We start from the raw sequence: 72,089 nt of genomic DNA, 5'->3' as shown, positions 1-72,089 counted from the left end.
TCCATTCCCACCAGCAACATAAGGTCTCCTTCTCCACGTTCTCCAACATTTGTTATTGTCTGCTTTGTGAATATAGCCATTCACCTATTTGTGAAATAATAACTCACTGTGGTTTTAACTGGAATTTCTCAGATGACTCATAATAGTGAACATCTTTTCATGTTTATTTACCATTCATATACCTTTGCTGGGATGTCTATTCAAATATATTCCCCATTTTAAAAATTGGTTTGTCTTATTTTGAGTTGTTAGTGTTTTATGTTTTAAAATAAGTCCTTTGTAGGGATCCCTGGGTGGCGCAGTGGTTTGGCGCCTGCCTTTGGCCCAGGGCGCGATCCTGGAGACCCGGGATCGAATCCCACATCGGGCTCCCGGTGCATGGAGCCTGCTTCTCCCTCTGCCTGTGTCTCTGCCTCTCTCTCTCTCTCTGTGACTATCATGAATAAATAAATAAAATCTTTAAAAAAAAAAAAAAATAAGTCCTTTGTAAATTATATGATTTGCAAATATTTTATCAGAGTAGGTGGCTTTTTTTTTTTCATCTTAATGGTGCCTTTTGAAGAATATTGTACTTTTAATGTTATATATTCAAGAGCTCTTTGCCTAACTGAAGGTCACACAAGGTTCCAGAAGGTCCTATGTATTCCATTCCCTCTCTTTGGCTGATGACTTTAGTCCATATGTTTTTGTTTTTTCATGGTCAGATTAGTTTTTAGATCTACCTTTATCTTTTTTGTTCTTTAGTATCACCTTGTCAGCAGTGAGAGGATTCATGAGTTGAAAGGATGTTCATAATATTTTAAGAGGACAATAATACTATAGAAGGATAATAACATTATCCTTTTCCCTCTTGTTCTCTCACAAGTGGGCAGCGTGGGTTTTTCAGAGACCACATAACTGGCAACAAAGGCAGAACAAAATGTGAGGATCCATTTCTCTTAAATCTTTTTAAGGAGGTTTGTAGAAATGTGAAACAACGGCACTCTTAGTGGTTTTGGAAAATATATTTATTTTTCATATGAATGTTTGTGTTAATATGGACGAGGCTTATTTTATTTTCTCCAGGGAATTATAACACTGCAGAGTACTGAGGCCGAGGTGTTTGAGAATTGCTGCTCTGTATGGTGTTTGGTGCATCGTGGGCTGTGTGTGTGTATGTGTGTGTATGTGTGCACGGGTGTGCGTGTGTGTGTGTGTGTGTGTGTGTGTGTATTTGAGTTCTGCTCAGGACTACATGTTCCTTGGTATGAGGGCTCAGAGCTTCCTTCCCTTTCTGGAACATCAGCCATGGTCTCTTCCAATAGTGTCTTCGCCTTTCTCTTCATTCTAGTCTCCTGGCCTGTTTCCTAGACATATTTAAACTCTCACAAGCTATTGTTGGTACCTCTTTATCTCTGCTGTAGTTTTCACTTCTGGGTCTGTGTAACACATCTGGAGTGATTTCTTCACATCTGTTTTGAAATTTGTTAACTTATTTGTTTTTTTCATCATTTTTCTATCTTTGTTGAGGTATATTGGACAAATTAAAAAAGTGTATGTAGGGCGTATGCAGGATGGTTTGATATACATATACATCGTGAAAGAATTACCACAATCAAATCAATCCATCCATCACCTCACATAGTTATCTTTTATGTGTCCGTGTTGGGGGAGAATCACTCATCATTAGCAGAACTGTATTATCTATGCTGTTTAATTTTTTCCTCTTGATTTTTAATGACTGTAGATTCATTTCTAGAAATAATATTTGGTTCTAATGGAAATCTGGTTGTTTTGGTAGTGTCCTTTTTCGCCAATTATAAAAAGAACTATTGAGTGACTATCCCTCCTTTAAAAAAGCTTTAATATTTTAATTATTAAAATTCTCAGAATATAATCTTTTAATATGTTGTATCTATAGATTGCCATTCATGATGGGCTGTTCCCTCACATTTGTTGCAATTTGAAACTGAGGCTCATCTTCCCTGGGACTTAATTTGGGAATATTGCATAGCTGGAATGAGGATTTAATTTGGGGGATGTGCTTCTGAATGAGGCTGTCTCCATCATTAGGAGCTTTGCATTTGCTTCTGTCAAGTCCTTTCCAGTTACATCCTTGTCTGAGGATTTCTACTGTAAACTTTTTGTGTGTGTGTTTATTGCTGTCAAGTGAATTCATATCCTAGACCAAAACATAGTTAGGACTGTGGTTCTGAGTAAAAATCAGACATGCACACTCCTCTTGAGATGAGGGGAGAGCTTCTCCAGGCCATCTGAAAGTCAATTTTATCTCCACAAGGTCTCTCTTTCTTTTGGTTCCTGGAAGGTTCTCTTACTTTTATATGAGCTCATATCCAATTAAAGGTATGATTGTTGTATTTTATCCAGAATTTGTAGGTGATTTTTAATAGAAGATTTTCTAGGTTGTCTTGATGTTTCTTAAATCAATAGTCCTCCATTACTCTTAATAATGGGAGTGACCACAATTCATTGAGTTTACTATAACCCCAGTGGTCTGCAACTCTTCTGAATCTGCACACTTTTTTAAAGATTTTATTTTATTTTTAAAAGATTTTATTTATTTATTTATTGAGAAACAGAGAGAGAGAGAGAAAGAGACAGAGACAGAGGGAGAAGCAGGCTCCATGCAGGGAGCCTGATGTGGGACTCAATCCCAGGTCTCCGGGATCAGGCCCTGGGCTGAAGGCGGCACTAAACTGCTGAGCCACCCGGGCTGCCCTTAAGATTTTATTTTTAAGTAATCTCTACACCCAATATGGGGCTCGAACTCAGAACCCTGAGATCAAGAGGTGCATGCTCTACTGACAGAACTAGCCAGGCGCCCCTGAATCTGCACTCCTTCTTATGTGTCTCATCTCTCCAAGGTTACTAGATCCTGTTTCTTACACTTCAGGCCACCGGCTGGATTGCTACATAAAAGGACTGTTTGCCATCTTACCTCATCTATTTTGCTCAACTTCCTGTTATTAGATCTTCTCCCAATTATGCCTGTTTCCTAGAACAGCTCCATTAGTGCTACTTCTTGACTCCTGCAGTCTCTTGCCTTCACAGGCCACCACTGCTGATATTCTATTGATTGAGTACACTTTATAACAGAGAATTTAAAAATTAAAGTTTCCCTGAAAACAAAGAACATATTTTGATCTATTTTTTTTCTGTATGAAACAAACATTTTTCCTCAGTCGTTTATCTTGTTGGAATTAAAAGTACTACTAACAAAGAGAGATCCCTCCACATAAATATGGAAATAAAACTGATTTCTTATTGAATAAGCATAAGAGAGAACATGCATGTAGGTAGGCCATAAAGACTATAGAACTGGGATAAAATTCTACGCAATTTATATGGCAAAGCAGGTACAAAATTCACTTGGGAATTGAGATAGCTATTTGTTTAGTTAATTGACCTCCTCCAAAAGAATAATAAAACTTCTTTTATCTTTCTAAGAAATTAATGGTTATACCTGGCAATGTGCATCTAAATGATCAGAGGAGGGAATGAATAGCAACATTTTTTCATACACTTTCCTTATCATGCCTGAACCTCCCAATTACCCAGGCAAGGAGGAAATAACCACAGTTCACAGACTGTATAGACCCCAAAAGGTTGAAGTAACATGTTCCAGAATATGCAGTCACTTGGTATAGTACTATGACTCCTTTCCTTTCCTTCCTTCCTCCCTTCTTTTCCCCTTCCTTCCTTCCTTCAATTTTTTAAAGATTTTATTAATTTTTTAGAGAGAGAGAGAGAAACAGAGCACAAGCAGGGGAAACTGCTGGCAGAGGGAGAGGGAGAAGCAGGGTCCAGCTGAGCAGGGAGCCCAACAGGGGCTTCAGTCTCAGGACTCTGGGATCATGACCGGAGGCAAAGGCAGATGTTAAACCCACTGAGAACCTAGGTGCCCCTCTTCTTTTCTTTTTAAACAATAAGTTGGAGTTTATTTTTTTCACAGCAAAGTAGCACATAGGGATGTAAGATTGTTAAAATATTGCATCTGGGCACTCTTCCACTCTTCAGTTCTCTTTTATATCTTTGTTCTCATTTTTATTCTATATAGTTGTTAAGTTCATTATAATGTTCTATACATGACTAAGCTTTTAAATTACTGCAACATTTTCAAGTCTTTCTCTCATTATTGGGGAATTTTCCCTTAGGGGAAATTATAATTAACTTGATTACCTTTTATCCAGAAAATAAAAGAAAATAATAGAGACTTGCTTTCTAAGTAAGATTTTTTTAAATAAAACTTTCCCACAATTGATTAAAGTAAGTGAGATGAAAAGTGTGCTTTGAGCTCTATATTACTTTTAGAAATATTCAAAATTGTTTGCTTTATGAATTTATCAGGATTTTTTGGGTGCTCATTGATTATTTACTTATCCTATTCTATGCATTATATACACACACATACATGTTGTATGCATTACATATACATATAATCTGGAATATGCCAAGCAGGGATTTTGAGTAATAAGGCTACAGCAACAAATAAAAGAAAGCTCGGCTTTCAAAAAACTTATATTTCTTTGGGGGAGGGAGATAGTGTGCAATTAAATATATAATATTTTAGGTAGAATACTCTGCAGTGGTAACAAAGAAGAGTAAGCTACAGCTGTGCAACATTAAGAAAAATTTAGATAAATTCTCAAGTTTTGCACAACATTGCTGTAGGCATATTGGTTTATCACTCTTAAGAGAACCTGCAATGGAGTCCAGGACCTTCTCTAATAATAGCAATTATTAAGTGCTTTTTCTTATTACCACACACACTTGCAACTCTGAGAACTTGGAAACACCAATCTAATAATATCAATACCACCATAGACTCCACAATGGCTTCTTATATCCTAGAAAACTCTTAACAAGCATTTCCACCAAAGTACTTCAGTGAGTAAAGGATGCGATGAAGGGTACAATAACCAAGGCTCAGATGATTGTCAAAGACTGTCAAAGTGCTTAAACCTTGCATTTTGACAAAAATATACCAACATATTTATACTCTACATGTAATATGCTTACTTAAAAATAACATTTTATTTATAATTATATATTATATGGAGAAAACTTGCTGCCATCTCATTGATTTGTGGATGCAATACTGGTGAATTTCACCTATTCGTTTTAGAAAATGGAATGAGAAGTTGACATTTTATTTTCATTTCAGTTTAATTTTCTCAGATTTTGTATTGCAATATTGTATTACTCTTTATTATCCATATTGAGTAACATACATGATAAAGGAAGATATGTGTGACAAAGTGATCCTTCCAAATACCAACGTTTTACTTTATCCCCTTTCAGTTCTTAGCTGTTAGAAAAAAGACCTTCAAGATAATTTATATTTCTTTAGCATAGCGGTGTTGTTTGAACTAGCTTAGTAATAAAAAGGTAAAGAAAGAAAGGGGGTTGGAATAATACTGGAATAGTTCACAAAAGAAAGTGTTCTAGGAAACAGGGCCACTCTGCTGCTGAATGAAGTGGGGAGACACTGGGGCTGTGGGGCTGAGACCCAGCCAGACCCAAAAGAGTCACTGAAGGTTCTTGGTCTTGTCATGAGAAGGAATTCAAGAACAGACATGCAGCACAGCTAATGAATAACAGAAGCAAGAATGTTTATTAAAGCAAAAAATAAACTCTCAAAATAGGACAGCAGTGAGCTCAAGACTATGAGTGAGATGTACACCCTAAGGGTCAGGTTTCTTTTATTGACAGTTGGGCGTGGAATATTCATTACTTGGGGTAGGAAAACATTTTCGAGCTTTTCCTTCTTAATTTGGTCAGGGGTTTCTGGTCATGCCACCAGCCATCTTGGACCTGTCTGGTTTGATCCAGCTTCTTGTGGTGTGCTGCCAGGATAGGCCTTGGATTTTCCAGTAGCTGGCCATGACTTTCTCATTGCTGACCCTTGGGGTGTCTTGTTAGACCCTAACAAATTGCTTATACTAACAGTTCTAGAGTCCCTCAAGAAACTGAACTAGAGATTGGCTGGATCCAGAATTTGGTTTTTATGCCTGTTTTTTTACGTTCCCTGATAATCAGTTTCATTCACTCTGTGGCAGAGAAAAAAGTTACCAGCAGTCTGGGGTCAGACACTGATATGTTAGTGAAGCAAAGAGGTCTTCAGCAGCTGCTTCAATTAGAAAATTCTTGGGGAAGAGCTCTGACTGTTCTAGCTTGGGTTACATGCTCAACCCTGGATGAATGATAATAGTCATAGGATGTGTGATTGATTGAGTCTTAGGGGATATGATTGGCCCTTCAGGACCTATGTGTTTGACATGAAGTGGAACAAAATATACCATCCCCAAATATGCCTCTTTTGTATACTGACTTTTTGAGGTTGATTATTTTTAAGGATGGGCAAACTCAGGAGAAGCTCTGAAAACTGGATAGAAGTTACTCTTTTGTAAAAGACATTTTATGTATAATGGATATCTCCATTTATAAAGGTGTCTCCATCTCTGTACCAGAAAAGGAAAGTGACTAAATCTTTAGGAACTCTTATCAATAAAGAAGGCAATGACTTAATCTGCATAACAACCGTAACTTTGCTTATTGTGCTTCCCTGGCAACCCCCGCATAACTGGTCTTAGCTCCCTGTACCCTCTAACATTTTCTTCTGTCTTTAGCTGGAGATGGTATTTGAGGTGATGAATTGGACCATTTGGGGGAACTACTCAGTTTCTCCTGGATAGCTCCCATTGTATATAGGGATATTATTAAACTTTTCATTTTTCTCCTATTAAGCTGTCTTTTATTATGAAAGTCTCAGCCAAGAACCTAGAAAGGAAGAGGGAATATTATTATTCCTCCCTGACTGATGCATCAATAAATGTCCTATGACGCAATCAATGCAGAAATATAAGTAACACTCACTGGCTATGGTTCGTAGGATTAGAAGAAAACAAGAGCAAAAAGAAGAAATTCAGTAAGGAAGCTACTGAGATATTGTTGGCAATTTAGAAGATGAATGAGGCAAAGATGTAATTAAAAGTTGACTCCTCAAAGTGAACCTTGATATGGCACATGCTGTTTCAATTCTAGGTCACATCTCTAGCACCTCATCTCTCTTAACAACTAATATTTAGTAATTAGGACTTTGATATAATTTAGAGGAAAAAAATCAAATACTATATTTAGTATTTATCCCAAGAGTTAAGAACATAGGTCTTATATTTTTTCTTTTGTAATAGAAAATATGGTATTCTTTCATTCTTATTCAATAATAATACAAAATATGAAGACGGTACTCTTGACACTTAACTTTCCCTGAATCAGGTTTATTTTTTGGTCGTCACACCAGAAGATCCAAGCTGAGCTGAAAGAACTTGATGAGGTTATTTAATTCACTTTAGTTAATACAAAATAACCATCTACTAAGTTCTGTACTGTGCACTAATCAATACAGACAGAGCTGAGTAAGACACAACGTGAAGAAGACACAATGCTAGTTTACTTCAAGGAACTGATAATGTAGTCAATGATGTAAAGTGTATATAAATAATTACAGTCCAAGATACTTGATAAGCACTTTAAAGTAAAAACAGAATAAAACTTAAAATAATCTATGTTTCTTTTTTTTTAAGATTTTATTTATTTATTCATGACAGACACAGAGAGAGAGAGAGAGAGAGAGAGAGGCAGAGACACAGGCAGAGGGAGAAGCAGGCTCCATGCAGGGAGCCCGACATGGGACTCGATCCTGGGTCTCCAGGATCACACCCCAGGCCGAAGGCAGTGCTAAACTGCTGGGCCACCTGGGCTGCCCAAAATACTCTATGTTAATACTGAGGAAACAAATTTATTTCGCCTTAAGGTATTAAGAAGGACTTATAGGAGTCCTGTAAAAATAAATAGGATTCAAATAATAAAGGAAATTTGGGGAAGGCATGCAAAACTGAGTCAGCAGTTGTAACAGATCTTAATCTTTAATTCATGCAAGTAAAGTTTCACAAGGAAGTAAATATATTTTGGACATATACACAAAACCCTATCATCTAGTATATATAGATCATGCAGCACACTAAGTGAATGAGGGTGAATTGGGTAGATAGAACTCTACCTCACTCCCAGAAAACTAGAGAGATGAGAGATAAATGTACTATCTTCTGCTCTTTCCTAGTGAATCATCACCATCTATATCAGTTTTAAAGTTTTCTAATGTGTAAACAAGACTCAAAATAATATCTCATTTTCAAATGGTGTTCAATTATGTAAATCTCTATCTTTCATCTTTGCTTTTATTAGCATAGCAGTGTCCAGTGATTATAATGAGAGCATTTTTTTCAACTATTCAAATGTCATTTATTTAAGGAGCAAAATTTTTGCATAATACACCTACAAAAGATCAAATAGATAAATAATTCAAGGAATATTTATGAGTCTATTCATTTGTTTTGCAAGCCTTCTATCTCAGTAGATGAATTAATGTGCAAATTAAATATTCATGAGCCAATTTGTGTTATTGGTTTATTTTGTGATATCCAGATGTTATTTTTTCCCTCTTTGCATTTAGTAATTATCATTTGAGATTCAAATGCAAACACTAGGCATAGTTGTCATACCTATACATCATTAAAAATGAATAATAAGGCACCATAAGATAAAGCATTTTGCTTATTGCTTTCTTTTCAGTAAGACAATACCATTGGGAATCTTATTTTCTACTTCAAAATAATTTTGTACCTACAACATCTCTGCTTATGAGAGTAGCATTTTATAATGTGGTAGTTTTAAAATTTTTTCTTCTCAGAATCCTTTTGTATGCTTAAAATTATTGACAACCTCAAAGAAAACCAAAAGAGTTGTTTTTTGTCTGGGGTATAACTAGTAATTTTGGCTGTATTAGAAATATTATAAATTAAAATTGGTAAATTTAAAAATAATTTATCAATTTATTTTAAAATAATAGTTATATATTAACAATCATATATATTAACATTAATAACATTGTTTTATAAAATTAATTCTATTTTCAAAGACAAAAATAAAAATCATACCACCATTCGCTTGTCAAACCACCAGACTGGCTTCCATTCTTAATATTTCATTACAACTTGTTTTGGCAAGGACAACCAATATTCTGTATACTGCCAAATCCAGCAAGTACTCCTTGCCTTTATATTTTTATATTACTGGTTTTCTCTGTTGCATTTAAGGGAAACAAAACAACAACAAAAACAACATATACATATGCTTTAAATAATGAATTGTTTTTTAAAAACCTTAAAATAAGAAAAATACTCTTACTCACACATTTATCATTTCCAACATTCTTCACTCCTTTGTGTAAAGCCAAATTTTTTTTAAAGCCAAATTTTTAAAAAACTTTTTATCATTTTTTTTAGCCCAGAGAACATCCTTAATGTGTCTTGTAATACTATCAACAAAGTCCTCTTTGTTTATGATGGAGAATACGACACAAAATTCTAGATAATGTTGACTTAGTGTCTGCTTGTTTTCTTTCAGTACTTTAAAGAAGTCTTATTTATTTATTTATTTATTTATTTATTTATTTATTTATTTATTTAGAGTGCAAGTGTGGGGAGGGACAGAAGGGGAGAGAGAGAAAGAGAGAATCTCAAGCAGTCTCTGCTGCTCGAGGAGCCCGAACACAGAGCTCCATCTCACAGCCCAGAGATCATGACCTGAGCTGAAATCAAGAATCAGATCCTAAATGACTGAGCCACCCAGGCGCCCCTAAAGAAGTCTTTTCACTGCTTTCTGACACTATTTCTGATGAGAAGTCTGGTCCTTCTTAATATCAGTCCTCTGTTCACAATGAATCTTTTCTTGGCTGTCGTAAATTTTTTTAAGTAATCACTTTTAGCCTTTCAATATATGTATTCTGGTATAGTTTTCTTTCTGTTTATTCACCTTGAAGTTTGCAGAGCATTATGAGATCTGTGGGTTTATAATGTTGTCCAAATTTGGAAATTTTTTCAACCACTATTTCTTCAAATATTTTCCTCCATCTCTTCTCTTTCTGAAACTCCAGTTAAAGATATATTAAATTGCTTTATTTTGCTGCATGTATCACTAGATTCTGGTCAGATTGTTTTCAGCATCTTGTATCCTTGTGCTTCAGTTTGGATATTTTTTATTGCCCTTTCTTCAAATTCATTAGGCTTATCTTTTTTTCCTATAACCTCTAATCTCCTATTAGGCCAACCTAGTGAATTTTTCATTTCATAATTTTTTTCAGCCCTAGAAATTCTATTTAATCTAGCTTTATTGCTTCTGTTTATCTTTTTTATTATATGCATATCTTCTTTAAATCCTTGAACATATTTGTAGCAGATGTTTCTTAAAGTCCTTACCTGCTAATTTCATCACTTCTGTCATTTCTGGTTCCTTTTCTATTTACTGATATTTTTCCTGGTTGCAAGTCACGTTTTTCCTACTTCTTTTTATATTTTGTAATTTTTATTGGATGGTGGACACTGTGAATTTTTTGTCACTTTGTATTTAGATGTCATCCCTCAGACAGTATTGAGTTTTGGTAGGTAGTTAACTTACTTGTGGGTCAGCCTTATCCTTTCAAGTCTTGTTTTTAAGAAGCATTGTTAGGTCTAAAGTAGCCTTTTATCCTAGGACTATTTTTTAAGTAAGTAAACCATTCTCTTTGTCCAATCTAATAAGCAACAATTTTATACTGTTAATTTTTAAAATACTAATGATGCATTATCTATTAATTTGTGAATTATTAAAATTTAAAGAATTTATTAAAGCCACATTTACATGCCATTCCCTGATTTCTTTTGAAACTGCCTCTTTTGAGTCTGCCTCTCTGCTTCTCCCTCTACTCCTCCCCCCACTCGTGTATACTCTCTGTGAAATACACAAATAAATCTTAAGAAAAATAATTCTTCATAATGCAGACTTTGAGGAAATGTGGGAACTTTTGAGAAAAATATTAATTACATGTATCAAGAAATAGAATGTGGAGATATAAATGACAATTCAATTCCCTCAATGTAGATATCCATTTAGAAATGCCTCAACTAACACAGATAAATGGGAGAATTAATGTTGAAAATGAAGAAGCAATATTGCTTTACACATTAATAGTTTATGTTCAAGTAAAAACCTACATTACCTGAAAACAATTTCAAATTTTGGTAAGATCATAGGACCTATTTACTTAGTCACTAGATGGGCAGGAATAGTTAATATGTTATGTTGTTTTCATAAAATGAAGCGATTAAGGTTAGAAGATCTAGTTTTTGGTAGGGGATCAAAACTCTGCCCTGACAGTGGCTACTTGTACTTTGTTGAGCAACCTCTCTTAAATTTTATGAAGGTTTCTACACTGTGGATATTTGGTTAGAAATATATATCTATATAATGAATTATATATTTATATAATGCCAGTGGTGATTTACAAAAGCAAAACTGTTTTTCAACTTCAAAGATCAAGCTAATAGAAGAAAGATATCTTGTAGTTATCCACAATAAGTACAAAGAACAATATATGGTTTCAAGTATATTGTATAATTGTGATCTTTTCTCCTCTCAATATGCATAAACAATAAGTTTGCCAGTGCTTATGGGAAAATTAACGTGAAATGAAAGATGAAAGAATTACATGAATGTAAAAGACCAGAAAAAAGTATGAGTGATTTTCTCTGTCCTTTGTGTATTTAGAATATCATGCTTCATGGTATTGTCAAAAACAATATTTAAGAGATGAAAAGAAATGTTCCCAAAAGAGATCAGCGACTTACAAAAACAGATGAAGTCAAATCTTACAAAGTAAACACGTATCAATATATCTCTCGGTGTTTATTGAGTTATCGTGTCTTTTTGTTCCACAGCTTTAGCTGTTTACTCTATCTTCAAATTTATCTTTCTCTTTGAACCCATATAATCAGAAATTATACGGAAAGAAAGCTACTAAAGATGACCTAGGTGAACGGAATGATTTAACCCTTCTTTGAATTTTACAGTGTGACTACACATTATATAATTGTGTAAAACACTGAATAATATAAAGCACCATGAAAGTAGAATTCAAAGAAATTGAATTATACTTTTTCTCATTTTCAAATTTTATACATAAAATATCTACAGTATCAGCATAGGTAGGTTAAAAAATAATAAAATATTAGGTAACAATTGTCTCTAACTTACATGCTTAACATGTCAAAATTCCAAACATTTTTTATATCATGGTCCAAATATAATTTTTTTCAACTTTAATAGAATATATGCATAAATGTGGGCAAGGCACACATTTGTGCTTCCTTTTCCTTATCTGAAAATTAGTGCTACAGTATCTGCATGTGCCATAGATTGTCAGTGCTTCCTAATATCGATCTCATCTTTGTCTTAGTAATGGTAAACTTCCTCTTCTCTGCCTACTTCTTTACAAAGTGTTAGCAGGGAAGATGTCCATCCAGCAGAAGACTATGATTTCTATCCTAACCTCCTAGCAGCCCTATATGGCCCTGTCAACTCTCTGGTCACATGACTGAGTCCTGGCCATAAGGACGAGCACAAGGTCTAGATCACACCTTAAGCAATAGTCGAATTTCTCGTAATTACCTTTCCCTCATTGGTTTAGAATCTAGATACAGTGCTAACAGGCTAGCCTTGTGGATGAAAAGTGAGTGAGAGCAACAATTTTGACCTGTGCTGTCCAGATCAGTGGCTACCAGCTGCATGGGGCTGTTCAGTCCTTAAAATGTGGTTACCATGACTGATGAAATGAATTTTAAATTTATTTGGTTTTATTTATTTATTTTTTTAATGTGTTTTTTTTTAAAGATGTATTTATTTACTTATGATAGACAAAGAGAGAGAGAAAGGCAGAGACACAGGCAGAGGGAGAAGCAGGCTCCATGCTGGGAGCCCGAAGTGGGATTCAATCCTGGGACTCCAGGATCACATCCTGGGCCAAAGGCAGGCACCAAACTGCTGAGCCACCCAGGGATCCCCAATTTATTTGGTTTTAATTAATTTAAATTTAAAAATTGATACTCTGGTTATCAAAGAATTTTTAAGTATTTTTGAAACATACATAAATTAATCTATTTTTTAACTGAGACTTTCATGAAATCTAAAAATGGAACAAGTATTTCCCAATTAACATGTAATTAATTAAGCATCCACTTAACATCTAACTGAATTTTTTTTTTTTCTAACTGAAATTCAATGCATGTTTGAATTATAACATTTTGGACATAATAGGATACGTTGAATCGATTTTAAAGTTAATATCATCTGTTTCTTTTTATTTTTTAAATGTGATTAATAGAATATTAAAAATTACATGTGTGCCTCACACATTTTTCTCAGAGAGCACTGGTCTAAGGGATGGAATGGCCACAAGACAGAAAGACCCCAGTCTTTGACCTCCTGGACAGAATAATACAACAGCCCTGAGCTATTTACCTGCTTAGATTTTTATGTAGGAGAGCAATAAAACTTCTAATTGTCTTAAGTCACCATTATTTTGGCTTCTGTTAAAGCAGCATATACTGTTTTAACTAATAAACTACTTCACAGAGTTTGGGGAAGACTAAATGAGTTAAGGCTCATTAAAGTTTAGAACAGATCATGCCTAAGACTATAGGCTCAATGCCTATAAATTATTATCATTATTATGTCTCTCAGTTTCAATGTAATTTTTTACCCCCTTATAATTCTATGTCATTTTATATATTTGTATAATATAATGCCATCATCTTTCAATCTCATGCATTTAAATTGGAACTCACTGTGGAAAATTCGTCAGAAGGGGTATGTTCATATTCTATAATTGTTAACCTCAAAGATGATAAGCAACTCTTGCTCAGAGTTTTACTAATATATTTATTACATTCAACCACCACCCCTTCACCATTGTTTCTACAACCATAAGGAAACCACAGTCCTATCACTGTGCATCTCAAACCCTTCTCTGGTTTTCTATTGCTCTACAAATAAGCACCAAACACATTAATGTGTCCTTCCCACCTCCCTAGGATTACTTCTCCCCGTTGGTTTCCTGGGATGTCCCATACTCTGGTTTTCTCTTATTTCTTCAATTGGCATCTCAACATCTTGTGTATTTGTTTCATTCTTCCTTGAATATGTTCTCTTCCCTCAACATGCAGGTAAGTGATACTTATCCTTCATTTAAGCTGACATATTGTCCTCTTCAGAAAGGCCTTCCCTGCTAGTCTCCTGTTTCATGTTTGCAGAGCACCTTTTCTGTACCATCCTGTCCCATGTCTCTTCTAGAATCTATGAATATCATCCTTATTATAGATGCAGCACATTTCCCATTATTAAAATGTGACACTGTTTTCTGTCCATTATTCACTTTTCTGCTAAGCCATAACTTCCTTAAGGGCAATATTGAATGTTGACTTCCCCTCCCACATCAAGACAGAGCTTTTTTTCTCTCTTTCTCTCTCTTTTTTTTTTTTCTTTACTGTAAGCTCTATGCCCAACATGGGGTTTGAACTCACAACCCGGGAATCAAGAGTTGTATGCTCTACTGACTGAGCCAGCCGGGTGCCCCAAGACACAACTTCTAATAAATGCATCGAACTACCAAATAAACTATACAAAAATTGACTGATATTTGATGTGATACTTTAGAGAAAAATAAGGAACACGTCATCTCAGTGATGGAGATGAGAAAATATTTATAGAGCTACTAAGATGTGAGTTGGACCTTCTAAGATAGAATTCAGGATGGGTTAAGAGAGTGGATTCTGGAACCAGAATGGCTAGGGATTGAATCCTGGATCTTCCAGTTAGTAGCTATATGATTCTTGGCAAATAACATGAATCCTTGGTGCTTTAGCTTCTTCATCTGTAAAATAGAGAAAACAAACAGCTGTGTCATAAGCTTTCAGGGAGAATGAAATGAATTAATACAGATTTAGCGTGGAAGAGTGGCACACAGGAAGTACTTGATATATGTGTTAAATGTGACCTTTGGGGTGGGAGAAAGGAGGAAGGAAGGCATTTAAAATAGATGAAATTGGGGATCCCTGGGTGGCTCAGCGGTTTGGTGCCTGCCTTTGGCCCAGGGTTCAGTCCTGGGGTCCCGGGTTGGAGTCCCACGTCGGGCTCCCAGCATGGAGCCTGCTTCTCTCTCTGCCTCTCTTTCTCTCTCTCTCTCTCTCTCTTTCTATCATGAATAAATAAATAAATAAATCTTAAAAAAATAAAATAGATGAAATTTCACAAAATATAATGAGAGGAAGTAATAAAAAGAGTGAATGAACTTACTTTTGAGATGCAGAAAATGTCTGTAAATGAGTGGTAGGTGGTAACACAAGGAAATGGTCAATAAAAGACTTCATCATATAGTTGTTGGGAAGTCAGTGTAAACTTTTGGTCAGAGCAAGTGGCATTCTCAAAATATTTTTTGTTTTTGTCTGTCAGGATTGCTAAGGGGGAAAATAGTGACATAGAGAATTACTTGTTAAGGCATTTAAGAGGCATTTTCTCTTTTGATAACACAAAGCCATGAGTAGGTATTACTAAAATGCCCGCTTTATTGATAGTGGAACGGAAGTAAGGAGAGATGTGAAACAAAAAGACAATGATAATACCAAAATAATAGAACTTCTAAGAGGATTCAAGGTATGAAAAAATATTTAGCACTGTATGCAATACAGCAAGGGTTCAGTAAAAGAAATCCATAGGCGTTAATGTTAGTATTACTATCCATCATAAGAGGGGAGTATTATCCTTTTATCCCCCTTTTTAATCCTATATAATGTAGTAAAATATAAGAAAGCTTTCACATGCTTTGTAGAGACAAATGGTGAGTTTTAATTTCTAATTTATATGTGTTTTACAAATGCATAAAATTAGGGTAAGGTGAAACAACAATATTAATTTCTCCTTGGGCTGAGGAGGGTCAGTTCTGTCCTGAGCATGTCTATAAATACAGATCTAATTGCCCACAGAGAGGACATGAAAGGAAAAAAATGAGTGATAGCTAGAGGGTACTTCACGGCTCCAAATCCATTTCCTCAGAATTGAGATTGTTTGAATCTTTTTGAACAGAGTGCTGGTGGTTATTATGTGTGAGAAAGAAAGGGGCTTCAGGGGGATGAACTTGGCATGTGAGGGATGACTCATGGCACAAGCAGTGGGTGAACGTGGGTGGGCTTATTGACAGATGAGAGGGAGTCTAGTAGACATGGGAAGGGTTCAACTTTACAGAATGAAGATAATAGGACAATCTTCCTTAGTGGATGTCACGACACTATTAGAGTAAAGAAGTTCTGCTGATTGTTGAAAGAAATGGAAAGACAGCTGTGGACTCCTTGGAGTTCATTTATTCTATTTTCCCACTTTTCTGCTACTTCTATCATATCAGTCAATCCCAATGAAAGCAATGAAAGGGGGAAATGATTTTCAAATCATTAAATATATATATTTTTGTTTGTTATGGGCTCTAAGTGAACTCCTTAATGAAGAAGTTGAAGTAACTGTCTCAAATTGGGTTGGAAGTTGTAAATGGCTTTTGGTAAACCACAATGTTTTTTCCATTATTATTAGAATGAATTAAGAGTTACTTAATCTTTTTGTAAATTGCACCCAAATGCCTAGAATAGTGGATAATGTATTCCAGGTGATTTTATGATGTGAATCATCAGTGTTTTCCTGCTCGTTCATTAACATGCTTAAACTTGCTTAATAAAGAAAAATAACGTTGACAGCACATTATTCAATAGCTGTAAATCCCAAGGGATAAGTGGACATTTGATTAATTCTGGAGAAAATGGGTAGTTGGAAATGAGGCTCAGAAGTGATGACCATTATGTATTTTCAAGTTATTTAAAATGTTAAGGGTTTTCAATCCAAAGGCAAAAAGTAATAACTGTTACAAAGGTGTGAATTGTATCATTAACCTGCCCCCGTGCATTTTTTTCATATCTACGCTAGAATGTTAAGTACCTAACACTTCACCCTGCAGATAAGAGTTGTAACTGTCAAAAGGGAAGTTGAAACCCATTCGTTTTTCGACATGAAGTCATACTTTTAAAAATCCATAACGTTTAAATACAAATACATTACAATCATCTTTCATTTAATTCTCTAAACAAATAAAAGTATCCCTGCCCTTTTTACAAATAATGGAATTGCTTCAGATTTCTGTGCCACCAATCAAAAGGACTTTGAGAGTCTATGTCATAAGTTACAGCAGCTACACACCTTTCCTGGTCAGGTTCTTTTCCATTACATAAAAGCACACCCTGGCTCTGGGTCTTCTTTTAAAGCAGATACTACTTTTTCACAGAACATGGATGTCAAGGAGTGTGGATACAGCCTGGCAAGTAAGTTGAAATTCTGTGAGAAGAAGTGGGATTTTGAGTATCACTTGTCAAAAAGTACAGAATGTCAAAAAGTCTTATTTTATGTGATTATTAATCACATATATTTATCATATATCACATATTTTGGCAAAAACATATTAATAATCTTTGTCTTATATATTTAAAACAATAATTTTGTTATTAAATATAAATGTAATATAGTTTTAGGTTGTAGGTTCAATGTGTAGTTGAACTGTTAATGGAGGATAATTCTTATGCCAATATATCAAATCTTTTGGTTTTTATATAATTTCTTCATCAACATTTATAATAGTGTTCCATGTGTAGGATTTTTTAAATTTTATTTTTTCTTGTAATTGTTGTGTCCACTAATTATTTAAAACAAGTTTTGCTTCTAAAATTTTAGTTACTTTAGCATTTATTTACATTATTAATTATTCTTCATTGTGTATAGCAGTGAAACTTTAAAAAGCAATTTCCCTTGAGAAAAAAAAAAAGATGTTTAAAGAATTAAGCTAATATATGTCTATTGGGTCAACATGTAATATGGTAACTTGTTTTTCAGTACACTGCATGCTTTGCAAACTATCTCACATTTCTATAATTTCTGTCTTATATAGTTTTTTTCATGCATCAGGTTTTTATTTATGGAAAAAGCTCTAATATAGCATTTTTATCTCTTACATAAACACTTAAAATGCTTAAGCATTGTATCAAAACTAAACCAAATTAACTCTGCTATAATCTAAAAATGCAGTCTGAAATATATAGGGAATGACTTATTTTATTTTAAGAAAAATCCATTAAAACTGGAAGCAATTAATACCACTAACCTCATAAAGTCAAAACAATAAAATTTAGCTAGAAATTATTTTCTGATTACTTCATATTTTATCCCGTCTAGCTATAGGTAAACACCTTGATGTTATGAATTATGTTTATACTTCCTTTTTCCCCCTACATTGCCCAGAACATTAAAAGATACTTAAGAATGACTTATTTGCTGGATTATTTGCTGGATGTTTAGTTTAATATTTTTATTGAAGGGGATCTCATTACTTACTATTTTTAAATGCTGATTTTTAAACTTAATGGTCTTTGGATTCAAACATCCATCTATAAATCCTAGTTCCACCATATAAACTATTTTTATTAATAATAATAGCATCTATTCCATAGCCATGTGTTATGAGGACTGAGTAGAGCAATACATGTGAGATTTTAGAAGTGTCTAAGCCATCATATGAGCTCAAAAAGTATTAATTATTACTATTGCTTCTTTAACTTTATTTCTTCATCTGCATACTGGGAAAAATGGGATTATATTGTAGTATTATTGTGAGGATGAAAGTGTGCAAGAAACTTAAGACTCTTAATATGTAGTAGAAATTATTATATATAGTTAAATGTTAATAGCAGGATCTTATTATGAAGTAGGCATTGTTATTTGTATTTGAACATTATAGGTCTTAATTACTGAATTCCCAATCCTGTACACTAAACTGACATGAAACAAACAATCACAAATTGTATCATTTGTTCTCTATATGGTTATAAAAAAGCCTTACATAATTTCAGTAATTTTAATATTTCTCTCTCGTGTATACCTACCCACCAGAGATAGCATGTGGATGAATACAAATAAGAATTTCAATCATTATGAATTTCTTGAAAGCATCTATTTAATTTCAGATAAAAGCACTAAATACATATTATCAGCATGTTTTAATAATGACAAAATACTGCCTTTTTAACTTAGATAAGGAACAGATGAAAAAAAAATCTGATCATACTTTTCAATCAACTGAGAAAAATGTGACAAAAGATGCTCAGACTGAGAATGTGTTGACTGATTTATCAAATGCTTATGCTTCAGGTATGGATGTTAGTAACAAATGTTATTTGTTTCATTCTTTTTTATAAAACTTTGTCATCTACATATTTATTGAAGAAATTGTAATTTCATTAGGATGATGCTTTAGCATTTGTTTTGTTTTGTTCTGTTTGGTTTTGTTTAAGAGAGAGAGAGAGATAAAGTTTATGGAGGAATAGAGGGAGAGAGAGAAAATCTCAAGCAGTCTCCAGTCCTAGCAGATCAGGAGATCACTTGAGCCAAAATCAAGAAACAGAAACTTAAAACTATCTAAGCCACCCAGGCACCCCTCACTGCTTTAATTTACTTTTAAAAGTACAATTACCAGCTCATTTTTTGACAAGACAGTATAATAAGGTCCAGTTGGGAATCTTAAAGTTTTAATTACTCCAGTGGCATTAAACTAAAATGGCTTTTTTTTTCCTTTGATGAAAATTTTTATACAATGTGACTTTGAATGAAGATTATGAGAAAGATTTGGGAAAATTCTGCTTGTTAATTGACATAACCTTTTAATAACTTTAATTTCCAATGATCAAAACTCTATCCCCATGGTCATTTTCTTTGATACTCTAGTTACTTGACCTGGCTGTTTATCTCTTTTTTTTTTTCCCTCTAGATTTGTTGCCATCCAAGGACAGTAAAGATTTAACAAAATGTTTTTTGCTACAAGTGGCAAATATCCTTCTTCATTACATCAAAAAAACTTTTGATGTTAAAACTAAAATACTGGACTTTCATCATCCTCATCAACTTCTTGAAGGTTTGGATGGGTTTAACTTAGAACTGTCTGACCACCCTGAATCTTTGGAGCAGTTACTTGTTGACTGCACAGATACCTTAAAATATGGAGTAAAAACAGGTATTCAAATTGATGCATCTGAAATGGAAACTGATTGAATAGTCTTGAGTTTATGTGTATGTTGAAAATGGTCGTTTTACTCATTTTTGTTTAAAACATTTGTCTAGTTTATTTTCAAATTGGTGTTATCACGTATGAATTTTTTATTAATTAACAAAGAGAAGTAAATAAAATAGTTTGGGTTTGGGAGGTTATATCCCAATGGCAACTAATTATAATTTTAACTTACTTATTTCCATTTATCTATTTTATTTGGTCATACTCATTTTTTAAAAATCATTTTATTTATTCATGAGAGACACAGAGAGAGAGGCAGAGACACAGGCAGAGGGAGAAGCAGGCTCCATGCAGGGAGCCCGACGTGGGACTCCGGGACTCCAGGATCAGGCTGTGGGCTGAAGGTGGTGCTAAACTGCTGAGCCACCGGGGCTTCTCCTGATTATCCTTTTACATCAATAAAATATATAGACATAAAATTATATGTATAATTATGTATATGTACATAATTTTAGAAATTGTATTTTCTGATTAATTGTATCATAACTTTATTCTTAACCACTTAAAGCAGTGATACTTCCAGGAGCTAATACTGCTTGAATAGACTCTATCGACCCTTTTCCCAAAATCAAATGTATACTTACATTTGGAACATGTAATGTTCCATATGTAAAACATAATCTTTGGAAAGAGGTATACAAAAAAGAGTTCAAATACAATCTATATCCAGTTTATTATTCATTTCTTATTATGTGATTTGTGAAAATATTTCATGTATATTTTAATAACTGGAAATCATTTGTATATGATGACTTGCCTTGTATTTGATAGACATCCAATAGACAATGTATTTTTGACATCCCAGAAACTTTAAGCGTCACAAATATTTTATCTTCAGATCAAACATCAACAAGCCAACAAACAAAAATGACTTCTATTAAAGAATGCTCATTTTTGCATTAATTTTAATAACAAGAACCAAAAAAAGTATACGCATTTTGATATTTATCTTATATAAACTGGATATCCTTGAGAGGATACTCTGCAATGCTATCATTTAAAGTCCTAAGGAATTTTTCACAGAATTTTAATCATTATAAAAATCATTATTATAATCATTTTAATCATTATAAAAATCATTATAAAAAAATTTAATCATTATAAAATCATGATTTTGTAATCATACTACAAAATAACATGCTCAATATGATATCAATTATATTTAACTATATTTTAAACTCTGAAAGTGTATATATGTACATGCACAAATATAAAACTACCTATTTATAATTAATATGTTCTTAAATTATATCTTCCAAATGTATTTATTATAAATATTTGGATAACTATGTAGATACTTTCTCTACATATATGCATAAAAATTACTGTTCTGTGTATATCATCTTCTATTCAGGCACTTCTGTAACATGTAGTATATTTACAACTAGAAAAATATTGAATAAGACAAAAAGTCTCACAGGATTCCGAAATAGAAGGCATGTTTCAAGACTAAATTCAACCATAGAAAGAGAATGTGAAGTTGAAGTAAGTTTTAGTCGGAAATAAAATAGCAAAAGGAAGTTCTGAAAAACAGCATTGCAATTGGGAAGGACTCTGACAGATGTAAATCAAGTTCTTTATCCTTCCCTTAGTCAGCATTGCAAATGTAGGCCAATCTCTAGGGACCCATTCCCTCCATTTGCATTTCCCAGTACTAAGCACAGAGGGGAAAAAGCAAAGATGCTGAGAAAGCGAAAAGTAAATGATAGAAAGAAGCATTTCTAACAACCCACAACTTCCAGACATGCCATTCCTCCCGATTTAATGAACATTAACTGAGCCCCTACTCATTAAAAACTATGCATGTGCTATGGGAGGAGTGGTGCTGCAAACAGGGGTAAGTGACCAGAGGGAAAAGAGGTTTGCAAAGAATTGTGATGCAAGTCATCATTAGGATAGGTCCTAAAATGGGGCACCTGGGTAGCTCTCGGTGGCTCAGTGATTGAGCTTCTGCGTTTGGCTCAGGTCAGGATCATGGGGTCCTGGGATCAAGTTCCTCATTGGCCTCCCCTTAGGGAGCCATCTTCTCCCTCTGTCCATGTCTCTGCCGCTCTCTGTGTCTCTCATGAATAAATAAATTAAATCTTAAAAAAAAAAAGAAATAGGTATTAAAAGAAGTGCGAAGAACAATCTGTTAGGGAGTTAAGGAGAGAACTAATTTCTCAACTCAGTGACTTCTCACAAGCTACTCCTCATAACCATGATGCATCTCCTCTACTCTCTGGCTGGAAGCAAATTTTAGATCTTACCTGAAAGATCACATCCTACAAGAAACCTTCTCTAAAGATTGCTTCTCCTGCTCCCCAGACTGCCTTAGGACTCAGAGGAATGGCCTTACTGACATCCTGATCTTTTCCTTTGTGGTGCTTTTCAGAATTGCAATTGAACACATGTGTGTCATTATTTAATACCTTTTTCTTCCACTGGTCAGTAAGATTCACACAGTAGTGGCTCTGTCTGTCTTGTTTACTACTATGTCCCCAGTGTTGAGCACTGTCCCTCCATACGTTAGCTCTCAGTAATGTCTATTGAATGAAAAAATTAGTTTATGTGTGATTGATCCCTGAATACCTGATAACAAAAAAACTGCTAATCAAATTAAACCATGTTTTAGCCCTGTTTTTATTTTGGCTCATTTGCAATTTTGTCTTTTTTTTTTTTTTCTAGGACATCCTCGCTTTTTTAACCAGCTCTCCAGTGGGCTAGATGTGGTTGGACTTGCTGGGGAATGGTTGACCGCCACCGCCAATACCAACATGTGAGTATCTTCCTGGGCCAAGGAGGGTGAGCCTCATAGACACCCGTAAACAAGAGTAGAGATGTAGTTTGTTTTTTTTTGTTGTTTATTTTTATTTTTATTTTTTTAGAGGTGTAGTTTGTATATTTTTGCTTGCTGTATCAAAAAGAAGTAGTCTATACCCTGAGAGAAATGCAAAGAATCTGCTGCATGTTCCCTGGGTGACATGTTTGAGGTTTATCCCTTCTTCTGGACCATCTCTAGAAACTTCCAAGATCAGAATTCCCCAGTCAGTAGTAATAGTCAGTTGATTAGTCTGAATTACTAATGTGCAAACTGTGAGTCCAGTTCCAGTGTTGGAATCTTTTAAACACTACTCCATGGAGCCCATTGCACACAATAGCCTGAAACCCACACACAAGTGTATAGGAAGTTGCCTGAATATAAATTAGAACCTAAATCTAATCAGAGGTGAAGAAAGTAAACTTTTAAAGGAAATCTAAATCCAACTCCAATGTGATTCTTTAAAAATTTGACCTTTGCCACAGCAAAACTGTTGTCATACGAAAATTAGATCTACTGCTGCAGTGTTTGGAAGTAAAGTTAATTTGGGGGCACTATTTTTCAAGGTTAAAAGGACAGAGAAAGAAATGATTAGGTGTGAAATTGAGAGGAACAGTCTGTGTCAAATGTTAATATAATTTAACTAGCAATCAAAAGAGAGAGCTGGTAGGAATTTAAACTTTAAAACCAACGACTAAATGTTTATGAGGAGAGACTATTTTGCTGTGTGGAAAAACTAAGGCTTACTTTAACTGTTTAGTTATCATTGGGGTTTTAATGATGCATGGTACGTGGTAGTGATCAGCATTTTGTAGGTACGAAATGCAAACATAAATGGCTTACACAACCCACTATTTTTAATTTTTTTTTAAATTTTATTGCTTGATTATGGCCCTTAAAATAGGCATAGAGCAATGTGTTACTTGAAAAAAAACTTTATCTTTTGAGAGAATATGTTTCTTTGCTATATAAATGGATTACAGAAAACTCAATTTATAAATCTTATTCCATTGTTTAGAATCCCATTGTTATGAGACTTAATCATTCTCTATGTGAGGAAAATACAGATTCTTTGCTTAAGCAGAAATAGAGTGAAAAGAACACATGGGAGATGCAGAGAGAAGGGACTTCAGAGTCTTCTTTACCTTCAGTTTCTTCCTTTTTAATGAAAGGAGATCTCTTACCATAATCTGAGCTAGTGGGAACATGCGGAGTGGAAATAACCGGATTCCAGTTCTAATTCTACAGTGCTGGCAAGTTTAGTAAGTCTCTGTTGTCTGAAAATGATAATACCTACCCCATGGAACTGGGAGAGGATCAGAAAGGTAGTGTAGACCTTGAAACTGGCACAGCATGTGCTGGCAGAAATGAGCCTGATTGAAATATCAGCATATAAGGCTTGCTGCTTACTTTGTTCCTCTTAGAACTAGAATCTTAATTCTTGTATGGAATGGATTTCCTCACTGGATCTCGGTGCGGAGCTCTGGAGCAAGAGCACATATGTTACTACGGTAATAGGCCATGGCATTCTGAAGAACAGGGTTGAGGATAGGTGAAGGGGGTCAGGACAGGGAAGAAGAGCAACATGAGACTAGACCTGGAGACCATTAGGATAAGCAGAAGCAAAGGCTTCATCTTCTGGGATGCTGTGCCCTCCTATAAACAATTGCTTCAAAGGGCAGTCCACTCGTTTCCCACCAGGTCTTTTATGGCCAAAGGACTGCACTATGGGATGTTAACTTCCCCAGGGCTGGGGACTTTTCTGGCACTCCCAGCAGATTCCATGGCTTGTCCTGCCTGGATGCAAAAAGAGACCCCTAGGCTGGAGGTCAGTGCCTGCCTTGTAGGTGGGAGGCGATTCTCTGTTGGGTTGTGGGTATGTCTGAGTGAAAGTGCTCACAGCAATGGCTGGGACTGAATAGTATCCACAGGCTTTAGAGACAGAGCAAACTGAGAGCATCTAAAGTAGCACACAACTGGTGTCTGATACTGACATCTTTATACGAGAACATGTACAGGGTTCTTTAAAAAGGTTTTTGAGGACAAATAAAAGAATTTCTTGAAAATAACTGAACCAACTCTGATTTCAGAATGTACTGTTAAATACTTCATTGCTTATTGTACCTGGTATGTATAGACAAAGGTGTTTAGCCTTCTTTTTAACCTTAGCTGCTTCATTTTGTGGAAGGGACTCTAATCTCACAGTTTGACTCAAAGGAGAGTCCCCATTGCCATGCTTTCAATTCTTGTTCATGAGTCTCATACGGATCTTGCTTTGTACCATCTACTTGCTTTGAGCTACTACTGGAAAACATAATAGTTTTAAGGTTTTTTTTTTTTGGTTGTTTGCCCAAAGTAGAATCTTTAGGTAGAAAATCTTTATCAATTGATTTTGAGAAAAAGCTTTTTCTACTTATTTCATGTTCTGCGAAACATTGTCTGTAGCTGTATATATGGCAAGTTAGAAAGAGTTCTAGAACTACAGACAATGTTCTGCAGAACATATTTATATATATACACACACACACACATAACTGGGCATTTTCTGGTCATAACAGTATTGTGTATGTACTGAGGGGCTAAGGCTTGCTTTCAGAATTCCTTTCGGTGGGAAAGAAATTCCCAGTTACTGCACAGTACATCGGAGTCCATGATACATGATACTTTCTTTATAGAACGAATATATTCTTAATCTGGAAGGGGTGATTTGGAGCATATAAGTTTTAACTCTTTCTTGTACAATCTTCTATAGAATACAAAAAATGTATAACCTTATCTAGCATATGATTTTATTTATCCTTTTCCAATTTATATGATTCACAGTGGAAATCTATGTATGTAATATAGGTTTACCTACGAAATAGCTCCTGTATTTACTGTCATGGAAACAATTCTTCTTAAGAAAATGTATGAAATCATTGGCTGGGGAGAAACAGAAGCAGATGGAATATTTGCACCTGGTAAGAAAAAGCAAGAAATAATTTCTCTAAACTAAATGCAATATATAGTAGGAGACACTCAAAGCGTGTTTCAACAAATGATATTATTTTTAGGAGATAGATGTTCATAGGCCATTGTGTTAGTTATAAACAAAATTTCTATAAATCTAAAAGTTATGATTCGTGTTGTTTGGTATTTCTCTCAACACTTTCAAGGAAAGACATTTAAAAATAAAAATAAAGTTGGTGATTTGGCACCATTTTAGTTTCAGAAAGCTCTCAAATTGTCATGATTTCAATAAATATTTCTGATTTTTGAAATTAGGTTAACAGTCACTATTTCTCTTGTGTAGGTGGAAGTATATCCAATCTCTATGGTATACTAGTTGCTCGTTATAAACAATATCCAGAGATAAAAAGACAAGGCATGACTGCACTTCCGTGTATTGTGTTATTTGTTTCTGAACAAGTAAGTATCGAGTCTAGAGTTTTCCAACTTTTAAGAACCTTCTAAGATAAACTGTAAGGTAATTGTAAGTCTGAGAACATTAGCTTTACTCTAACAATATATATATATATTCAGTAATCTCTGTGTCTAGGTCTGCATATTGATATGAGAAAGAGAAAAAACAACTTTCCAGTCAATATAGGCCCCAGAGATTAGCAATACAGATGATTCAGGATTAAAATTTAATTCCAAAATATGAGAAACTAACAAAAAATGTGATTATAAATATAAAGCCTTATATCTTTACCAAAAATATCATAGTATAAAAATTTTAAACTCTTAATTTAACGATTCTCTTTATCATTGAATGAGGAGAAGAATGTGATTAATATTTTATTTTTCCAGTGAGGATCAAAAGAATCAGTTAAAAAGAAAAGGCTTATTTTTATAGACTATGTTCTGGCCAAATGTTTCTGATATTGAGACTGTATCCACTGATGTCTCCTTTTGTTTTAATGCTCCAACCTTGTGCACAGCATCAATGCTTTTTTAAAAAAAAATTGATTTGTCCCTATAATAAGTCTGGTCACTCTTTTTCTTTTCTCCTCAGCAACAATTGTAATATTAAAACATTTGTAATGGTAGTCCCAGTTTGAAAATTCTACCTTAAATTGCCTGCCAACACCAGGTTTTCTTTGAAATGTCCCTGTGTTGGCAGTATGTTTCCATGACCAAGCTCAAATTAGCGTTATATATATGCACATTATCAAGTTGGAGACCACTGCTGCATGTTTAATGTCATTTGCTATAACATTTAACATAACTTAAGATGCTTACTTTGTTAGAAATGTCATTTTTATCTTTTGACATATAATTTTTTTGCATATAATGAGCAAATATGCTGAAATTCTATAATGTAGATAAAAAATCATGTCCTATTTAATTGGTGCATTCTTCATTGAAATGGAGCATAGTTAGGGTTTACATTTCTGCATTTTTTCTTTCATTTATCTGATTTTCTCTTGGAAACTAAAAATAACTAGGTCCAAGTTCATATCTTGACCTGGTTAATACCTCCATCTCACTGATATTATTTACACCAGGTAGCATGACACAAGGAAATAGCTATCTAGAAGGCAAGAAATCAAGGTTGGTATCAAAGTCAAAATTAAGAATTGCAGGCATCAGAAGAATCAATTCATTTCTCCAAGCCTCATGGTTTAAAAAAATACATATCTGTAATGCAAGAGTTACAGCTATCTGGAACCTGCAAGGATTTTATCACTGGGGAATCTTGTTGCTAGATTTATAAGTGACATAACTTTCTATGTACATGGAGAACTAGGGTATTCAAACTCTTACTGCATGCAAAGAGTTGTGTGACAGTGTCTTCTAAAAGAGGTGTCACAACCTTCTTCATCTGAACAAATGTCATGATGAGGGTCTAGAAATATGCCTTGAGACCCGTACATGTGTATATACATTTATACATGCACAAACCCATTCAAAACTATGTGTATGTGTGTCCAAATGCACTCGTGTAAATGATCATTGATTTCAGAGAATTTAATGCCTTGCCTATTTTCATTTTTGCCCAAGGGTCATTATTCAGTAAAAAAAGCTGCAGCGATACTTGGTATTGGAACTGACAATGTAATTGAGGTAAAATGTGATGAAAGGTATGTTTCTAACACATTCTCAAAAATTGTTATTATCATTATGCTTCATAGATTAAAATCCTATTTCCTATTCCAATTTTTAGAAGGAATACTTTCCCCGTTTCAATAAATTTTAGCTGGTGTAATTAAGAAGCGCCAAAGTTTTCCTATTCTACTCTTAAAATTTCTTTGCTAAATCGGACTGTCACGTATCTTCCCTATTTTAAATATATTGAATTACATATAATATAAATAAATATAAAAATATAATAATATCAACTGCTTTATCACTCTACAAAGTAAAAATATTTTTCTATTTTCCTTGAATATCATGCTTTAGAAATAAGTAAGATTACAAATATTACATATAGTCAGAAGATCATTTCTATGCATATCAAACTTATTCACACATCAGTTCTGTGCTGTATTCTATAATTTGCTTTCATAAGCTTTTTGGTTTTATTTATTTATTTATTTTTTTAGCTTTTTGGTTTTAGAATATGTTTTAGAAATCTTATCCCATGAATTATAAGACTTTCTTTATTCTTTTTAATTACTTCAGAGTTTTCCTTTTATAAATGTAGCAGAATTTCACAAATCTTATTTTAAAGGACACTTAAGGGTTTCCTCCTAGATGTTAGTATTTAATAGCAGTGATTAAATGCATATAATTGTATAAAAACATTTGAGAGTCTATGTTTGAATATCTCACATGAATTCCTAGAAACTAGATTATTGATTCAAAGAATGTCTGGATTTGCAGTATCATAAAGTTTTTTTATTTGCCTTTCAAACATTTTTAAGTTAATTGATGCTCTTCAATAGAATGCTAAACCTGAATATTATCAATACCTTTATAATTGAAAATTCTGATCAGCCAATTGTACATTACCGTGATTTATCTGTTCATGTTCTTTGCCTACTTTTTGTTGGTTGTTTATTATTTGTTATTGGCTTGTAAGACATCTTTATATATTTAGAAATTCTGAAATATAAAGTAAATGAATATAAAATATCTTACAAATTTTTATGTTTATTATTCAGTACTTTCTCACAAGTTGTTTGATTTTCTTTATATATTCTGCGTGCATCTCCTGAGAATCATCCCTGTCCAAGATACTTTACATCTTTTTTATTATTATGAATGGGATATTCTATTATTTATTCACAACAATTAGTTTTTAAAAATAGGAACATGACTTAATTTTGTAAGCACCCAGTTGCTAAGCATTCTTATTATTTTCAAAAGCTTTTTAATGCATAAATTTAGGTATTCTAGGTATGCAGTCATAGATACTTCCATTAGGGTCTTTTCCTCTTTTCTTTTTTCTTCCCTTTTTTCCTTTTCTTTTCTTTCTTTCTATCATACGTTTAAATAATAATTTCTTCAGAAGAATACTATAACACTGATGGTAGTGAGCATCCTTATCTTATTCCTGACATTAGTAGGAATGCTTCCAGTGAATCATCTGTAGGCATACTAGGTTGCAATCTGATACCCAGATGGAGTAAAAAAGTGTTGACTTTTTTTTTCTCAGATATTTGCTATGAAGAAATGTGAAGGCCATCTGAAATTTGCCACCCTTTTTCCTCCCTCATCAAGTGGATTCCTGATTTTTATTCCTTGATGTCAGGAAGCTTTTACTTTTTTTGAAAGTTTCTATTTAAATTCTCGTTAGTTAATATACAATATAATATTAGTTTCATGTGTACAACACAGTGATTCAACACTTCCATACATCACCTGGTTCTTATTACAACTAGGGCCGTCCCCATCACCTGTTTCACTCATCCCTCCACCTATCTCCTCTCTGGTGACCATGTTTGTCTCTAAAGTTGGAAGTCTGTTTCATGGTTTGCCTCCTCCCCATTTGTTCATATGTTTTGTCTCCTAAATTCCACATATGAGTGAAATCATACGATATTTGTCTTTCTCTGACTGACTTATTTTGCTTAGCATAATACCCTCTAGCTCTATCCATGTCCTTGCAAATGGCAAGATTTCAGTGTTTTGTTTTGCTTTTTTTTTTATGGCTGAGTAATAATTCATAGTGTATATATACTACATCTTTCTTTTTTTTTGTCCTTTCCTAGATCTTGGGCTAGGTTTAAGGTTAGATCTAGGGTTAGGTGAGGGTATCTGCCAGAGAAGAGATTTTTACTTTAAAATGAAGTTTAATAACTTGAGAGATTATCCCTCTGCATCTTTCTTAGAAAAGTAATACAAATTTTAAGATGACTGAATAGCACACTAAGGATTCTTTAATTCAACGTGATATTTACCATTGGTTTGGGGGACCTGAACATTTACCTAATATCTGTTTACTGAACATTACCTAATAACTAAATATTTAACTAAGAAATACATTAGGGAGAAACTAAAAACTATTTTTTTTTTAGTTTTACATATCATCTATTCCTCTCATTGGTAGAATTGGTATGTATATTTTTAAAGTAATTAATTTGTTGTATTTTTAAGGGGAAGGATGATTCCAGCTGAGTTAGAGAAAAATATATTAGAAGCTAAAAGAAAGGTATGTTCTGTAACTCCATACTTAAAATGCAGATTCATTTTTATTTTCTTTACTTATTTTCACTAGTGGGAAACAACTGTTAAGGTAATTTCTAAGAGAAATAAAGTAATCCCTAAATGTGGGAAATTCCTCATAAAATTAAAGTGAAAGAATTAAGTTAATGCTGCAGTATTTCTTTAATAATTTTCTGTCAAATAACAAATGAACACTTATCAGCACATGGATTAAACAAAGGAATTTGGTCATTTCCATTTTTGTGGTATTATTTTGCAAAAATAAATCTGGAGAGAACTATAATAAATGAAACTCAGAGACAGTGATACGAGTTCATCTTATGGTTACACTACTCTCCCCAGTCCTGGAGGTACCTCAGAATATATGAAGTTCTTAGGTATTTAAGGTTCTTATCCAAGTCATGCAGGTTCCTGATGCCCAGAAGTAATGGTGAAGTGACAATAGTCTTCCCATGGGACCTCCTGAGGTTCTACTGACGATTCAGCTTGTGTCATCATCAGGGCCAGACTCCTTTTTGCATTGTAGCCACAGCTGGCAGCACAGTATTTGGGGCCTTTGACCCTCTCCACGCCATTGCGGATATTTGTGAGACACACAGACTCTGGATGCATGTGGATGTAAGTCACATCCTTTAGTCTAACTCCTAATTTCCCCTTTAAAAAAATGTATCCCATGAACAATCCATAAAATTACTTAATTGGTATTGTAGGCCAGATGAAAGTTTCTCTGGAAACTAATTTTTATAATGAATAGAATTGACTCAATATATTAGCCTGGAAAGAGCTATAAATGTATCAAGGGGTTTAAAATAGTCTAAACCTCTATTCAACTAAGAATTTAGAAAATCGATTTGAAGAAATAGTTATACTCTATTTTAATTAATTAATTGATTTTTATTTATTTGGGAAATGGAATGCATGCACGTGGGGTGGGGGTGGAGAGGGGAGGTCAGGCAGGGGAGGGGCAAGATGGAGAGAGAGAGAATCTCAAGCCCACTCCACACTGAGAGTGGACCCCAACTCAGGGCTCAATCCCATGACCTTGAAATCATGACCTGAGCCAAAATCAAGAGTCGGTGCTTCATGAACTAAGCCACCCAGGTGCCCCTTCAAACTGATTTTAAATCAAAAGATTTAGCCCACCACTCTAATGAAAATTTTAAAATTAATACCTATTAAGGAAATCATAATTTTTGATACTATTAATTTACTACAGTGACCTTGGGCAAAACTTTCTTCAGCTTTGGTAAAAGTTGGATAAATTTAAAGTTATACAATATGGTAGATATGTTAATTTCTCTGTGGTATTGCCAAATCTGATGCCAACTTTTTCATCTGTCCCTGGAAATTATACAGAAGGTGTTTGAATTAATTAGAAACCTAAAACTTTACTGTGTCATGAATAGGCAATAAGAATTCATAGGAAGAAATTTTAAAATGCATTGTTCTTATAAGTAGTATAATGATAGCCAAGTTTATAATTATCTAGCACAGCAATTAAAGCTTCATCAATGTTTGAAATAAATTTAACATGGGAAAAAGTCGCCTCTGCTACTTAAAAAGAAAGAATAGAAGAACACGTATCTTTTGTACCTGTAGGCAGCCTGGGGAGGTGGATTGTTGCTGTCCAGAAACTACTCCTCTAAACTCAGTGGCATTGAAAGGTAAGATCTGCACCATTGCTGGTGAAAGCAAAATAACCTGTTTGGGTTTCTATTCTCTTTTATTAGACTGTGAGCACTAATTGGAGCTGTTTTATCATCTAGAGCCAACTCTGTGACCTGGAATCCACATAAACTCATGGGTGTCCCCCTTCAGTGCTCTGCTATCCTGATCCGTGAAAAAGTAAATGATTTCTATTTTTAAGTAGTGCCATGATGGATGTCTTGGTAATGACTAGTTTCATTGTGAATATTTAAAACCAATATAATTATGGCCTCATTGAATTAGCATAGTGCAGCACAGTTTGCCCTATTACACAGAACCTTCTCTCTTGATCTTTAAGTAGCAGCCACTGGGTCATTGAGGTGCCACAAAACCAAATGACTGTAAGCACAAGTGGTAACTCAATGTATGGATAAGACCTGGGATGACACAATGGGCAGTGATGAGATCAATAGAAAACCTGACCGTTCATGCCCCACTCATTAAAAACACCACGAAAAAACAAAATGTCTCTTAGGGATCAAATTTGGTCCACTGACCCATTTGTTATCTCAGAGCGTAGGGCCAAAAATATTGCTCATTTTAAATGTAGATAAGTCTGAGTAACTGCAATATATTTTAAGCATAGAAAGCACAAATTTATGGATTGTATGAAATTATTTTCTTCTTATATGTTTTTGTATTTTATCTCCAACAATAGTAAATGCAACGTTACATAAGGAGATAAGGCCATGGTCTTCTCCAAGGAGAAATATAATGATGAACTTTAGCTTAAGAATTCTTATCTCCATGTTTGTCAGAAATGCAAATGAATTTTATGTAGTATCATTTATAGCTTTGTTTTCCTTCTCTCTTACAAGCAATCCAAAGAGTTTGGATATAAAAATAAAGTGTCTGTGCTCTTACTACAAACTGCTTTAACTGGCACTCTACTTACTCTTTTTTTTTTTTTAATTTACTTTTATTTAAATTCCAGCTAGCTAACATTCAGTGTAATATTAGTTTCAGGTGGATGATGTAGTGATTCAACACTTCCATACCACAACTGGTGCTCATCACAAGTGCATTCCATAATCCCCATCACCTAATTCACTAATCCCCCTACCTTCCACCCTCTGGTAACCATCAGTTTGTTCTCTAGAGTTGAGGGTGTTCTTGATTTCCCTCCCTCTCTCAGGCATAAAAAAAGAATGAAATCTGCCATTTGCAACAACATGGATGAAGCTAGAGGGTATCATGCTAAGCAAAATAAGTCAGAAAAAGATAAATACCATATGATCTCACTCATATGTGGAATTTAGGAAACTCATTTACTCTTGAGTACTCACTCAGTGACCACTTTATCTCTTTTTAGAGGGCCTTTATTCTCCCTAGCCTAGGCAATTCTCAGCAACACAAGCTGGAACACTTCTTAGCTCTGCTTCAGATTCTATTCTTTGGTCACATGGCAGCCATATTCCTTCAATATCCAATAAAATATTCAATAAAATGGCAGCCACCTTGTGTTTGAAGCCTGCAGGCTAACAGGTCCCCCCTTCCTGTCCACTCCTGCATGTCCAATACCCGGAAACTATAATTTGGCTAACATTTGTTTTCTTTAAGAAGCTTCTGAGTTTGCTCTCTCTTCCTATTGCTAACAGGTCTGTCTTCAACATTCAGATTTCTGATACCTTTATGTTTAGGACTCAAATACAATTTTTTTTTTTTTTGCAGTCTTCCTTGATTTCTTCACCCATAGTGAATATGTTGAAATAGCACATTTTATTCTATTATCATATATCATGTGTTCCTCCAAGAAGTTTCTGTTTTCTTGTTTTATACTTTTTTTTTTGTATAAAAAAGACATATAGATGGTCAATGGTGGTAGAACAGAACCCTCAAACTACTAAGCTTTCACTAATTTGAAGGTCATCTCTGGAAAATAAGCCTGTTTGGGTGTGGCCTTAAATTAAGAGGAACATTTGGTTCTATCTATTAAACCACTTGAGTGTCTAAGGTTGCCCATTAGACCATTTTGACTCATGCCTTAATGAGCAGTATAAACCAAGTATGTTAAGTATTGAATGAATATATTTTATGATGCTAAAAAAACACATTAGGCACTATATATATAGGTGTGTGTGTGTGTGTGTGTGTGTGTATTGCTGCAATTGTACACAAAATACAATTAAAACTAATTTTAGGGATCCCTGGGTGAGGCAGCGGTTTAGTGCCTGCCTTTGGCCCAGGGCGCGATCCTGGAGACCTGGGATCGAATTCCACGTCAGGCTCCCGGTGCATGAAGCCTGCTTCTCCCTCTGCCTATGTCTCTGCCTCTCTCTCTTTCTCTGTGTGACTATCATAAATAAACAAAAATAAAAATAAATAAAATTAATTTTAAATGTCTTTCATTTGATCTTTTAAAGGAAAGGAAATACCATGTGTTTTTGAGGTGAAGTGCTAATCATGTTAATCTCTTTCATCCAGAAGGATTTTTTCATAATGCAAAATTGAAACCCATTCAGTGGCTTCTTGTTGCTTTTAGGATGGGGATTAAAATCCCTGACATCGCCTATAATGCCTGGGAGGTACAGCCCATACCCTCCTCTGCTCTCCTATTCACCATTTGCTTCCTTTTGCTTTCTTCCCTTGACATCCCTTGACCTGCTCTTATTTCCCAGAAGAAGCAGTGCAGCTCATCCCCTATGACTTTGGCAGGAGTTTCTCCTTCTGCCTATGAGGGTCTGGCTCCACTTTGTCCCCCACACCCTCCCCCAACATCTTTCTAGTTTAGATCCTACTGAACTTGAAAATGACTTTTACCCAGAAGCCTTCCTAGACCTTCAGACTAAGTGAAATCTTTGATCTTAGAGCACAATATTCCAACACTGTGAAACTCCTCCACAGAGTTTATCTTGGGTACAATTTCACACTCATATGCCGTATTTTGTTTAGTGTCTAACCCACCTAACCTCCTGTAACCCAGATTGTAAAGTCAGTAGGGCAGAGCATTTCCACCCTTGCTTGCCACAAATCCACTGCCTGGGCACGATGTGTGACAGATTGTGGGTAAATGTGACTAGCTTAATCATCACATCAGAAGAGTAGATATAACCTATACTAATTATAACTCTGTCTAACATAACAGAAGGGGAATTTAGGGGGTGGCTGGGTGGCTCAGTAGTTGATCCCAGGGTCCTGGGATCGAGTCCTGCATTGGGCTCCCTGCATGGAGCCTGCTTCTCCCTGTGCCTGTGTCTCTGCCTCTCTCTCACTGTGTGTCTCTCATGAATAAATAAATAAAATCTTAAAAAAAAAATAAAGAAGGGGAGTTTGGAGTAAACTAAAGAGAAAATATTTACACGTAGAAATAGGATTCCTAAGATATAGATACATAAAGTACTCATTTCAATGTATCATTTCTATTCCTTTCTCCCTAAATACTTCAATTCTTACCACCACATTGCACTTTTAAGCCTAGATCTACAAGCCTTTCTTAAAAAAAAAAAAAAAAAAAAGAGTGTGATTTTTTTTTTTCCTTGAAATGGGGTTTCCACAAACTCCAGGCCAAACTGCCCCTCTGTCGGATCCCAGATTCGTCACTGGTTGGTTGTGTGCCCTTGAAAATTGCTCAGTATGTTAAAGTATCCATTTCCTCAATTTACAAACATGATACAACAATAGTACCTATGCTATGAGTTTTCTGTGAGGCTCAAATGATATACTACTTGTGAAGGGGCCAGTTGATAAAAAATACATAGTAAACATATTGTTATTTGCTTCTTGTGCAACAGTTATGCTTGGTGTGTATTTAAACGGTACCCCGTCAGTGCACGCACATTTGGCCTTGCTTGTGTTCTCTTGGCACACATCCTTTGAGAAAATCTTCTCTTTAACTTGGTGAAAAACACTTCTTTTCTCTAGTGATTACTTCTTAACCATCCAAAGCAAATGCTTCTCCATTATTCAACACTTAAGAGGAACGTTTTCAACATCTTTTATGTGAGAAACACAAAATTAAATGAACGGGTTACTTTATTCTCTACCTACTGTGACTCCCAGAGTACTTTGCTGACTGGCACCCAAAAGGCTGATTCATGGGATAGTTTAGTTTAAGCGAACGAGGCCCTCAGTTCTCATTAACTTCAATACATAGTAGCAAATGATTTCAAAAGAGCAGCAAAACTTCAAGGACTTTGAGAAAAGTTAAGGAAAAATAGAGAAATTGTGTTAATCCAATTACACCATCTGTTGTCCCAGATAAACCCAAAGGACAACTGGATATACAAAAATCCTAGAAAGGTAACATGTGTTTATATAAAATAAACAAAATTCTCTTTAAAAGTGCATGGACTGAGAAATGTATAGAATTGTTGAATCACTATATTGTACGCTTGAAACCAATATAACACTGTATGTTAGCTATATCGGAATTAAAATACAAAACTTCATAAAATTAAAAAAAAATAAATAAATGAAGGTAACAAAAAAGTGCATATAAAATAGAAATGCTAAGTTAATTGAAATAAATAATGGTGGTTTCTTATTGAAATGTATATAACCTACATGTAGATATATTCTTGCTTCTTTAGGGTCTTCTGGAAGCATGCAACCAGATGAGAGCTGGGTATCTTTTCCAGCCGGATAAACTCTACAATGTGGACTTTGATACAGGGGATAAAACTATTCAGTGTGGCCGCCATGTTGATGTCTTTAAGCTATGGTTAATGTGGAAAGCAAAGGTAGGAATGTATCATTCCTTTTATTAGGCCCTCTTTGTCTGGATCAAGAATATATAGATTGTTCCATTTTCTTTAGAGTTCTATCTGGGTGTCTTTTCCAAAGTTTTTGTCTCACTATTTTCCTAAATATCTCTCAAGAAAACTATATTTCTAACTACAGATAACAACGGTATTGTTGTTATCTAACTGCTATATTTCTAACTACAGATGACAACCTTGGCTTCTCAGGTCTAAATTCCAACTGGGGTGGAAAAAAAAAAATCTGGCATGTTCCACTGTTACTATATACTCTACCAAACTGTAAGACTAAAAATCTGTTAAGAAAATAAGCTAGTCTGCAACTTTTTAAAAAACTGGTTTTTTTTCCTCTACTAATTAGAATTGTTAATAGTCAAGTAGACTTGAAGTTGATAGAGATTCTCAGATGTGAACCCTTATTTGTTACATGGATGTGCAATCTACCTTTGCGTCTAAGGTCAGCAGATGGTCTCTCCAAAGATTATGACAACATAAAACATGTTCTGTACCCTTTGCCTGCCCCTTATTTATAAGTTTCTATTACTTCATTTCCAGTCCTCTATAAAAAGATGGACATTGGGTTCTGTGCCGATGAAAGCTATGACATGAACTAACACCATCTATAATGTATTACTGACCCTGCTATTTAATTTGAAGTCTTTTGTTGTTGTTAGAAATCTATTACCACAAAACCAGAGACACCACTTGTCATCAAAGTCACCTAGCAACATCCTGTTATAAAGTCAACACTCTGATAAAAGAACATTGGTGACTCAGGAAGATAATCAGCCATTATTTAGTTCATTGTGAAGTTTCATTGATAATTTTCTTCATTCAAAGATAGGCATTCTCTAAGTTCTTTTCCGGGAGGTTTTTAAATATCCAGTTTGGAAATTTTGTTAAGCTTGCTTTAAAACTATTCAAAGTTCCAATTTTTGCAAACACGAAGCTCAAAATTTTGTGCAGATCTCTCAGACACCTATAATCCAAATATCTCTCAGTGTGATTCTGTATTGATTTTATTTATGTAAATATTCTCAGGGACCTCCTGAACTCTGTAAGAGGTTGTTAGTTCTACCAAAGTTGAGCTGCCAGTCACAGCATATACCTACCTCGATTTACCTTACATGAGTATTTACACCTAGATACTTGTTGACAGGGGGCATCCTTGAACTCACAAACGCTCAATATGTATCAAAACATTTTTAAAAATTATATATATGTATATATATATAAAAGATTATGTAAAGGATCACATAGTTCATCTATTCCTTTATATAATAAAGGGGTGACATTTAAACTTTTTAACACAAAGAAATACATTTTATGCTGTGGCCCAGTAATACATACACACACGTAATTAAAACAAAAGTTTTAGGAAAAGATCTTATAATGTGAAATTCTCTAATATTTTCTTTTCTGCTCTTTTCTTTGAAAGAAAAGCTGATCTGACCCACTTCACTGGCTCTATTACTCGCTAATGACCTATCAACTGCAGGTCAAAAGATACAGATAAGCACATTTGGCCTGGATTAAGCCAGACCATCGGAGAAACACTTTGTTTGGCCTTCTATAAAGCAGATGTGACCAATGAATATTTCGTATCTATATTTATTTACTTTGTCCTTCCTGTAAACATGAGGTTTCCAAATCAGAGGAAGATCAACTATTTACTTAGAGAACATCTCTGGTGTCAGTTTCTCCTTCCCCTACTCCCCATTCGGGCAACTTAGCAAGGCCACATCACAGCACCCTCCATGTGCAAAGGAGATTTCTATCACAGGACAGGGACCCTGCAATTAGGAAACAGGAATCTTATACCAGCTGGCACACCCACCCTGAGAGAGAGGGAGGGAAGGAGAGAGAGCTTACGTTGACTCCTGAATGCTAAGGAATCCTCTTTGGGTGGAGAAAAGGAAGTCTCTATCCCATTCTACCCCAGAATGAAAATCACTTGACTCCTGGGGAGATAAGGAATATTTTATTACCCTTTCAATGGGCGCAGATGATTACATAAAAACTTAGTATACACTGGCATGGAAATGCTTTTCCCATAAAAAAAAACATGTCTTACACTGGAAATCAAATTCAGGAAATATCCATGGCAGGTTCGACAGGGAGGTTTTGACTTCCAAGATTGAAAAATTCTATTTAGTCCTCCTTTGCTCTAATTACACAATGAAAACTTCATTGATGATAGAAAGAGGAGCCATTGTTAATGAAATTCATATTACTTATAAATATAATCAATTACATAAAATACTGTGTATTTTATAAAGAAGAAGAAGAAAAATCATATAATAGTATAAGATGCTACGAGCATTGACTATATATGCAAAAGCAAATATAATACAGAACCTTCCTTTTATGTAGATTGTCTACATGGGTTGGACTGGTTGTGGATTCATAATATGAATCTGTTTTGGCCATGAGAATGCTATAGGGAGTTTAATTGTCCAAAAACCCCATCTGCTTTTCTTAACTTCATAATTGCATTTGTCCCGGGGCTGTTTCCCAAAGTTTTCTCCCAGCCAATGACTGAGCCTGTCAGGGATTCTAAAGCATCCCCACTCTTGAGAGGCATAAGGCTCTTCTGACAGCTGACTTGGTGTGAGGTCTCCTCAGTGACCTTTCTGAATTTTCCTTGGACTTCTTGGTAGTCTAGGAAGTTTCCACCCCACTTAGCCTCCCTTTCTCTTTCACTTAGGCTCAGAGTCATTTACAGTCTGATACTTCTCCCACTCTAACCAGCTCCTCCTTCCACCCAGGTACTTCCACTAATAAAATCCTGGCACCTTTAATCACATTGTGATGTTTGCTTTTTTGAAAAGCATGAACAGAGTCCACTAAAGCTTAAACTAGAAGTGCCATTGTCTTTAATATTCAATCTTTGTAGATTCTTTTCACAGAACTTAAAGATTCATTTGCAATATAGACACATACCTTGATATTTTTAAATGCCAATTCAATATGCATGAATGCCATTAAAAGTTCTATATGGAAAATTCCTGGGAAGTAGTAAGCTCTATGGCAATCACTTCAATGATCCTTGGCCTCATTTCTCTGGAATCAAAAATAGGATCATTCATCAATAATTTCTATTAACTTTTCCACAAGCCTTTCTCCTTCCTCTTTTAACTGTTTATAGCTTCTTCCAAACCAGACTGCCTTCAAAGAGAAACTTCTGGCATATCAGATGATAACGTGGTTATCACAAGAAATTAGTCCATCATTCCAATTCTTAAGCATTTCAAATACTAACAATGCCTTTTCCAAATGAATGTTTGTTCAAAATTGTGAGAGTTGTTGGTTCTAGCCATGTATTCATATAATCGTTTTTTCAAATATATGTGTATATATAAAATATACATATTATAAACATAACACATACTATATATGTTAATTTCCTGTAGAGAAAGACATTGAAGGCATTGAAAAGGATAAGGAGTGAAGGAAACAAATTCTGTTGGAAACAAGTTCTGATTTGAGATAAAGTCCCCTTTAGGGCTCTTAGCACCCTTTTTACTCAGTTGTGTTCACCCGTATTGTATTGAGAATCCCAGAGCTCCCACATATCATAGGGGCCGTGAAATTCTGTGCTCATTGAACATTGCAAATGCTGTGCGTAAATAGGGTGGCAAGACATGCAAGTTGCATATACCTCCTTAGCTCACATGTCTCATTAGGGACACTTTACTTACTTGACTCACAAACACAAGTCCAAAGCAAAATTTTAAAGAATTTCAGGATAGCAATGGCAGAGAATAAATTAAGCAGAAAACTCTTCTGAGTATAGGGCCCATGTGATTGTGCAGGTTGTATGCTCATGAAGCCAACTCTAATTACAAAGGCTTATGTACTGAGAATCCACTAAAGTACGATTGTGAAGCCTAGAATAACTGTGAATGCATACCCTCAGCTTGGGCTCTGGGTGCATGGACATAAGCAAAGAGATCAGTGGGGAAGCAATTTTAATAATGTGGGAGAGAGTGATTAGGCCAGCAGAGTGGCAGTGGATATAGGCTAAGGTATATTAGAGTCTAATTACATTTTGAAGATAACCATAATGAAATTTACCAAAGTATTAGATGTGGACTATGAAAAAAAGAAGATCAAGAATATGAGAGCTTTAAAGTTTCGGGATTTAGCAACTAGAGGATCAAATCGATACATTATTGAGATTGGAAAGACTGTGGCAGAAATAAGTTTGTGTAGAGAGATCAGGAGTTGAGTCTTGAACATGTCATTTTGAGATGTTCATTAGTCATCTCAGTGGAGATTTGAGTGAGCAGTTGAGTATATAAGTCTGAGATTCAAAGAGAAGTTCTCAGATGAAAATATAAGTGGGAGGGTCACCCCGTGTAGTGCTTAATAACACGAGACAAGCAGAAATCACCATGGGAAAGAAGGTGGGTGGAAACAAAGACTGGGCAATGCTTCTGTGCCTCGGTTGCCCACCTTATAGGGTTCTTCTAAGAGAAATTAAACCAAGTGTATACAGTACGGAACTACATGCCTGTGGTGGAGCAGAATTTCAATGGTTGTTAATGTTTAAATACATTCTGGGAATCCCTGGATGGCTCAGTGGTTGAGCGCCTGCCTTTGGCCCAGGGCATGGTCCTAGGGTCTCCAGATCGAGTCCCACATCAGGCTCCCTGCATGGAGCCTGCTTCTCCCTCTGCCTGTGTCTCTGCTTCTCTCTCTCTCTCTCTCTCTCTCTCTGTGTGTCTCTCATGAATAAATAAATAAAATCTTAAAAATAAATTAATTAATTAGTAAAAAATTACATTCTGCCTGCGAGCATGCCAAGGGCTTTATTTATACTATTTCTCTCATTCCTTGTAACATTATATGTAACTTTTAAAAATTTGCTCTACGTACTAGACAGATGAGAATCACATGTCAATATATTTAGCAAATGTGTGTAAATCTAGGCACTCAAGTGCAGGAGGCCAAGAAATCGGCCTTACATTCACAGACAGTAGGGATCAAAGTGGGATGAGGATCTAGAAATAATAAAGTGATAATGGATAACACCTACTAGTGGTAAGATAATAATCACATTATTTATTTATATAAGTACATTTAAATAATTTTAATCAATTTCAGGAACTTGTTCGATATAATTTAAAGGAACTTACTTTTGAATGGAAATTTTGATTTTTTTTTTTTTGATTACAGGGAACCTGTGGCTTTGAGGCACAGATCGACAGATATATGGAACTTGCAAAATACTTCTATAAGGTTCTGAAGAAAAAAGATAACTTTAAGCTCGTGTTTGATGCAGAGGTAAAGATGTCTTTCTTTCTTTTTTTTTTTTATAATTTAATGAATTTATACTTTGCTGAGTATTCTTACCTGAGATAATTTTAAAAGTATGCTTAGGGGGCAGCCCCGGTGGCGCAACGGTTTAGCACCGCCTGCAGCCTGGGGTGTGATCCTGGAGACCCAGGATCAAGTCCCACATCGGACTCCTTGCATGGAGCCTGCTTCTCCCTCTGCCTGTCTCTCTCTCTCTCTCTCTCTCTCTCTCTGTCTGTCTGTCTCTCATGAATAAATAAATAAATAAAATCTAAAAAAAAAAAAAACAAAACCTTTCCTTTAAAAAAAAAAAGTATGCTTAGCAATTCTCATAAATAGTTTATCTTATCTAAATGCAAATCATCCAGGTTTTAAAATCTGTTTTAAGTTCTGTGTCTTACAAGCCAAGGGTCCAAAAGACTTTTAATTGATAATGATTTTCAATATTTTCCTTTTTAGGACAGTTAGAACTATTTGGTTAAATTGCTTTTCTGATTTCTCTGGCACAGAATAAGAGTAATTTAATTGTTCCTAGCTTTTTTTCTTGTATGTTATAATATGTAGCTGGGTTTCTGGACAGCAGATCATAAGAGAAGGTAGACTTAAAATTACCATAATCTTTGGTAGATTGTTATTAACCCACTAAGTAGGTATTAGTGAAAAAATTGAGATTTTTGCCAGCATTATGTCAATTTTCCTCTCCAAGTCCCAGTCAACCATCCAATGGCATGAAGCCATGCTAATAAGAACAATTGTTAGGAAAAAAATGTGCTTCGTCTGTCTTCGAAATTGTCTTCCTCTGACGACATTATTGTCTTAATTTTGGTGAGTCTCGCAGTTTTAAATGGAAAATTGTAGTAAATTTAAATTTTAATTTAATTTTTAATTTTTTTTTTAAGAGAGAGAGAGAGAGAGGAAGGGGAAGGATAGAGGGAGAGAGAGAGATAATCTTAAGCAGACTCCATGCCCAGTGTGGAGCTCCAGATGAGGCTAGATCTTATGACTGTGAGATCAACACCTGAGCTGAAATAGAGAGTCAGACACTTAACTGAGCTACTCAGGTGCCCCAAAGTCTGTTTTTAAAACTATACATCTTCTACTAGTTTATTTTCCTCCCTGAAATCAAATTTATGTAAAATTTTCTTGTATTTTTTATCTATGTGGAGAACAGCCAGTCACTGAAACCAGAAAACTTGAATTCATCTTGAAAGACCAGCAGAGGTTAATTATATCTGTTGAAATTTTGGAGATGTAAACCCTCTTATCTGTACCCACAGCCACTGCTTTAGCGAAGTCATCTCTGTTCTCTCCTGACTTACTATGATAGCCTAATACTAATATCTAATATTCTTCTCTATTCATTTGTTCTCTCCTCTAAGCCATTGTCCATATTGCAACCCAAATGATCTTTCTCAAATATGAAACTGGAACTAGCATTATTGTTTAAAATATTTTGAGGAATGGTCATGGAATGGATAGCTGAAGATCTCTGAAGGAAATTGAGAGAACAGAGCACGGCAAGGATGACTTACATAGATATGAACATCATTAAGAATTGTGGTAGGAGAAGTTAAGAAAGACAGCAAAAGCCGTGCCAGACTGGAAACTCTGTAAGGACAATGATGATTTCTGTTGTGTCTGTTTCTAGAGTCTGACACGTATTATACCCTTAAAAGCTATTTTTAAATATGTTAAAAGTGGGGGCGTCTAGGTGGTTCAGTTGGCTAAGCATCTGACTTCCACTCAAGTCTTGATCTCAGAGTCCTAGAATTGATCTCTACAGGGGGCTCCCTGTACAGTCGGGAGTCTGCTTCTCCCTCTCCCTCTGCTCCTCCCCCTGCTTGTGTGAGCTCATTCTCTCTCAAATATATATATATATACATAGAGAGAGAAAGATTAAAATATATAGAATATATTTTAATATATTTAATATTAAATATATTTATATTTATAAGTATATTATAAATATATATTATACATAAATGTAATATGTTAAATATAAAATCATTAAAATACCTCTGAAATGCTTAAGAAATTAGGTAGAGTTTTAAAGATATTTGTAAAATTTTTATGCTCAATTTAGCCTGAGTTCACCAATGTCTGCTTCTGGTATTTCCCACCAAGACTTAAACATATCCCAAAAGGTTGTGAAAGAGATCAAGAACTCCAAAAGGTAAGTGTGTGTGTGTGCGTGTATGTGTGTGTGTGTGTGTGTGCGCGCACGCTGTTTTTAACATCGCCTTTTAAATAATGTATCTGTCTGGTTAGTTTGATTTGTTAGGACATGGTACTCACGTGGTCCCAAGCCATTGATTCAATACTTTAATATAGAGATGAACTCAATCTCAACATGTCAGTCATTTTTCAAATTAATCCAGTCATAATATATGTAATTGAAAAATATTTATTGAGTGCTTAATATACATTATGCTGAGTTTCCTACTCTTTGCTTAATCCATTCATCAGTTAATACATATTAGGTATTCCAGTAGAAGTTCGAGGTATAAAATGAATTAGAATCCAAGTCGTAAGTTGGCTAAGAATGCTGAGTAGGAGAGAAGACAAAAATATAAATACTCACAATTGCTAACAACAATACAAGAGGTAGTTGTAGAACTGTTACAAAATTTGAAATACTTACCAAAAGATCACCTGAGCATGGATATGGGCTTTTATTAGAGAACAAAGAACAATATACTGGAAAAAATTCCAAATGAATTTCATAACAAGGGGGATAGCTCATATTTCATTGTTAAAGAAGATCACTACCGTCATATGCAATTTATCACATATATTTATCATAAGTTTTTAACCAGTATTAAGCAAGCATCACATATACACATTTTACTTTGAGTTATGCCAACATCACAACCACTTATGTTGGTGCCCTTATGAGGTACCCTGGCATACACTGAGTACTAACCATCTGATATCGATGTTTAAGAGCTTTAACTTTTTGTATCACCAAAATTTCACTGGGCTTGTAAGTCCTAAGTGAAAAATAAAGATTTTTTTGTTTTGTCTTTTGCTTCTCACAATACCACTTGTTTAAATATTTTGTGGTTTGAGGCAAGTATTAAGTGAAACTCTTTATATTTTTTTAAGTATATGTGTGATCTTCCACTAGGGCAATTACTACGGTTGAGAGCTAGTGAGGCACATGTTTTTATGCAGACTTGCAAGCTGGCTCCTGAGGTGCACACAGCGCATTTACCAGAGAGCTGTCCCTCTTAGGGACATGTTCTTGGATAGAAGGCAAGGGGGAGACCATCAAACAGTTCTTTAAAAACACCGCAGGCAATAATTAATATCTATTGTTTTATGATCATCTTGATTAACTAAAATATTAAATAGGGAAGGACATTACATGAAGTGTCTTTAAGGTAGATAAATATATCTATTTGCTTCTACACTGCCATCATATAAGATTTATGGGGAAATTAAGTAATGGATAGCATATGCAGCATTTTAGAAGTAAACTGTGTGCAGAAGCAAAAGTTTCAAGAAGCGCAGCAGGTTGTGTAGTTATAGAATGCCCTCCTCTGGCTTTCCCTAATGCCTGTGCCTCTTTGCCCTATAATAATAACCCAAGAATGTATTAATGTGATCTGGTCCCACATATATGCTGTCATTTACACATACAGGATTTGTTTCTGAGAAACTCACAAAGAAACTATGTTTTGCTGCAAAACAGTGACCTAGTAGAAAAACTTAAGGTGTAGTACAATAATTTAAACAATGAAAGTTATGATGCCAAATTGCGCTACTATTTTTCCATTGCCTATTTCCCTTTACCTCTTTCTCAGATGCTTCTATTTGAATTGGCATATAAATATAAGCAAAATGTCATACAACCTTCTTTAATGCATTCTAGCACATTCATATTATTTTGAGTTGGGTCATTGTGAATCATGAAGTAACAAGAGCTACAGTATGAATACAGAACATGCTGGGTATATATTTTTTTCCTGTACTAAACATCTTAAAAATTATCCCTGATAGTTTTAAATTGCTTGCTATTTTTACTCTGTACTAATGATAGCTATGTAGCCATCTAGAGTGTGGGAGAGCACAGGCTTGTAAAATTACCTTTTAATAATATTTACATTTGCACACAGATTGCTCCAAAGATTAAAGCACAGATGATAGAGGAAGGCACAGCCATGATAAGCTACCAGCCATGTGGGGACAAAGTAAATTTTTTTCGAATGGTCTTTTCTAACCCTGCCACAAGACGAGCAGATGTTGACTATCTCATCGATGAAATTGAAAGGCTTGGAAAGGATTTATGAGACTTCAATATGAGCTTGAATACAAGTGTGAATAGCAACTTAAAAAATCTGCTGCTGAAGATAAGAGAGGAATACTATAAGCAGTTTCCTCTCTTTCAGGACTTATGATTCTCTTTTATCCTTTGCTATCTAAGATGATGAAAGGGAAGCCAATTCACCAAAGATAAATAGATTAAATTCAAGTTCCTTCATGTATTTATTATTTTCATTAATTTGATCAAAATTATTGAAAATCTGCTTGCTAAATGTCAGCTACTTGTTTTGGTATATTCAGAGTACATCAGTAAATAAGAAAGACAAAAATCCCTCCTCTTGTAAAGGAGGAAGCTCCATTGTGGGCATTGAGTAACTTAGCATATATTTACATGTTGGAATTAACTGAATAAAGATTTCCTGAATTGAAATAATTTTCGATATCACATGGTAGTATTGTCTCTGTCAAAAATAAAATCATACGTAGCATGTTTCTCTTTTTCTTTTTTGGTTGTTTCTCTTTTTCAAACAGTCAGATGAATAAAGTGTTCTGTATTTTAGAGCAGAGAGTCAGGAATGGCAGCAGCTGACCTATTTCCCCTTTGATCCTTGTCTTTTTATTTAGAAGGGACTGTGGGCCTACTATGTTTCTATGAAATAATTTAATTCATTTTTTTCCTGCAACACCATTTTTAATGTCTCTAAAGATCCACTGCAGTGACATCTTTTACAGTTCTCCAAAAGTGTATCAGCCATATTTCATAAAATGGAATCAGGCCGTTCTATATTGATGGTGTCATTAGCGTTTTTTCAGCTCCATTTTGGAGATAATAATAACTAGCATTAATTGAGCACTTACTGTACATCAAATGGTATGCTAAGCATTTCACCTTGCATGGTCTCATTTAGTTCTCTATTAATGCTATGATTCAAGTGATCTATTATCTCCATTTCACGAATGAGAAGGCGAAGATTTAAAGAATTTAAATAATGTGTTTAACATCATGCTGCTGGTAAGTAATGAAACCAAAATTTGAAGCTAGGTAGGTTTCTTCTCAAGTGTGCATGACGATGAATCCACCCAATACCTTGCTGCAATTAACATTCACTACCTGCCACTTGAGACGTTTGTCAAATGACTTGACTTAAGCAGTTCTCTTTGCTCTTCTCTGAAATAGGAATAATAATGGTGCCTTTGCTACACCACAGGTTTTTGTTGGAATAAATAGTTTTGTTAAATATTTTTAAAAATTGTGTTAGTTTTCTCCTTTTACAATGTATACATATACCAAACCATCATGATGGACACTTTACGTATCTTACAATTTAATTGGTCAATTATACCACAATCAAGCAGGAAAAATTAAGATATTTTCTCAATAAAGAAAAAAAATCAAATGATTCAGTAACTTCAAAGGAAGCTGAAAATTTAAAACAATATCACATACTGAGGAAAATGAAGGGAAATATGGTATTGAATCTACAGAAAAATATAAAGAGGGAAAAAGTGTAATGTAGTGTACATGTAACTTCTTCTTTATAGTCTGACAATTTACCTTTCCCCCACAGACAAAGAAGAAGATAGACCCAGTAAGAGACCTATAGCATGCCTGTTATAGGCTTGGCACATAATTAATGTCAGTATTGCATATTTCATTTTTAGTATGTCAAATAGAGCCAGAGACTTAAAAAATATACTAAGTAAAAATCAAGTTCTGTAACATTGGTTTTATCTTTATTGTAATCATTCAGGGTTACAATCAAATATTGTCACGTTTCTTTATGATAGAGGGCATTGTACCTTTCTGTTTTCCAAACTGGGTTGCATTTGTTCAAGTTAAAAGTGTAAGAACTTCTGTATTTAATGAAGAAAAACACATGAATTGGGATAGAGATTCTTTTCAATTGTTTTTCTACCAAATATATAAGACATTTCAGATCCAAAGTTTTCCTCAGAGGAAACATAAAATTGATTATACTACAGACTTTGATAGGCTGTGTCTTTGTGAGATATAGGGAATGGCAGTTTAATTATCTAAGTGCAATGTATCCCTTGATAAGAATTACTGCTCTAGACAGGAGGGTTTGTTCCAAATGTTATCGGGTTTGTCAGGCTCAGAAACATAAATCTGTTTCTTCCCTATGCATTATGCATGATCGCCTATCATTACATAAAGGTTATCAAAGAGAGATTAAACATTTCCTTTTCAAGAGTGCACCCCAAGTTTCTTTGTCCCTATATTTACAATTGTAGGTACTGGCTTTATTGCTTAATAAATACTTGGAAAAAGAATAAAGTAAATCATAACTGTTTCAATATAATGTGCATGTTGTGTGGGTTAAATAAACAAGTTAGAACAGTGCTTTCTTCTAATATCAATTCTATGAATTAAGCAAATATTTCTGTAGCATTTCTAGAGATTCACAATCTGATTTTTTCAGTAGTGCCCTGTTAATAACAACTAACTTAATATGAAGTGTTCTCTATTGTTTTGAGGTATGTGACATTTTCAATGGTTCAGATACCTATTTTATGCAGTGTTGGAAATTTGTGACATTTAAATTAAAGGACAGTAGTCATTAACATATGTCATGCCTTACCTCCTTGACCTTGGATTATTTTTTATTTCAAAGTCAATCAAAATTATTTTAGCCACAGAACACTTACCCACTTTCCCCATGGCTATGTTCTCTCAAGCATCCGACATTAGGCTTGAATTACATGAAATAATGTGTGAGTTTGCCTTCTACAACTTACAGAAATTCTAAAGAAAGGGCCCTTTTTTGCTGCTAAGTGATTTAACTTAACATGAAATTCTTAAAAGAATTTTAACAAGTTGATTTTTTTGGAGCTTTTACCAAACATAATATGTTTTTAACACAATGAATGTCATTCATTTGAACCAACAGAGATGACTACCAAAGAGACTATATCTCCAGAATTTAGGGTACAGTGGGGTAGACCAACAAAAGAAGTTAATGCATCTCTTAAAATTGTAGTTTTGATTCAAGGTGCTGCTATAGAATCATGCACAACCTATAGGCATTTATTCTGATGGCAGTTTCAAGGATGTGTTAGAGGAGGCACAAGCCTTGAACTCAGAACCCTCGTTTTAGAGGCTATTGCAATAATCCAAGGAAGGATAAGGGTCTAACAGTGTGAACCAATAGGGAATTGAAAGCTATTTAGGAAGTAAATTACCAAAATGTATTGGGAAGAGAAAAATTCAAAAAGCCTTCAATTTCGTTTCTAGCTTAAGAGACTGCTTAGGTCTTAGTAGCACAGAAATCCAAAAGGCAGAGCCTTATTATTATTAGCACAATGTCATTGGTCTATTTAGCTTGCATACAGTAAATAACCTTAATTTATGGATTTAGAGGACTAAGCTCTTTAGAAAATATCACATAAACTATGTAACTATCTGAGTATACAGTGGAGATATTTCATGATTGACTAAGTTCCCCTCTACGTAATTAATGGAGAAGCATACATTACTTAGAGACTTTATATGTTAATGCAAGTCACAGAGCATCCTGAAGCAGCACAAAAGAATCTGAGAATCCTCTGGATAATTCCATACCTCTCCCTACTTTGTGCTTCATTAATTACTTCTGTCCTCCAGATTCTTAGTAAGGCTTTGTACTGGACAGAATCTTTGGCTCGTCTGAGTCTGATCTGACAATCAGATCCTTTGTATTATCTCAGTGATTATCAGACCCAAGAGACTAGAAGGAATATTTGAAGACTCTGGTCTAGTTAGCTCTTAAATATTTCCAGCACAGTGATGCAGGGGTGGGCCTGGAATAGAGAAAAGCCGCAGAGGCCCTACATTAATTAGAAACAACTTCTCTTTTGCTGAATCATGTTTTTCTAGATGCTTGCACTCCTCAGTTTTCTGTCTGGCTTTAGTTTCAGCTCAGCTGGTCATTTAACTCCTTTTGAGTGAAGGGTCAAAGTTTGAGGGATTCCCCTCCCCCCGCCAAAATCTGACTTTGACATTTGTCCTCTCTCTAGGTTCACAGCTTTTAGTGTTCATTCTGACCAAACAATCAGCCCCTTGCTTTTCCTCATGGCCCGTTTGTCAGACTCTTAACCTTCAGCCCACATCAAAGGTCAGGAATACCAATCCTCACTTGTCACCTTCATCGTTCATGTTCATTTCAATGGTATTAGATTCTCTCCATCCCAAGTGTACCAACTTGAATGGTTCAACCCTAGGTATCTCCTCCTGCATCTTTTTCCTAGTCCAAACCCCACTCAAATGGGAATGTGAGCACAACTTCAACAGGTATTTTACAAGAATATTGAAACTTATTCCTCCAGTCTCATGTGAGATGCAAATATAGTAGTTGATGGACATTAAATTTTTCTGATCTTCACTCCTAACATGGAATGTCCTCTCACCAATAAAACATTTTTTAAGAAGTTTCCTTGATAAAGTATTGATAGCAGCTATGTCGATGTTATTATATATAAGAATAATAGATATCTCATTCAGCCACATCCACATACTCTCAAATTAATGAACCATTTATAACAAGCACAGACATGCCTTCAATTCTGCACCACATTGGATATTTCAGTCTTATCTCTCAACTTCCCCTCAGTATTCTGAAATTTCCTGTTAAAAACAACTTTATATTTTCCTGAAAAAGGAAAAAAACATGTTTTTAATTGTAAAATAATTAAATTAGCTTTGGTCTATACATTCTAGCAGAACTGTTCCTTGAAAGGCATGATGTGACCATCAGTGAAACAGAAAGGCAACCTACTGAATGAATGGGAGAATATTTGCAAGTGATATATCTGATAAGGAGTTACTATTCAAAACATATAAGGAACTTATACAACTCAACACACACACACACACACAAAAAAAACAAATAATCCAATTAAAAAATGAGCAGAAGACCTGAATAGACATTTTTCTAAAGAAGACATATAGATGGCCAGCAGATGCATGAAAAGATGCTCAACATTATTCATTGTCAGGGAAATGCAAATCAAAACTATAATGAAATATCACCTTCCACTTGTCAGAATAGGTAAAACCAAAGATAAGCAACAACAAGTGTTGGCAAGCATGTAGAGGAAAAGGAACCCCACTGGTGGGAATGTAAATTGGTACAGTCACTGTGGAAAAAGGTATGGAGCTTACTTAAAAAAAGGTAAAAGTAGAAAGATCATATGAACTAATAATGACACTACTGGCTGTTTACCCAAAGAAACTGAATTCACTAATTTCAAAAGATATATGCACCCCTATATTTACTGCAGCATATTTACAGTCTCTAAGATACGGAAGCAATATAAGTGTCCACCAATAGGTGAATGGATAAGGGAGATGTGGTGTATAATCACAGTGGAATATTATGTAGCCATAAAAGAATGAGACTGTGCCATTTGAGACAACATGGGGCATAGAGGGTACCATGCTAAGTGAAATAAGTCACACTGAGAAAACAAATACCATGTGGTTTCACTAATATGTGGAATCTGCACAAAACAAAACACTGAATAGAACAAAAAGCAGAATCAGACGTATGAATACAGAAAATAAACTGGGAGTTGCCAGAGAGATCAGGGCTAAGGGTTGGGCAAAATTCATGAAGAGAGAGGCTTCCAGTTAGGGAATGCATAAGTCATGGGAATGAAGAGCACAGCATAAGGAATATAGTCAATGATACTGTGCTAGCGATGTAGGCCATATGGGGACAGATGGTAGCTACACTTGTGATGAACAGAGCATAACATGAACGTACGGAATCACTAAGTTGTACGCTTGACACTGACGTAACACCGTGTATCAACTATGTGCAAATAAAAAAAGAATATCCCTTGTGAACATTTGTTGAAAATGTGATAATAGGTAATAATAATAATACCTGATCTTTGACAGCCATTTTCCAGTTTAAAATCACCTTGGGATAACTATTTTTAGCTGATTGTGTTTTCTAAGGAAGGCATGGTCACAAACTGTGAAAATAAAAGAGTATAACAAAGAGGTTAAGAGCTGGGATGCTGGAACCAAGATTCCTGGGATCAAACCCTAGCTCTGACCCTTAAGAGCGAGGCAAATCAGGCAAGTTCTCTGCCCTCTGTATTCATTTTTCCCCTCTCTCTGCTAAATACTAATAGTACTTCCTCACAGATCCTATGAGAATTAAATGAATTACTTTGTATATGTTACATTCTTTACACAGTGTCTGGAATGTAATAAGCCCTCAATGCATGTTAATATTGTTAATACCACAAACACAAGCTTTACCAGTATTTTTATTTATTTTTTCTTTTAGGTAGGTTTCAAACTCACTATTCTGTTTCTTCCTTTTTTTAAAGATTTTTATTTGTTTATTCATGAGAGAAACAGAGAGAGAGGCAGAGACATAAGCAGAGGGAGAAGCAGGCTCCACTCAGGGAGCCCAATGAGGGACTCAATCCCGGGACCCCGGGATCATGACCTGAGCCAAAGGCAGATGTTCAGCCACTGAGCCACCCAGGCTCCCACTATTATGTTTCAAAACTCATGCTGTTTCCAGTTTGCCATGCTGCCTTTCCATGTGCAAAAACTTGTGTCAAAGGCATGATATGGAACAAACAGTCTGTACTTGGGCCTACAAGCTTTGGTGGAACTTGGTAGATGGTACCATCAAGAAAGATATGATTTGGAACCTTCAAAAGAAGAAAGATGTAAAGATTATCAATGTTACTTAAGTGAAAGGTATTTAAAATAATTTGTCTGTCTGAGATAACAGCAAGAATAACAGCTATTTTTGAGGATCTACTCCCAATATTTACCAATATAATGAGACATATGAGGTATTTATGAGAGACTCAGGGATTTTTTTTTTATTTACCAATTTAAAGTTTTTTATTTCAATTTAAATTCTAGTAAGTTAACATACAGTGCAACTTTTCTTTCAGGAGTAAGATTCAGTGATTCATCACTTAGATAAAACATCCAGGGCTCATCATGACAGGTGCCCCCTTTAATCCCCATCAGCCATCTAGCCCATCCTCCCACTCACCTCCCTCAGTTTGTTCTCTATTGTTAAAAGTCTCTTATGGTTTGCTTCTTCCTTTTCTCTCTTTTCTTTGCCCCCTTCCCATATGTTCATCTGTTTTATTTCTTAAATATAAGACATCTCCTTTATCCTTTCGTCAGTCAATGGACATTTGGGCTCTTTCCATAGTTTGGCTATTGTGGATGTTGCTGCTATAAACATTGGGGTGCATGTACCCCTTCAAATCTATATTTTTGTATCCTTTGGGTAAATATCTAGCAGTGCAATTGCTGAATTGTAAAGTAGTTCTACTTTTAACTTTTTAAAAAATATTTTATTTATTTATTCATGAGAGACACCGAGAGAGAGAGAGAGAGGCGGAGACACAGGAAGAGGGAGAAGCAGGCTCCATGCAGGGAGCCCAATGTGGGACTCGATCCCGGGACCTCAGGATCACGCCCTGGGCTGAAGGCAGGTGCTTGACCGCTGAGCCACCCAGATGTCCCTATTTTTAACTTCTTGAGGAACCTCCACACTGTTTTCCAGAGTGGCTGCACCAGCTTGCATTCCCACCAACAGTGCGAGAAGGTTCTCCTTTCTCAGCATCCTCGCCAATACCTGTTGTTTCTCATGTTGTTAATTTTAGCCATTCTGACAGGCATCGTAGTTTTGATTTGTATTTCTCCGATGATGAATGATGTTGAGCATCTTATCACGTGAGACCCAGGGAGTTTCAAGACAGCAAGCAACACACTTGGATCAAAACAATCAACATTACATTTGCTGAGGTTGGTCCTGTATTCCCAGGCAGACCATATAATCTTGGCTACAGAAACCTCACATGTATTTGGAGCTTGTACTTGGAACTGACTCATGGTTTCAAATTTTCTCTTGGCAACCCTGCAGTCCTGTCTGGGAGCATTTTACCACTGCAGTCCCTTGAGAATATTTCATGCCACAGTTAATCTTTCACAGATAGTAAACACAATCCAAGTCTCAGCTCCCTCATTCCCATTCGTCAAACCATTTGTAGGTAAATAGAAATAGGAGTGAAGCCATATCCAAATTATCCTTGGCTTAGTCAAGAACTGGAGGTATCATATAATTCATAGTTTATGTTAATTCCCCTTGCCCAGCTCACATATCTCAGGAAATAATTGGCATAATTAAAAGTCCAACAACCTCATTCAACATGTTAACTTTAGCATGTGCACCCTACTCCAGTGATGTAAGGATAATTTTGAAAATCAACATTACTCAGCCCCTCTCAAATCCTATGGATTGATTTTTGTATAATTATAGAAAATGCATTCAGTAGCTGTGTGATAAATTAAAATTTCCTTGGAACAGATGACTTATTATGATAATTCAACAGTTTTGGATTCTTATTATAATAACTGTATTGAAAAGCTAAATGCCCCCAGGAAGACAAAAATGTGAAAATGCCAACTATATAGAATTGTTTTATAGCTTTGTTAAATTTGGTCTCTGCTTCTTCCTTGATTTCCAAAGTGAAGAGTGTTTTGGTGGTTTTGTTTTTCTCTCATGTGAGAAGAAAAATTTTATCATTTTTCTTTTCATTTTATGCTTACCTTTCACCTCCTAACTCCAGGGCCATCAATGATGGAGAATTCCTGGTTGAGTATTGTGAGACAGCACTTAGGCTAGGACAAGTTTTCCTTCTGCTTTAATTTGTTCTGGGAGTGATCTTAATTAGGAGTGGAAATATTATATCCACTCCTATCCGCTGCTATGGGAGGATGATTGACCTGCTGTACTCTAGACTCTGCTCGTTCCATTTGATCTGCCTTCCTTTCTCTTGCATTGGCAAGTAAGGTTAATGCCCTTATCCTGACATGACTTCAGTTATTGATAAGTCCATAATTCTGTATTCTTATATCCATCCAGCACCTACGCAGAACTCTTAGGACTTGGGAAATTTCAGCTGCTTTTTCCCATACCATGTCAAGGATGCTGGACTCCCTAGGAGAATTGAAACATAACAAGATATGCCACAACTTTTGTTTTTGGCCTTTTCCCTAAGCCTGTTTGGGATTTTCTAGCTTTCTGGATTACCATCCTACATTTGCAAGACAAGGATGTAGACAGACTGTAACTTTCAGAGATTGTTCTGGGAATGCAAAATAGTGCAAGCATGTTGGAAAACACTGACTCTTTTGTATAAACTGAAACATAGACTCACATAACACCTAGCAAATTCCACTGCTAGGTATTTATCTCACAGGCATAAAAACTGGTTTTCTTATAAATCCTGCATGCAAATGTTTATTTATAGCAGGTTTATTTCTTTTTTTCACCAAAAACTAGAAACAACCCAAATTCCCTTCAACCAATAGATGGACAAACTGTGGTACATATTCCATTGTACCCTCTCAGTGAAAAAGATATGTTAATAACACAGATGACTCTCAAATCCATTTACTAAGTGAAAGAAGTTTTATACGAATTGTAGAAAAAAGCAGAATTATGGAGACAGAGATGAGATAAGTAGTTCCCAGAAGCTGAAGGCTGGAGGAGGGCTTGTATCTAAAGAGGCAGTATGAGAGAATTTGGAGGTGATGGAACTGTTCTGTATTGTGGCTATGGTGGTGGACACATTACTCCATGCCTTTGTCAAAACCCACAGAACTGTATGACACAAAAAAATATAATTTAAAGGAGCCTATATTTTACAACCAGAGCCACATGAAAAATTTCTACTTTGGCAGAAGATCTGAACATCTACTTTAACAGATGATCTGAAGTATGAAAATAACATGAAAATAACAGTGAGTCATAAGAAGTTGGGAGAAATCGAAGTTGAAAAGGATCCCATGTAATGGGCTTCTGAGTAATTCTGCTTGGGCAAAGGAAAATAGAGAAGTTTATATCAAGTTTCTCTCCTTAATTTCAAATGAGTGATCCTTGATCCCTCAGTGGGGTTTTTACATTTGTTGCCATGACAACAGAGATGTGGTAAAAGAGCCACTCACGATGGCTCTTTAGAAATTACATGTTTGATAGGATGATGTAACTAACAAGGAATGATAGTGCAAAATACTGCTCCATAGGCTCAATCTGGTTCTCTTTAGGTGCAAGCTGTCTTCCTAACCATCTCATCAATTTTTATGATTTTAAAGCCTGGTGATTAATTTGCCCTTAATCCAGTGATCCTCACAGACTATGATTTCTTCAGACCACAAAGATTATCATGTGGTCCACATGTGGTCCACATGATTATCAATCAGACCACATTCAGTCTCTTCCACTGAAGAAGCTACTCTTGTGCCCTGTACACAATTTTTATGAGTTTCATGGTTTTCCTGAAGCTTGTTCATTTGCAGGAGAAGAGAAAGGCCTTGCTCAACTGGCCTGTGGGGTCAGTCTGCTGAGTTATGACTTCCAACAATGTCTTTACACATATATCCCCCGCCCCCGCAGGTGTTGATGACTCGTAGGACATGTTTCCCAAATAATGACTCATTTAATAATAGATACTTCTTATATTCAGTTATATTATTAGCTCTACAAGGACAGGGACTATTTCTTGAATACCATTTTGTAACCGGTGCTAATGACGTAAATTCCAAAATACAATTAATGTATGTTTACCGACTGCTAACACTGAATACATTACATTGAAACAATATGCTTGGCAAACTGGCTCTCTCACTGGGTCTTAAACTGGCTCTCTCGCAGAAGAAGCAACCTCTTCTGTATCAGGGATGATGTCCTGATCTAGTCCTGGGAAATAATGGGAATACGTTGATGCCTAGTTTATCAAGAGTGTCATGCACACAGATACAAAAGAAATGCTTCAGGATTTTGATGATACTAGAGGATGGTGGGATTTGAGTTACTTTATTTCTTTAAACAACATGTGTCATTACTCATCCCCTGTTTACTGTAGAGAAATGATAGAGGAATGTAGAATAATTTAATGTGTAGAGCATATATGACATCAACTACGGATATAAAAAAATTGCATAAAAGCAGGAGTTAACTCTCTCATTAATTGGATATGGCCCCAAACAAGTCATGTAATATCCTGAATTCTAAGGTTTTGGGTGTGTGTATCATAGGGAAGCAAAATCAGAATTTGTAAATATAATGACTTTATCTGATTATTTGCCACACGTTATCTTGCCAAGGTTGTTATGGCATTCTCCCAACCCTTAAGCAGGTTTCTACACTGCCCTTTTAGAGAAAGATTACTTGGCTGGAATTCAGTCTTTTGGCTGTTTGAACCTTGTATTGTTTCTTATAGTTCTTTTACTCTGGGTAAAACATGACCCCTGCATGTTTGTCCAATCCAGTGATTTTCCAGAGGAGCTTTTTAAAATAATAAAAATGCATGGATCTACTTCACATGAACTAAATCAGTATTTCTGAGGTCATGATCAGAATATTGGTTGTTGTTGTTGTGTTGTTGTTTTTTTTTAAAGCATCCCTAGTGATTCTAAAATGCAGTTAAAGTTGAATCACTGGTCTTTAAACCAATTAAATTAAATAGGAAAATCTGACCTCACTGAGTTCTAGTCCCAGAATAGCCACCAAAAAATTGGCTAGTTGCTTGAGAGAATGAATTTACACATTTATCTTATCCAGTATCTTGCTCTACCACAACATTTGATGAAAGATCAAATATTTACTTTGAGCTTAAATATAGTATCCAATTAACCAAAGTGCTCATTATCTAAGCATTTCATATGTTAATACTACGATCTGATGTGTGGATATAGGTTTTAGGTGGAAAAATATATGATTGGTCAAGAGGTCTTATGATATTGAGAGAAGTTACTCATTCTGGAATACAAGTAGCAGAATTATTTCGATCACATCTTTCCCTAAATCAAAAAGAAGCATGTCATTTGTAAAACAATAGAATACAAGCAAAAATTATTTTAAGGATACTGAAAGGTCTAATATAAATGACTTGTAGGTCAGTAAGAGGGATCGCAGCCTGTTTTGTTTCTCGATATCTTACGTGTATCCACTAAACTGAGAAGATTTAAAACCAGTTACTTAAAAGAAATAAAAAAAAGATTGATTTATTTAAGTGCAGGAAAAGAATAAGAAAGGGATGGCACTCCTTGTCCTTTCTATAACTCCATTCACCCACCAGGTAAGGTTGCCTCAGGGTTGTTTTATCTCTCCCTCTGGAGGAAGAGCAAGCAACAAAAGAAGAGCTAATGACTCCTCCTAGACTACAGCTCAGCTATAAGGGGTTGACCTTGCTAGTCTGGGAAGAGCTGAAGGAATGGTGTGGGGTCTCCTGGGATTATCCAACAGAAAATATGGCATTGCTGTCCTCAGTACTTGGTACTTGGTGTTCTGGCTACAACTGAAAGCATTTTTTAAACGGCTTAAAGACCACTTACTGCTCTTCTTAGAAACAAGAGCATCTTGTTACTCATGGACTCATTTTATCCATTAGATGGCACTGGCTATCTGTGGCAGAGTGGGAGTGACAGCTGTTTTCAGAGGCTTAGCTTACCTCTGGATCAAGTGCTGTACATTACTTAGAAAAATAACTGTATAATTTAAAAGAACACAATTTTTGTGGGTTTTTCATTCTGCCCCATATAAAAGTTAATGTGAGTCTCTAAGTGATTTGCATAAAAATATACTTGGTATCTTAATGCAAATATTTTTATTTTACTAGTTTTGGACTACTTGCCTTTACCATTAGTCTGGAAGTTTCCTTCATAGAGGCTAAGAGCTGTTCTTTTCTCTCATCTTCCATGGCAGGAGTCTTTGCAATACCTCCATAAAAATGTTAATAAGCAAGTAATTTAATTTTCATAAACTCAAATTTTGGATGTACATTAAAAATATGCAATATTTTAACACAGTTATTAAGAATTTAAATTTGTCCTTTTCTGAACTTTCTTCTCAGAAAGTGCTGATTCTTGGAGTTTTATATCTTCAATTAGAGGATGTATCTTGTCAAATTATCCTTTATATTAATCAGGATAGATAGTAAATAACCTCAAAATCTTAGTGGCTTTATTTCTTGTTCACGCCACATGTCCATTGCAGATTATCAGGGTAACTGGTCTCCAGTGTCTTACTCTAGGCCTAGGCTGACAGAACAACCACTGTCTCTAATGTCACTGGTCACTACGGTAGCAGAAAAGAGATAAGTCATGCACTGGTCCTTAAAGTTCCCTGGAGTTGTACATTGCTTAAGTTCCTATTTGCAGACTGAAACAGGTTATGTGGTTATGCCTCATCTTAAAAAGGGCAGCTAAATATAAAATTAACATGTATCTGGAAAGAAAAGACCCAGAGATATTTGGTCAATATCACTAATTACTACCACATCTGACCTTTTCATCACCAAACTAGACTCTATCTCCTTTCTTTGAACAAGATATGCTCACCCTATCTCCAAGAAGTTAAGCAACAACATCAAAACCCAGTTTCATTACAGGATCAAGATCAAAGTTCAGGATTGTTGAAGAAAGTGTGGCAATTTGTACTCGAAGGAGTGATAAGCCATAGTCTATAAATAAGAACCAGATATGGCATGTCTTAACTCAAAGACTGATAAAATCAAAAGACCAATTATGTGTCCTGAACAAACCCAATACACAATGATGGAACAGACAGGATTACCACTGTGAACACTCCCTTTCAGAAAGAGGACAAGGAGACACTTAGCTGTTATTAGTACATAGCAATTCCAAAATTTCACTGTGAAAATGTCAGGAGCAACTTCTACCATGAGGGCAGGGAATATCCTTTGATTTGGTCCCCCTTTGATTCATCACTCTGACTCCCCAACCTACTGTTCTCAAGAGTTCCTGGCTCTGCCAATTGGAGGCTTTTATCTTTCCATTCCCTACCTTGCCACAGCTGAACCACAAATTGCAGACTATGATTTCCTTGCAGATGAATGCTTTTCTCAGACCATTTCCTGTCTACAGATGCCAGAGCACCCAAGGCTAATTTAATTGCCAGGTAGTCACATGTTGTCTGTAATGCAAGTTGGCTCTTCCTTTGTCAGTATACCTCTTAAAAACTTAGTAAGCTCCTCATAAATTCTATTTCAACAGTTCACTGTAAGTAGCTTCATCCACAGATCATCTCCAGGCATGTATCTTAGAATTGATATATTTCTTTGTATTCTCACCTCAGTGCGTTCCCTAGATAGGTGTTTGTCTCTCTCTTTTGACTTAGCTGTGGGTACCTGAGAGCTGTTCACTCTTCCATGAGACAGCTGTCTATCCCTTCAGTCTCTTACCCCTGAGCCATTTTGACCAGTTGAAAGAATTGAGTGGAAACTACTTTAATTCATTCTTTGATTTCGACTAAATACAGTTAGAGGAGCTTATTAGAAAAACATCCTTTTATTTTCAAAACATAAGAAATGAGTCTAACTTGGAGAAACTAGAAATTTGTGTAATCTGCCTCCATCAAAAGGTCAAAACTCAAAAATCAGACTTTGATAAAGGAAATATTTACATGAAAATTTTGACCTCCAAAACTACTCAACTTCCAGTACTGTTGCTGTACTGGAAGTACTCAACCTCAGTACTGCTGCTGACACGTTGAATATTTATTTCCAAAAATGAAATTCTCGAGTCAAATAAAATATCCTCCAGATATAAGTAGGTAAAACAAACGTCAGGCAAAATAATCAATAAAACACAGAAGAATGAGTCAACACTGGGCATGAAGTAGGGCCTCTAATATAGATTCTACAGAGATTTTTAAAAAACCATAATAAAATTCAAAGGAAAACCCCTATGCTAGCAATTTTGAAAGATATATTACCATAATTCTCTCAAGAAGAAATAGAATCATAGAAGAAAGTGAAAACATTAAGGAATTGATTTAATAACTGCTGCACTATGAATAGAGACACATCAGGACCTGGTGGTTTTATGGATGGGTTTACACCTTCAAGGAACAGAGAATTCTGACTTTATACAAACTACTTTATCACAGAATGAGAAAAGAGGGCAGTTCTCAATCTACCTTACATGTGTATTCTAATGATTTTAATAAAACCAGAAGAAAACAGTATAATAAGATCACATTTGATGCCAAGCTCCTTTGTGAACACCAACACGAATATCCTAAACAAAATACTCTTAAATCATATTTTGCAGTGTATGTACATCTAAAAAAAGACTCCACATCTTAAAATAGAAAGCTCTGTTAATCTTTAAGATCAAAGCAATTTTGATCAGCTTCTCGACAGGTGTTTTTTTGCATCCTTTTCAAAACACCACAGCCTGATTTCAAACTGCTCACCGGAATAAAGAGCCAAGAATAATCAAAGGCAGTCTGAGGTGTAAGGAAGAGCTTTCCCTACCAAACTTTCTGCAAACCTGGAGTAATTCAGACACTGGGGTGCTGGCACAGGGGCGGATCAATGAAGCCTGAGGTGACTAGAACTGAAAGTGAGAGTTCACACATCATGTAAGAAAAAAGGGAAAACTTGAGCAAGCTGGATACATACAGATTTCAGAATTAATAATTTCCTTCTTGAGAGGGAGGGTGAGCAGTGAGATGGGAAAGAGTTAAAATGGCCATCCAACAAGATATGGACAGTCACATTTCTTGAAGTATTCTCAAGCAAATGCAAACAAAATAGAAAGTTCGTTTATCTACATGATGGGTGAATGAATATTTGTGAAATCATCTATACGACTGAAACATTTCATAACTTCAGCTAAAAATCCACTTTGACGTAGTTGACAGCGTTAAGCTGAGAGTGAGAAAACCTGACTTAATCATCCCTCCTCAGCCTATAATTGTCTCTATAACTTAGCAGTCAAAATTTCAGGTTTTGGGGCACCTGGGTGGCTCAGTGGTATAGCATCTGCTCTTGGCTCAGGTCATGATCTCAGGGTCCTAGGATCAAGTCCCAAACCAGGCTCCCAGTGGGAGCCTCTTTCTCCCTCTGCCTATGTCTCTACCTCTCTCTCTGTGTCTCTCATGAAAAAATAAATAAAATCTTTAAATATATATAATATATATTGTATATTATGAATAAAAATATTACAAATATTTAAATATATTATATATTAGTATTAATATTATACATTATATATATAGCCACCAGAATAGATATGTGGTTTCAGGTCAGGCACACAGCCTGTGCCCCTCGGTGCCCAGTGGTAATGTCCCTGGCCACTCCAACCTGGGTAATTCCCGGCAAGTTCAATGTGCTTTACATTTTTGCTGGATTTATCAGTTAGCCTGTGTTTGTCATGTAGGTGACTACAGCTCCCACCCACTCCTGCTCATCCCCCAAAGAGGCAATTGTGATGGTATCACCAGTGGAATGTGCTAACTAGCTCTTCATGTTTATCATTTGCAATCCAACCTCACTCACTTATGGTAAATGCCCATCAATTCCAACATCCCTGTGGGAAAACAGTACATGTGTCCTGGGTTCCATTCAACAGAAGGCAAACCAAGCTTGGACAGACTCCAGGTTTTTCCTTTTGTTTATTAGGATTTTATTTATTTATTCATGAGAGACACAGAGAGAGAGGCAGAGACAAGGCAGAGAGAGAAGCAGGCTCCCTGCAAGGAGCCCGATGTGGGACTGGATCCCAGGACCCCGGGATCACAACCTGAGCCAAAGGCAGATGCTCAACCACTATACCACCCAGGTGCCCTGGTGCTGCCCCATTTGATAGTTAAATATGACCTTAGGGTGAGCTCAGTACCAGTTACCCAGTCAGGCCTGATGATAGAGGCCTGTATTTTTTCTGGGATGACTTTAAAAGATAGTCAAATCAATATATTTTCATAAAAGTGCCAGCAGATGTCAGCAAAAGGCAAGGTAGTGATAAATGCATTTTGTATTGGGAGGTCAAATATTTAAGTATCAAAGTCAGAGTTAGGTCAAACACCTCAATTGTCTAAATATAATGACTCCATGTATAATTTCCTTTTGTTGGGCAGGGGCGTCGGGTGGGTAGGTAGTGCTCCTGTGGCTGGAGTACTCCTAACCACTTCTGGTTTGGCACTGTCCAATTGCAGTGGGGTTTTCCTCAGGTCAACTCTTAAAAATGTTAACATTTTTAACAGTTTATCTTTTAATACACCCTAATACCCAGTTTTAATCAAAGCCCCCCCAATCAGCATCTGGAGATACTAGCCAGCTACCATGGACCTCTGCCTTTGTTAGTATCACTGGTTTGTTTAAACAGCCCATATGTTATTTTATTCTTTGGCTGTTCTTCATTCACTCATTCATTTTAAGTGATCAGTTTGGGGGATTTTTAGATTATCAGACCCTCAAAGCTGTCCTTCCATCTGAAACACATTTTCTTCTCTGGAGTTCATCAGCATCAACACCAACACTTCCATTTATTATAAGCACACATATAGGACAAAGCTTTATCTATTTATTTATTTAAAGATTTTATGTTTTTATTTGAGAGAGAGAGAGCAAGCAAGCAAGCAACCCTCAAAGCTGTCCTTCCATCTGAAACACATTTTCTTCTCTGGAGTTCATCAGCATCAACACCAACACTTCCATTTATTATAAGCACACATATAGGACAAAGCTTTATCTATTTATTTATTTAAAGATTTTATGTTTTTATTTGAGAGAGAGAGAGAGCAAAGGGGAGGGACAAAGAGAGAGCGGGGAGCAGACTCCCCACTGAGCAGGGAATCTGATGCAGGGCTGGATCCCAGGACCCTGAGAACATGACCTGAGCAGAGGGCAGACACTTAACCAACTGAGCCACCCAGGCATCCTTAAGACAAAACTTTATATGAGGTACAATTTGCTTTCCAAATTTTGCACTGATAAAAATGGCAACCTCTGACTCCATTATAGGCAAATTTTTTTGCTATCTTTTGTGTATGTTATATAGGTTTCAATCTTATATCTGTAAATTTTCAAATCTCTCTGTGTTGACTTCTCACATGAAGAAAGTGGATGGAGCTGTTCTCAAGGTATTTTTCTGCCTTTGAGTTAATTAAAAGGTTACTGATGGCAGTTGTGATGACTGTGACATTTAGAGAAACTTTGTGAAATTCATTGGTAACATAGAGGTGGACACCCACTCAACAAAGAGTCCAGTTTAATTCATACTAACAATGTTCATTGTATGCCACATTGCCTAAACTTCTCTGATATCTCTCGTAGAGCACAGGATAATCATCTTAGGTGAGAGCATTTTGACATCTCAGCCTCAGTTGACCTCTCCCCACAAGGGGCTATGACTTATTTTTTAATCTTATGTTTTTACTTTTCCTACACAAATGGCATAGGTTTCTTGAGGATTTCATTTAAAGGATCCAATAACAAACTGTTAAAATGTCTCAAGATCTATCTCTTAACATGGAGGATGGATATAAGCTTGTGTTCCATTCTTGGTAATTCATTAAATTATAAACTTAACATTGTGCGCATTTTCTGTATGAAAGTTTGCCTCTATTTTTAAAAAGTTAAAGAAAAAACACCACCACGTTAAGCTACTATGTGGTAGTTTATACCAGACTAATATTCTTGAACACCTACCAAAACCAACTAAAAACCATGGGTAGATTACAACGAAGCATTCTCCTTGGAAGCACTGACGAGCTGCTGAGGCAGCCAGGACCTGAGGAATCTCACTGATGTGAGAGCAAAATGAGGATTTCACTTCTGTTTGAGGAGCATTTGATGATTCTTGGAATAGGTGGGGGCAGCTAAGAAGTCATCAGACTTTTGAGCAATCACACTGAGCTAACACATAAAAGCTGGAGTTTGGTATTGTCATGGCTTATGTCCATATCAGAAGAGTCAAGCTTCTGGAGAAAAGGCAGGCACAAAGAAATGCCCCAGACACTCGGAGGTTTTCTCCTCAGGGCAGTTGCTCTTCAGGCAATAGGTTAAAAAAAAAAAAAAAAAAAAAAAAAACAAAACAGCAGACAGTGGGGAAACAGCAGGAGACATATGTGCATTTCTAGTACTGTCTGCTGAGAAGGTCTAGAAAAATGATAACCCATTAGCACTGGGTACACCTACTACCAGGTCTTGATATCTAAATATCATTCTGCAATAAAAGGAAGTAGGGGGATTCTTGGAAAAGTGGAGTTCTAGGGTGTGGGCAGGGAAAATATAATAGGAACCTGGGACATCTTGTGGTGCTGGAGACTAAAAATAGATTTAAAAACAAACAAAAAACAGTGCATGTCTTTAGAAAGGGCACAAGACCATGGCAACTCACTTGAAGGGCCTCCCAGCGGCCAAAGCCAAGGGAATCTGAACAATAAAATAAGTAATGACAGTATTAATTTTTAGCCTATAGAATAAAATAAATCTGCACGAAGCTCTTCTGGTCTAAGTGGATAACTGAATGAAAATTAAGTGGGGAAAGACATTACTTATACTAGAAAAAAATGAAGAAAATAGAAGATCATCAGTAAACAAACACTGCAATAACAGTTCTTGCACACAATGTCAAAGGGTGCTCCAATCAGTGCACAAAAGTATGATGAATAATAGAATACTTTCATAGTCTTGAATTATTTTCCCCATGTTCTCATTAATTATGAAGAAATACATATGAAGAAACCCGGCAGAGAGCACTGTAATCATGTGATCGAAGTGAAAATCACCCAGTCATCAGATATACCAATAATACTGATGCACTGAAAAGGCACATCACACAGTCTTCAGATGTGCCCAGGAAATGAAAGATGAAGGACTGAACATCTGCCAAATATTGAAGGAAACTGAGGAATCGTGACACAATGCAATGAGGGATCTGATCCTAGACATTACTGAAAAAGTGGAAAAATTTTATTAAGGTCTCTGTAGGTGGGTTAACAGTTTTGTACCAATGTTAATTTCATGGTTTTGATAATTATGTCTATGTAAGATATTAACATTGGGGGAGCTTGGAGCAACAGGAAAACTCTGTATCATTTTTGCAATCTTTCTGTAAGTCTAAAACTATTTCCAAATAAAGATTTAAAAAAATAATGTCACAGGATATATCATCCAGTAATTTATGCATGAGGTTTTGATGCTTATGTTTAGAAACGTCTTATAGCTCTAGTGTTCTAAATCAAAAGTTAGCCAGACTTTCTTGTAAAGGGCTCCATGGTAAATATTTTAGGCCTTGAAGACCATGTGGTCTCTGTCACAAATACTCCACTGTGCTGTTGCAATGTGAAATTAGCCATAGATAATATGCAAACAAATGGGCATAGCTATGTTCCAATAAATACTTATTTACAAAAACAAGTAGTTGCTGGATTTGGTCCAGGGGTCAGTTTGCCAATCTCTTTTTTTTTTTTTTTACTAAGATCAGGATGTGTCATTTGATTAACAGTTTACCAGAGTCATCTCAATGTGGAATGGACATTTCTTCTCCTAAACCCAAGGACACTCATTAATAACCAACTGCTCTAATTGTTGATTTTAAGTGTAAAATGAGAATTTAATATCTATTTTATATCTATTTTAATATCTATTTTAATATCTATTTTAATATAGTTAAAAATGAATTCTCCAGTCTTTCCAACTGGTTTCCTACTTTATATTATGCTATTTTATATCTTATCTTATTTAAATTACTGTGTCTAATATTATAATCCCTTATGTCCTTTCATGGTAAATTAAATTATAGCATAAGAGATAAATTGGATTATGCTTGTGTATCCTTGGAAAAGTATAAGGTATGACACATTTTATTATATTTTAATATTATAATAACAAAAACATTAATTTAGTTTATGTTGCTTTTCTTTCCAAGAAAATGAAAGTAAAAAGTGTATCAATTATTTACAGTAGAGGATTTATTTAGAGTGCCTAAGGGTACTATAATAAGGATATTTAATTCATATTTTAACAGTTTTGAAGAGTGATCTAAAGATCTGAGAAGACCCATGTTTGAACTATACAAGCATAAATACTTTTAAAGCCATTCAGGCAGCACTATACAGCGTATAATTTATGTTTGCTGTATGCACAACAAATCAGGCTCCAACAGCAGGGTAAAGCCCACAGGCAAAGAGATGCAGGTGGTGGCGACCAGGAGTTGGGCCAGGGCATGCTGAAGCAGTACATATGAGGAGCGCTTATTTGGACATTGACAACATCTACTTTTATGTTTAACTGATGAGTCTATACCAGCTTTTTAGAAAATTTTCAATGTTATTTTTTCTACTCTTTTGCTCTTTGGGCAGGATAGAGGGCAAGTTTGTCAAGTAGAATATTTTTATTTCCTCCTCCTCCTCCTCCTCTTACATCTTCTCCCTCTTCCCCTTCTTCCTCTTCACCTTCCTCTTCTCCTACCCTTCTTCTTCTTTTTAGTTCATATAAATTTAATGATTGGAAAAGTTGATCACATAGTGGCAAAGGGACACATTTTCCATTGGATGTGATGTGGCTTCACCACTTGCAGCTCATCTCCAAAGCTTCATATCTTTTCTTAGTTGGGAAAGTGCTTTTTTGCTGGAAAAGACTGCCCGAGTTAATTACACGAGGCTATACATTTATGTAGCAAAATGCTGAGGAGTCTTTCAGAGCTGACCTGAAGGGAACACATCTTATAGGAACCTGAAAGCTGACGGAGAGGTGATCTTCAGCAGCACAGACTCCAGGCTGCGGTCTGAACCTGAACCCACGAGCCCTGCTCTCTGGAGCTCAGCAGTATTTGTTGTTGTTAATGATTTGGTAGAACACAGTTTGTTTTGGATGCTGTTGGTGTCTGTAAGTCCAATTTACTTCTTCACCGTATTTAACCTATGAGTACACCAGAAGGAAAATGCAGTAAAGGCTAACTCAATTCTAACCATTAACCTAGATAGATGGTGGAAAAGAGAATTCCTTCTTTGCTTTAGAAAACAACTTAATAGGGTGGTGCAGTCGGTTAAGCATCTAACTCTTGGTTTCAGCTCAGGGTTGTGAGATCAAGGCCCATATAAGGCTCCATGCTCAGCACAGAGCCTTCGTGGGAGTCTATCTCCCTCTCCCTGTGCCCCTCCTGCTCGTGTATTCTATCACACTCTAAAATAAATAAATAAATCTATCTTTTTTCTAAAAAAAAAAACAAAAAAACAAAAAACAAAAAACAGCTTAGTAGCCTAGCCCTGTTTGACTACTGAAGGGGGTATCTATATCTTTAGAAAAAGAATAAGCTTTCCTCTGAATTAAAGCAAAAGAGGATTTGGAATTGTGTTGGGTTCATGCCTCTAGAAAATGAGAGAGAAGAGAGGGAGAGGAGAAAAGAGAGAAGAGAGAAGGATTCAAGAGGATGGAGGAAGCAGTAACTTAGCAACCCAGAGCCTCCTGAGGTTCATATCCACCCAGAATTCTGTTCCTTATGGTGAAGACTAACCAAAATATCACTACTAGGGATATTTTACATGCAATTTAAAATTTTCCTAATTTTTAAAAATTGATTAATTTATTTATTTAGGGGATCCCTGGGTGGCGCAGCGGTTTAGTGCCTGCCTTTGGCCCAGGGCGCGATCCTGGAGACCCGGGATCGAACCCCACGTCGGGCTCCCGGTGCATGGAGCCTGCTTCTCCCTCTGCCTGTGTCTCTGCCTCTCTCTCTCTCTCTCTCTCTCTGTGTGTGACTATCATAATAAATAAAAATTTAAAAAAAAAGTTTAAAAAAATTTATTTATTTAGGATAGTCAAAGAGAGAGAGAGAGAGAGAGAGAGAGAGAGAGAGGGAGGGAGGCAGAGACACAGGCAAAGAGACACAGGCAAAGGGAGATGCAGGCTCCATGCACCGGGAGCCCGATGTAGGATTCGATCCCGGGTCTCCAGGATCGCGCCCTGGGCTAAAGGCAGGCGCCAAACTGCTGCGCGACCCAGGGATCCCAAATTTTCCTAATTTTTGAGGCAATTACTTACTCTGACTCTACATACTTTCAGTAAAAATCTGGTACAAACAAAAGCTTTGGTGAAGTTGGGGACATTCAGAGAAAAGAATCACAGTACTTTATAAAAGAGCAGCAATGCAGCAAGTACTATTTAGCAGCCAACATGTTGATGCCATGCATCCTCTCAGGAGTGGACATGAGACTGATAAACTTCCCTTCGGTAGGAGATTCTGCTGACGGACATCCTACTATGTGGGGGTTGCAGACTCCCAGGAAAATACCACCTAATAACAGAAGGTCAAATATTTTATACAATAACTGGCCTAGACTCTTTTAAAAAGTCAATGTTGTTAAAATAAGAAAGGAGATTGGAAGGAATGGAGGATGTCTCTTTACTCCTGCCCAGGAGGGAAATACCAAAAGCATTGCTTTGAGGCAATTATGCTGGCAAATGATTTTATAAGGTCTCTGGGATGGAGCAACTGTGACAGCAAGTGACAGACATTGAGAACAAGACCCAGAGCAAATTTCCAAGCACTCTGATGTGTCCATTTTCAAAATAGGATATCTGGTTGACATGAGCAAGAAAAAACGATTCCAGTCATTTCCCTGAGAAAAATAAGAGTGGTCATTTCTTAGTGACTGGCATTAAGTTAGAGCCAAGTAGAATTTCCCAGCTAAGATATCTAGGTAAAATTCTATTAGATCAGGGGGATTCAGGATAGTACAGGAATAGACCATGTTTCAATAGCATAAAAGACTAAGTAAATAAATAAATGTGCTGTAAATGCTCTGTCCTAGATTTAGAAGCATAATAACTAAATGCATCATGCAGATTTTAATTGGATCTCTAAAGAAAAAAAAGAAACCAACTAAAAAAGACATTTTGGGGGCAATTAGGCATTTTAAATATGGCCTCGTGATTACAAGACATCACTGAACATCAATTTTATTAGATGTGGTAACAGTATTGTAGTTATGTAAGAAAATATTTTATCATTAAAAGATGTGCATGCTGAAATATTTAGGAGTAAATGTCATAATGGCTTTTCCAGAAGAATATGTGTGTGTAGATAGATAGATAAAGGAAATATGGCAAAATGATAACAATTGGTCATTCTAGGTAAGATGTCATGTGTTCATAATACTATACTTTCTTGACTATATGTTTGAAAATTCTCAAAATAAAAATGATTGGGGAGAAAAGAGTCTTGAACTAATTCTTACTGACCTCCAACATCAAAGACAGGATCAAATCTGAGAGCAGAAAATGAGAAATAGCTTGGAAGGTAGAGAGGAAAGCAGAAGAGTGTGGTGTCATTGTTGCTAAGAGAGAAGAGTGTATCTAGAATAATGGAGCAGCACAAGTGTTCAGAACTCCGAAGAGATCATATACGACATGGAGTGAAGAATAGGGATTGAGCTAAGTAATATGATAGTCACTGCTCATACCATACAGCTCAAAACTGAATTTAGTTTGAAAGAAAAAAGTAAGATACTTACAGCAAATTAATTTTTAAAAAATGGAAATAACATCATGATGGACGTGAAGAAGAGAAAAAGGTAACTGAAGACCAGGAAAACTGATGTCCCTACAGAGAAACACAATATTGAAAAAGCCCGGAGATGAAGAGCTAACAAATTCTGCTGACATATAGGATTACTTTATCAGCAACTTCTTAATTCCATTCAAATTAAAAATGGGTAGCTATTCTCACCCTTGGTTAAAGTTGTGCCATGAATACAAAAGAAGACAGAAGGGCAAGGTGGATTACTGTCAAGAATTTCTTAGCTCAGAGGCATTAAATCTCAGATGACTAGGCTGTGGAGTATACAGAGGAGTTGTCTAAAGGATATAGGATGAAGTAGAGGTATTCATGGACTGGATGTATAGAAAGTTTATGTTCAAATGCTGTTTCTTGAATTAGTGATTTTGAAGGTGAAACAGTATTTGATGATAACAAAAAAGGAAGAAGTACAGGTAGCTATGAAATTATATGAATAAAGGAATTTCAAAATTGAGGACTTTCTTTAAAAAAAATATTTATTTTGAAGAGAGAGATACACAAGTGGGAGGAGGAGCAGAGGGAGAGAATCCCAAGCTGACTCCCCACTGAGCTCAGAAACCCACTTGGGACTTGATCCTACAACCCATGAGATCATGATCATGACCTGAGCTGAAACCACAAGCTGGAGGCTTAACCGGAGCTACCCAAGTACCTCCCAAATTGAGGAACCTTTGTGATTGCGGCTCTAGGAGTCAAACCCAAGGACTATCTGAAAGAGCAGTCATTTGGAAGTGAATTATGTGACAAGGGCATCGTATTTTGTAGGAATTAAGGAAAATATTTCTGAATAAATACAACTAGAAATTGGGGGGAGCATGGAAAAACATGAATACAAAGGATATGTTTGGGTTGATTGAAAAACAGTTTTCCAATTCTCATCTATCTAAATAACGCAAATTTCATGACACTCTCATTAAATGTACTATATTTTTGACTACATTTTAAAATTCAGTGTTTATCCATTCTTCTCTATGTACATATTGTAGTTATTAGATATCATACTTTCATTAACAGCATTTTAAGGAGTAGTATATATGCACATAAACATCTTAGAAGTTTTATAGAAATTTTGAGTCAGATTTTTATGATTCCAATAAAAATTTTCCTGGGGTTGATTCCTAATTACAAACAGAATATTTTGTTTTGAGAAAAGATATAGTTTATATTAAATCTATTATCTAATTTATATTAATTTATTATCTAGAATAAGTTGGGAAAAAGAATGTATTGGCATGTTGAAAATACAAAGTATATTTCTAC

At 35.5% G+C, this 72,089-nt stretch overlaps 1 protein-coding gene across 1 annotated transcript; it reads left to right on the top strand.

Annotated features, from left to right (window-relative positions):
• The first annotated feature begins 14,093 nt into the window (after positions 1–14,093).
• On the top strand, positions 14,094–46,928 carry LOC483960 (glutamate decarboxylase 1-like). Its single transcript, XM_038529561.1, has 16 exons — positions 14,094–14,099; positions 17,347–17,377; positions 19,102–19,167; positions 19,784–20,026; positions 22,751–22,841; positions 25,731–25,843; positions 26,176–26,291; positions 27,870–27,949; positions 30,408–30,462; positions 30,978–31,094; positions 32,076–32,140; positions 32,243–32,321; positions 36,713–36,862; positions 42,062–42,169; positions 44,265–44,354; positions 46,300–46,928. The coding sequence occupies exons 1-16, from the start codon at positions 14,094–14,096 to the stop codon at positions 46,471–46,473; spliced, it is 1,584 nt and encodes a 527-aa protein (XP_038385489.1). The 3' UTR covers positions 46,474–46,928.
• Positions 46,929–72,089: the final 25,161 nt, after the last annotated feature.

This window comes from Canis lupus, chromosome 1 (genome assembly GCF_011100685.1).
Source record: "Canis lupus familiaris isolate Mischka breed German Shepherd chromosome 1, alternate assembly UU_Cfam_GSD_1.0, whole genome shotgun sequence".
Classification (NCBI taxonomy): Eukaryota; Metazoa; Chordata; class Mammalia; order Carnivora; family Canidae; genus Canis; species Canis lupus.
Note: the sequence above shows the minus strand (reverse complement) of the source record. Positions and strands in the feature narration are given on the sequence as shown.

What these genes read in the sequence shown, in the direction of transcription:
- LOC483960 (XM_038529561.1), top strand. An exon ending in GACTCTGGATGCATGTGGAT is followed by an intron (nt 31,095 to 32,075) that starts GTAAGTCACATC and finishes TTGTACCTGTAG; the next exon opens with GCAGCCTGGGGAGGTGGATT. An exon ending in AAACTCAGTGGCATTGAAAG is followed by an intron (nt 32,141 to 32,242) that starts GTAAGATCTGCA and finishes TTTATCATCTAG; the next exon opens with AGCCAACTCTGTGACCTGGA.